Source organism: Chelonia mydas, chromosome 2, assembly GCF_015237465.2.
Source record: "Chelonia mydas isolate rCheMyd1 chromosome 2, rCheMyd1.pri.v2, whole genome shotgun sequence".
In the NCBI taxonomy this organism is placed as follows: Eukaryota; Metazoa; Chordata; order Testudines; family Cheloniidae; genus Chelonia; species Chelonia mydas.
Genome location: NC_057850.1, coordinates 50,533,803 through 50,604,338, shown reverse-complemented (window position 1 = coordinate 50,604,338; position 70,536 = coordinate 50,533,803). Strand labels below are relative to the sequence as shown.

General features: G+C 43.5%; 5 protein-coding genes and 1 long non-coding RNA gene across 8 annotated transcripts; 3 read left to right on the top strand and 3 right to left on the bottom strand.

The window, feature by feature from the left end:
* Positions 1–13,998: 13,998 nt before the first annotated feature.
* LOC102944802 (myelin P2 protein) lies at positions 13,999–19,179 on the bottom strand. The gene is made up of 4 exons (XM_007052935.3): positions 19,003–19,179; positions 15,918–16,090; positions 15,542–15,643; positions 13,999–14,247 (listed from the first exon to the last, which is right to left on the bottom strand). Exons 1-4 carry the CDS (start codon positions 19,073–19,075, stop codon positions 14,197–14,199), a joined length of 399 nt encoding a protein of 132 aa, XP_007052997.1. The 5' UTR covers positions 19,076–19,179; the 3' UTR covers positions 13,999–14,196.
* A 9,642-nt stretch (positions 19,180–28,821) lies between these two features.
* LOC102944577 (fatty acid-binding protein, adipocyte) lies at positions 28,822–31,931 on the bottom strand. The gene is given in 5 exon segments (XM_007072756.4): positions 28,822–29,051; positions 29,940–30,041; positions 30,264–30,436; positions 31,843–31,867; positions 31,869–31,931. Coding segments are annotated over 5 exon segments (399 nt in total). The 5' UTR covers positions 31,917–31,931; the 3' UTR covers positions 28,822–29,000.
* A 1,997-nt stretch (positions 31,932–33,928) lies between these two features.
* Positions 33,929–37,262, top strand: LOC119565572 (myelin P2 protein-like). The gene is given in 4 exon segments (XM_037892385.2): positions 33,929–34,705; positions 36,323–36,495; positions 36,644–36,742; positions 36,996–37,262. Coding segments are annotated over 4 exon segments (447 nt in total). The 5' UTR covers positions 33,929–34,632; the 3' UTR covers positions 37,098–37,262.
* Positions 37,263–42,257: 4,995 nt separating this feature from the next.
* On the top strand, positions 42,258–57,860 carry LOC122464438. The gene is made up of 4 exons (XR_006288457.1): positions 42,258–42,559; positions 52,254–52,347; positions 53,345–53,459; positions 57,744–57,860. It is a non-coding gene; the product is annotated as an uncharacterized LOC122464438 (long non-coding RNA).
* A 3,207-nt stretch (positions 57,861–61,067) lies between these two features.
* Positions 61,068–64,568, bottom strand: LOC102932708 (myelin P2 protein). Of its 3 annotated transcripts, none has more exons than XM_027818601.2 (4): positions 63,962–64,543; positions 62,068–62,240; positions 61,709–61,810; positions 61,068–61,309 (listed from the first exon to the last, which is right to left on the bottom strand). In XM_027818601.2, the coding sequence occupies exons 1-4, from the start codon at positions 64,032–64,034 to the stop codon at positions 61,259–61,261; spliced, it is 399 nt and encodes a 132-aa protein (XP_027674402.1). In that variant the 5' UTR covers positions 64,035–64,543; the 3' UTR covers positions 61,068–61,258. The 3 variants fall into 3 exon arrangements, with proteins under 3 accessions (XP_027674402.1, XP_043395361.1, XP_043395362.1); XM_043539426.1 differs by having other exon boundaries at positions 62,068–62,283; positions 63,962–64,109; XM_043539427.1 differs by lacking the exon at positions 61,709–61,810 and having other exon boundaries at positions 63,962–64,568.
* A 655-nt stretch (positions 64,569–65,223) lies between these two features.
* Positions 65,224–68,958, top strand: LOC102944355 (fatty acid-binding protein, adipocyte-like). Its single transcript, XM_007052934.3, has 4 exons — positions 65,224–65,471; positions 66,212–66,384; positions 67,659–67,760; positions 68,719–68,958. The coding sequence occupies exons 1-4, from the start codon at positions 65,399–65,401 to the stop codon at positions 68,767–68,769; spliced, it is 399 nt and encodes a 132-aa protein (XP_007052996.2). The 5' UTR covers positions 65,224–65,398; the 3' UTR covers positions 68,770–68,958.
* Positions 68,959–70,536: the final 1,578 nt, after the last annotated feature.

Genomic DNA, 70,536 nt, shown 5'->3' with positions numbered 1-70,536 from the left:
ACTGCTGCTGCCCATGATTATCCTGTTCTTTGGATCTTGCTCCAGGGCTGTGAATTTGGCACCTTTCATACATATTACATTCACTTAAAACGTTACATTTGACCTGGAATTAAAAAGTTACAACTTTTTCTCACTTCTTTGATGCCTTTTTTCTGGCCATCAGCAGAAAAAGTATGATTTAGCCAGATTGCTCCTATGTTTGCCTGGGTTTTGGAAACAGATATAAGAAGAAAAATAGATGGTCAAATTTCTCAGTCTTCCTTGACAAAATGTTTCTAACTTCATAACTTCAAGCTATAATGATTACATTTTTATTGTCCAGTGTGGAACTCTGCCCAGCTAGGAACAGAGCCAACATAATGCAGTTGTAATGGGACTTCATGTTTACACTGAAAGAGAGACAGAGGGAGGAACCTAGGCCCACACTTCCTTTGCTAATCCAGATTCTTTATGGAATCTGGATGACGCGCACGCACACACCTTTGTGTATAGTGCCTACTTCTTTATCTCTTGTTAACTAAAAACAGGATTTAGTGTTATTGAAGTAAACTAGTCCTTGAACCTGTTGACTTCTAGTTGCTTGAAAGCTCTCTGAGAGAGCTGGCAGAAAATAATAGTGGAGGAGTTTGTCAAAGAATATTTAACTATTGTGTAACACACGCATGCCTTTTTTTACAAACTGCCTAAATTAAATTTACAAGTATTAATACACTGTAAGACCCTGGACTATAAGTGGTATAAAATACAGGAAACAGTGGTGCAGTAATTAAAAATGTTATCCTTTGCTAAGAAACTGTGAAAAATGATACCATGGAGCTCCACATTCATTGTCACTCACTGATTTTTCATCTCAAATATGTTCAGTTTCCAAATGTATATTTTTGGTTTTTTTAGATGCCAGCCCTGATAACTCAACCTGGGATTAGAAAGACAAGCTGCCTTCTCTCTGATTCACTTATTACAGTTGTTAGTATACAGTAAGCTAGACACACAGAAACATCAGTTCTTTCCTCACTATATTACTGCTCAATGCAAAATTCACAGTGAAATCCTAAAGCAAGTCAAACTTATTATAGGCCACCCATTGGTTTGGAATTGCTGACAGGATCTTACACTGCTCCAGTACAGACTTCCCATCTCTGTTGCACTGATGGGCCTCAATTCTGACATGGAGGGACTGGTTCTAGTAGTAGAGTGGAAAGCGTGGCCTCAATTCTCGTAGCATCTTTGACCTCTCTGCAGAGACCAGCTATGTCTACAAGGGTACCAACTGTAATACCGACATCTGTCTACTAGGAAGCAGATACAGACCTCCTTACTCATTTCACAGACAACCACTCTGACCAGCGACGTCTTGGTTAATACTGAGTAGCCCACATTCAGATTGGTGACCTATCCCATTTCCAGTCCCCTGAGCTATCCTGTTTCCTCAATAAAACATTTTAATTTCAAAAAGTCAAGAACATATGGGAAAAGCATATGTAAATGCTGAATTGCTACCCAAATTGTAAAGCAGTTTACTGTTCCTTGCAAAATATTGTATGAACAGTTGTATCCATTTAGCATAGGCTTGCCTCGGGGACTACATCATTTTCTAATGTTGTTTTGCCATTAGATAAAAATTACATTGTTATTTTAAGGACTTCTATTTTCCCATATGCAGTACCATGGCCTATAGCCAATCATGATACTTCACACTGAAATAACAAGGATATGCAGTAATTACCTCCCTAACAAAGAACTTGATTACATCTAAATTCCAGATTTTCTGAAGGTCATTTTTCATAGCATCTTGCACTGGCCCTCTGCCCAAGTGTGAATTCACCCCCCACCCCAAGAGAACACTATTGCCCCCAATCTGGCATCCAAGTTCACTTCACCAAAACAGTCTAGGAGAATTAAAAGCTACCATGTATGATGTCTGCAGAGACAAACATTCCCATTGTCACAGGGTAGCTAGTCCCTGTGAGTAGACCAGGCCCAGTGCCACTGTGTCAGTGCAAGTGGGCCCAAATAAGCCACTTAAAGAGGGCTGAGCTACACCTGGGGCTATAAAGGCCTCTCAGAGGGCAGGAAGAGGAGGATCCCCTATTTGGAATATGAGAAAAGCAAACTGGGAACTGTTTAGAAGCAAATGTAGGAAAAATAGTAATGAACACTGTATAAGTGATGACACTGAGGAGTTTAGTAGCATTATATTTAATGGAATCATGGTGGCAGCAAAGTTAGCTATACCTAAGATATCAAGTCATCCGAAAGGTAGAAATCATATACAATGGTGGAATGAGGAATGTAATAAAGCCATGAGAAAAAGGAACAAAACATATAAGAAAGTGAAAAATACAGTGAAGAGTGAGGACTTAATGAAATATAAATGAAGCATGGCAACTGTACACAGGCCTATTAAAAAGGCAAAAAAAGAAAACTGGATAAAGTATTGTGGGAAAATAAATAAAGATACTAAAATATCAGTGGTATATAGGCAGGTTAGGAAAATGAACGGAATACAGAGTAAGAGCAATTTTTTACCAGACCTCATCGCAGAAGGCCAAGGGCTAAAAAGCTCAAATGAAGAAAAAGCAGAAGGACTGGCAGAAATATTCCACAATGTTAGTAATGATGAAAATCAAAATATAAGAATGTGCTTAAGGTTAAAAAAAATTATTAAAGAAAATCATCCGAACTGCAGGAGGTTGGAGGAAGATGCTATTGAATGAAATCTTCTGTATGAGGGAACTTCAAAAATCTACAGTTAAAAGTAAAAACTCTGCACCAGGCAAGGGCGGCATATTAACAAAATGCTAAAAAACCTGGACGAAGGGAGTCTGAAAATATTACTAAAACTATACAACAGCATATGGGAAATAGATAAGCTACCAAAGGAATGGATTGTAGTTGCAGTGTGGCAACCAGGGAAGCTGTGAACAAGACCTGATGCATACAGTCCAATTGCCCTTCCATGGGTATAGGCATGGAAATAATCACAGGGGGGGCGTGAATTTTCCATTTGGGGAGAGTCACACGTGAGTGCGGGAAGCTCCTTCGAAGTGTGTGTGTGGGGGGGGCGCACAGGCACCTGGACCCTGGCCCTGCCCCCACTCAGCCTTTTCCTCATGAGGCCCCGCCCTCACCCCGCCTCTTTCTGCCCCCTCCCCTGAGGCCCTGCCCACCGCTCACTCCTCTCCCCTTTTTCCCCCCAGGTTCCCTCAACCCATTGCTCGCTCCTCTCTGCCTCTTCCCTCAAGGTCCCCCTGCCCACCGCTTGCTCGCCTGCACCACCTCGCCGAGGTCCTGACCACCCGCCGCTCGCTCCTCTCCATCTCCTCCACTGAGGTCACCCCATCCACCACTTAATCCTCTCTGCCTCTTTACTGGAGCCCCCTCCCACCCGCTGCTGGCTCCTCTCCACCCCTTTCTCTGAACAGGAAGCTCAGGGGGGGCATGGAGCCATGGCTCCATCACTTTTTCCTGCCTTAGCTGAGTGAGGGAGTGGGGGTGGGGTGGAGAGGTGGGGAGTTTTGGGGGAAGAGATGAGTGGGGGTGGGGCAGAGCGCAGGTGGGGCCATGGTCCTGGAGCCGGTGCCCCCCTTTCTATGGAGCTTAGCTTCCAGCACCCCATAGGCGGTGGTGGGGCAGCGTGCCTTCAGAGGAGTGGCTCGCGCCACATCTGCGGCATTACCTCCCTGCATGGCTGGCCTTTTTTGGGGAGACTTAGCCTCCTCTGGCTTCTTATATGCGCTGTCCATGGAAAGAATGATGACGGAAAGATTATTAACATACCTACAGAGAGATGGACTTATCGACAGTGATCACAGTTGGTTGAAGGAGTGGAAGGAGTACAGCTGATCATAAAGTAAGAGTAAATAAAGAATATATGACAGTAGCTTTGCTACATATTGAAAAAGCACATGACACATTATGGAGAAAGTGCTTATTGCATAAAATATCATCCCTGGGCATAAACCCAAGACTATATTGGTGGGTAAAGGATTTTGTAAGCGAAAGAACTATGCAGGGCAGAGAAAGCCTATTCTAGCATATATACAATCTCAAAAGGCACTTCACAGACAAGGGTCACCCACCCTATCTTATTTAACATAACAATAAATGATCTTCTGAAAAGGGTAAGTGCAGGAATAGGTATTTTCTTGTTTGCAGATGACTGTGCCATGTTGGCTAAAAACAGAAATCAGGAAATAGCTGAGAAGCAAATTAATGGAGCACTTAGGAAAAGTGCAGTATCGGGAAACATGTCGGGCTTTAAATTTCAATTCTCAGAACTAAAGGAATGATAGTCACTAAAAGGAAAACTAAAAAAATTGTCAGCTGTCTCTATATGGACGGCAGATAGGCATAGTTAAAAGCTACAAATTCCTGGGTGTGGCATTTGATAGCAAGCTAACATTTGAAGGATCACACTGAAAATGTAAAGGTAAAATCAATCTATTTAAAAGTATTTCCAAAACAACTTGTGGCACAGACGAGAAAGAAAGGGTAAAGCTTTAGAGAGCATTAATAAATCTGAACAGAAGTAATCATTTAGTTCAGCATCAAAAATGAACCTAAGGAAACAAGACTCAATCCAAGACCAGGGATTATGCACTGCACGTGGTGTTTTCATCATGACATCTTTGTAATGCAAAGAGCTGCTGGTGAAATGTCTGGAGCATTAAGAATGATGTTATTGGACTTAACCATTTGAGCAAATGTCAGAGGAAACAGGAAAAATAGAAACACTAAACAAATATATGAAGAATACTGGACAACATGGGGGAAAAAACCCAAAATGCATCATGTTAATAGGATTAAAGTATGGAAAAAGGAACTAAAAGAAAAGAAAGACCTAAAAGAAAATTAACATATATAGCCATAGGAACATGCATATGGGTGGAAAATCACTCCCTGTTAAAAATCTGGAAGTATCTAATGAAAGTAAAAGGGGAAAAGGAGAGCTAAAGTATTAAATTTAGCAAATTGATATATCTGTGATAAATTGGGTAATATTGCCAAATATTTATGGATGGTATAAGGATGAAAAAACAGCATTCTGTGTCCCAACACTTGAAACAAAGAAATCCATTAGACTATCAAATTTTGTACCCATTATGAGAGCAGAACTAGCAGAGATAAAGTTGGTATTATACTTGATATTAGATGTGCAACCTGCCTGACAGATTCACTGCCAGGACTACTGGCTAACAAAAATGGGAATTCAGATAGCAGTATTGATATAATTAATGAAATATTATTACTAACAACAGAATTGGCACAGATGGGAGTTCAAACATTGAAACAGCATGGATCCCAGCACATGTTGGGATAGCAGGAAGTGAAGCAGCTGACAAAGTAGCAAAAAATACTGTAAAAGATGAAAAACTTGACATAGAGATTCCTCTAAGTCAGTGGTCTCCAATCTTTTTACGTACCAGATCACTTTTTGAATTTAAGTGCAACCCAGGATCTACCCCATCCCTTCCCTGAGGCCCCGTCACTTCCCTGAGGCTCTGCCCTGCTCACTCCATCCCCCACCACCTCCCGTCTCTCGCTCTTCCCTACCCTCACTTACTTTCAGCAGGCTGGGACAGGGGTTTGGGGTGCGGGAGGGGGTGCGGGGTGCTGGCTCTAGGAGGGGGCTCAGGGCTGGAGGTTGGGGTGTGGGAGTGGTGTGGGCTTCAGCCAGGCAGCACTTACCTCGGGTGGTTCCCTGGTGGTGGCATGGAGGGCTAAGGCAGGCTCCCTGCCTGCCCTGGTCCTGGCCCCAGGCCACTCCTGGAAGTGGCCAGCATGCCCCTGTGGCCCATGGGGCAGGACGTGGCTCTGTGTGCTGCCACTCCCTGTAGGCACTACCCCCGCAGCTCCCATTGGCTGCAGTTCCCTGTTCCCGGCCAATGGGAGCTGCGGGGTGGTGCTTGCAGGCAGGAGCAGCGCATGGAGACCCCTTGCAAGAGCCACAGGGGCGTGCTGGCCGCTTCCGGGAGCAGTGCGGGCCCAGGGAAGGCAGGAAGCCTGCCTTAGCCCCACTGCGCTGCTGGACTTTTAGTGGCCTGAGATTGTGATCGACTGTTAGTGGCTCCAGGATCGACCAGTCGATTGCGATCTATCGGTTAATGACCACTGCTCTAAGTAAATAGGAATTTAAAAAGCTAATTAAAAAATGAACTAAGAGAGGAGTGGCAGGAAGACTGGACAAAAGAAACAAGGGGAAAAGATTTAATGATCTATGCCCTAGAACTGAAAATGCTGACATACTGCAAGAGCCTGAGAGAAAGAGTGAGGTATCTCTACTTCGAGTACTTACCAGACACTGTGGCTTAAACAGTAACTTGACCTTAATTAACAAATGCAAAGATGGACAGTGTGAGACAAACAAGGTAAAAAAAATAGTTTATCACATCCTCTGGGAGTTTAAAGAGCATAACATTTGTAGGGGGGTTTTGTATGACAAACTCAGACATCCAGAAGTGGCAAAGTTTACACTAAAATACCTTGTAAGAACATCAAGAAAATGGGGCACCATTAAGCAAGCAATATTACAATTTCTTTAAAAAATACTTGACAAGGAAGAGATTGTAACTATAGATCATGAAATCCAGCACCTGGTGGTCATAGACTCCCAGTGTGAGTCTGCAATGCCATTAAATACAGGATGAAGAAGTAGAGGAAGAAGAAGAACGATGGGGGCAGGCTATGGCTGGGGAGAGGATCCACAGGGAATGGAACTAACTCCAGTGATGGGTCCCTGAAAGAAGGGGCTAGGTGCTAAGGGCGGTAACCCTGGGTCTGGTGTTCCAGAGGTGGAACAATGCTGCCTGAATGAGAACTGACTGTGAGAATGGAGCTGGCTGGGATTTGAAAGCTGCAAGAAGCAGGATTACCAGATTCCCCTGGGACGGGAGGCTGTGAAATCCTAGGACAAAGGGCGAGGTGAGGAACTGTGTGATGTGTTTATGTTTGGACAAATAAATCTACTTAAAGGACATTGGGAACGGCAGTGAGTGCTTGTTAAGGTGGGGAGAGGCCCTGCTGTGTCACATCCACACATTAAAATCAGTGGTCTCAATTCTTTGTACAGGAAAAAGATGTGTGTGAGAGGTGGCGGGAGGGACACGGAGGCAGCTTTAAACTACTTTTGCATTCTGTCTTTACATGGGACCTTCCCATCCCCTGGCATGAGTGAGAGCATCCTCAGGACAGCTCTAATTTATGTTCTGGCTGCAGTGGCCCCGATACTGCCTCCTATGGGTCATCTACATGCCAAGAATAACTGGAACACCACATGCCATGGCCATGCCCACTCACTTGCCTTTCTCAACCCTGGCACAATCCTATGCCAGGGGATGACAGGAAGGACAGAGAAGGGCAATGATGGCAGTGCTGTGCCTGCCCCTAGTGCCACAGGTATTCCTTGAGAGCAACCGAGTGTCCCGCAGAGCCCTGAAAAAGTACGAGTGTTACAGACAGGATAAGTAGGTTGGCATGGTAAGGGACATAAAACCATTGAAATAAATAAATAAATAAATAGGTTAGTCTCTAAGGTGCCACAAGTACTCCTTTTCTTTTTGCATATAGAGACTAACACGGCTGTTACTCTGAAACCCATTGAAATCAGAGGGAGCCTTTCCACTGACTTCCGTGGGCACTGGATCCAGCCATTAGTGCTGCATAATAGACTAGTGTGTATATGCAAGTACTGAGAATGAGTTAAGGGTGTTTGTGAATGAACCAAGTTCCTGACTGTGTGCCCCATAGGATGGGGAAAGAGCAAATAAACTTGCTTGTCTGGGTGTAAGCACAGGTCGAAGTGTAGACCAAAATGTATCGATGTAGTTTGTTGAGACTATCATGGTGTATGTCCCAACAGCACCTGTTCCATTTAAGAAGCATAGAAGTGGAGAAAAACTAATTTTCTGTGGAAAAATATGTTTCTATAAAGTTTCGTGAGGTTTCAGAAAGCTTCAAGTTTCTCCTGATTCTCCCTGCAGTACTTTAAGGAGGTTAGTGTTATAAAATGCTTCTTCACGGCACTGACTGAATGTAGCACCTACTCCAGCTGTCTCTGCTTTCTTCACTATCAGCTAAGTTGCACTTTTCCGGTTCTGGAAAAATCCCAGCTCCCAGGACAATTTAAAAATGACTCTTGTGTAGAGTGAACATGCCAAATACTGAGTTCATAACAAGTAGTAACATTTTTCAGGAGCTAAAAACCTAAAGCAGCAATTATCCTGGCCCTAAATTGCTGGGGAAAATTAAACCCAAAACCCACTAGGCAGAAGGGGCAGGGTGTGAGGGGTTAGCCAGATACCAGTGAAAGGGGTAAAACAAGGAAAGACAAATAAACCCATAAAGAATTAATTGCAGACAGTGAACACAAGATAAGGGTTTCTGAGTGGACGGCAAATGTCCAGGGAGCACTGGAGTTTATGATTTGATAGGGAATCTTGAAGACTATAACTTTAAAAAGTTTAGATGATTCAGGACCATCAGGCTGTTGGTACATCCACTGAAGTCCATAGAAAGTCTCCCAGTGGCCTTTGAATTGGGCCCACTAATAGCCTATATAACCACATGATATTGATACCTTTGTCCTCCTTTCCTACTTCTGTCTTGTTTTTTATTACTCTCATTTGTTGCATCTTGTCTTTATTTAGAATGTAATGGAACATTTGAGTCACCTTCTGGGAGAGAGATGCATGAGGAAAGAGCCCAGAAAATTTTCATTTCAGATCTGTACGGTCCGCACGATGTCAGTGTGTCTGGTGACTAGCTTTGAACTGTTCACAAGAACTGGTCTTGCTTATTTAAGGACTAGGTGAAGTGTTAAGTGAATAGATTAGTATTAAGAGGCATGCATTTCGATTGCTGTCATTAACTGTAGAAGACAGTTAAACAGAAACTCTGCAGCTTGGCTGCTTTCCTTTCATCATGTTCCAAACAGTAAAATGATCGGTTTCAGAGTAACAGCCGTGTTAGTCTGTATTCGCAAAAAGAAAAGGAGTGTTAGTCTCTAAGGTGCCACTAGTACTCCTTTTCTTTTTAGTAAAATGATCATAGATCTAGTGTAATTCGGCAAGATTAGAGATGGTTCTTAACTGAAACCACCTGGAACTTTGGAAAAGTTTGAATCTAGAGCCAGGTCAGGATTTAACTTTAATAGTTTAGGATCCTCTGTAATTTTATATATTTATAGCATTATTACTATTTACTTCTTGTATTTCATTAGTACCTAGAGAAGCCCAAACTGAGATCAGAATCCCATTGTATTATATTCTGCACATAATGATAGATGGTGCCTACTTTGAAAGCTTTATAACCTAAACTGACAACACAAGCGCTGTAATCTGCACTCTTACAGATGAGAACTGAGGCTCAGAGAGATTAAGTGACTTGCTCAAAATCACACAGGTAGCCACAAGTTTTGAACCCAGATCTCCCAAGCCCCAGTCTACTCCCTTAACAAGGCAACCTCAGCAATATCTATTGACAAATCACTGTCATCTCACCTAGTTAAACCAGTGATTTTATATTAGTGAAAGGGAGAGCAGAATTCAGTCCAGTGTTGTTTGCCCCCAATAGAAAGTGAGTATGATGAGACAATATATTTTTAAAAAACATGTATAGATGTACAAAGAATGGGGAAATGAAACTTCCTAATCTAAATATGTATATATCTAAGAGTTTATCTACACTGGAGCTGGAAGACATTACAAAATGGAACTGCTAAAATTATCAGTAGTAATGCAGAAAAGGCAGAAGTGTTCAATCAATATTTCTATTCTGTATCTCGGGAAAAAAGATGAAGTAGTCATATAATTGAAAACAGTATTTCTATTCCACTAGTATTTTGGGAAGATGTTAAATAGCATCTACTAAAGTCTGACATTTTTAAATCAGAAGGTCCAGATGACTTACATCCAAGAGTTTTAAAAGAGCTGGCTGAGAAGCTAGCTGGACTATTAATGCTAATTTTTCAAAAAGTCTTGGAACACTGGGGAAGTTCTAGAAGACTGGAAGAAAGCAAATATTGAGCCAATATTTTAAAAGGGTATATGGGATTACCTGGGTAATTATAAGCCGGTCAGTCTGTCATCAATCCCAGGCAAGATAATGGCGAGGCTGATATGGGGCTCATACGGAAAGTAGGCCATACTTAAAGTATAGGGGACTCTGTCCTGGGAAGCAGTGACTCTGAAAAAGATTTTGTGATTGTATTGGATAATCAGCTGAAGATGAACTCCCAATGTGATGCTGTGGCCAAAATAGCTAATGAAATTCTTGGATGCATAAACAGGGGAATCTCAAGTAAGAGAAGAGAGGTTATTTTTATTCTATATTTGGCACTGGTGCAACTGCTGCTGGAATACTGCATCCAGTTCTGGTGCCCACAATTCAAGAAGGATGTTGATAAATTGGAGAGGGTTCCAAGAAGAGCCACAAGAATGATTAAAGGATTAGAAAACATGCCTTATAGTGATAGACTCAAGGAACTCAATTTATTCATCTTAACAAAAAGATGGTTAAAGGGTGACTTGGTTACTGTCCATAAGTATCTACATGGGGAACATATATTTCATAATGGGCTCTTCAGCATGGCAGAGAAAGATATAACATGATCCAATGGCTGGAAACTGAAGCTTGACAAATTCAGACTGGAAATCAGGAGTAAATTTTTAACAGTGAGGGTAATTAACCATTAGAACAGTTTACCAGGGATCATGGTGGATTCTCCATAACTGGCAATTTTTAAATCAAGATTGGATATTTTTTCTAAAAGATATTCTCTAGAAATTATTCTGGGGAAATTCTATAGCCTGTGTCAAACAGGAGGTAAGATTAGATGATCACAATGGTTCCTTCTGGCCTTTGAATCTATTAAAGATGTAATTTCCCGCTCAGGTAGACATATCCTTGCTAGCTCTGATTGAGCTAGTGCACTGAAAACAGAAGTGCAGCCTTGGTGGTGCAAGTGGCAGGACATGCTAGCCACTCCGAGTACAAACCCATCTGAGACTGTAGGCATGTAGTAGGGTGGCCAGCCCTTCCCTCTGCTTATGCTGCATGGCTACATTGCTACTGTTAGCACACTAGCTTGATCAGAGCTAGTGCAGGTATGTCTACACAAGCTAGAGACTGCACCTTCCAGCTCCAGTGTAGACATATCCTCAGTGTACATGTATATGACAGCCACACTTCTTTTTTAACTGCGGTTCATATCTTTACAGTCAACTCCAGAAATTGGATGTAGTCTGTATGTTTCCCCTGCCGCTAAAACTGGCTGAACCATTAAAACAAGCCTCACTTAACGTTTTTCCCCACAACAGTCTCAGAGTAGTGACCACTTAAACGGTATTGATATTAGCAATGTCGATCTATGGTCCCACATACTGTGATTGCTTTAACACATTGTCCTCTTAGAAATATGGAAAGTCTTGGTATTAAATGTTTATAACTGCGTTCTCCTGTGTATTAAAATCAGCAGTATCTCTTATATATTGAGTGTTTCCTAATGCCACACGGCAGACTGAAGACTCCCAATATGTACAGAAAGCATGGTGTATTAAGAAGGAGGCTACATGGAAATGTTTAGTGCTCTCCATGAACACAGGCCTTATGCTGAGCACAAGCTGCCTCCCTTCTGCCCCTGCATTGGACCCTGCTCTAGTGCAAGGATGAGTCTACCTCTATATCTGCTTCAGGTCATAAGTGTTCATACTTCACTTTCACGAATGTTAAGGCTGGAACTTGTTCACATTGAAGACAAAGGCAAAATTCCCATTGACTTGTCTAAGGGAATCAGGATAGGAGCCTTATAATTATACATAACTCTTCGAGAGCATTCGTCCATATACCTTGCTGCGTTTTACAAAGGAGGAAAATATAATTATCCTCGCTTTTCAGATGGGGAAATCAAGACCAAGACTTGAAATGATAAAGTCAAGGTCACACAGCTGGCCAGCATAAGATTCACGCCACTGCTATGCTGCATGTCAAGCCAAAGTAAACACTTATTTCTATCACATCAGTTCTAGCCAAGCAGGAAAAGGCATGTAATCCAACGTTAACTTCCCACGTAGCTGGGTCATGGCACAGGGGTCAGTCTGATTAACGAGTCAATAGAAACTGCTGGATGTACTCAGTTTGAATGACTTGGCATCACAAAGTGGAAGAACTAAAGGAAATAAGTATTGACAAGCCAAATAGGCAGCTCAATTAAATATATTTACAGGTGTAGTCTAGTTTTGTTACGTAAATTACAAGCATGACTGCTAATGGGATTTAGACTGCTAAGTACCTAAATCCCTTTAGAAAGGCATTGCAGCACTGAGTACAGCAGTGCCTAAATAACTTTAAAAATCTGGGCCCTGGTGACATATTCTACCCCTGGTTATCCTGGTATAAACCTCCAATGAAACTTCATAGGGTGTAAACTGATGGTACAATGTGACCACCCAATTCAGGATATTGCATTTTCTTTGAGCATCTCACATTCTAGTCAATGTGAGCGCTATGTGCAAGAATAGGTTTTGATGCTACCTTCCTGCTCTGCTTTCATTTAAGCTAGTTCTTGGAAGTGAAGCACAATATGCTTAACTCTAAGTCAAGTCAGGTAAGTGAAAAGGAAGAGTTGGTGTTCAAATGATCTTCAAAATATATGTGCAGTTAAAGTCTGAAAGTATTCTCTTGTGGCGCTCGATCCTTCAAGGTGCAGAGCACAATGTGCATTTAAACACATGCTTAACTTTAAGTATGTGAGTAATTTCATTGAAGTCACAGAGATCACTTGTGCCTTAAGCACAGGCTTAAGTGCTTTGTTGGATCTGAGCCCGAATGCTCAGCACCTTCAAAGGTCGAGTGCTTGTCGATCTGGGATTTCAAGAATGGATTCAAGACAGCACTTCACATTTCATTTCACAGTGAAAGAACCATTTGGCATTAGAGAATCTATTCCTTCCCAGATAGAAATACTGAGTGAGACACATGCTGTTTTTTCTCCAGGAAGTGTTTTTGGGAATAAGAGCCAAGATGGCAAAAACATCACATTTAAAGGTATAAACTTGTGCGATCAGATTAGAATTTCAGAGTGAAGTAATAATGTGGTAATACTGATGTACTGCAATTTCTTCTGCAAGCACAACCACTATACATTGTGTGGAGAGCCTTATGAGTTTTGTAGGGTAAGGATGATATCTTTATGTGTACTGTTCAATACTAAAACCATTTGAGAAACTGTAATATCAAAGCCATGAAATAAGGATTATTCTAGATAGGATGCTTTCAGTAAAAGTGTCTTAACACCTCCAAAGAAAGATAATGCCTTGCAGTCTGTACTGTAACATTTCAAACAGAAACAAACAGTCTTGTTCATCCATACATCAAGGAAAGTAGATTCATATCTTCTATGCAGTACATCATCCCTAAGCAGTGGGGGCAAAAGATCTATCTGGCTTCAAGATTAAACTCCATAAGTTTATGGAGGAGATGCTATGATGGGATAACATGATTTTGGCAATTAATTGATCTTTAACTATTCATGGTAAATAGGCCCAATGGCTTGTGATGGGATGTTAGATGGGGTGGGATCTGAGTTACTACAGAGAATTCTTTCCTGGGTATCTGGCTGGTGAATCTTGCCCACATGCTCAGGGTTCAGCTGATCGCCATATTTGGGGTCGGGAAGGAATTTTCCTCCAGGGCAGATTGGAAGAGGCCCTGAGGGTTTTTCGCCTTCTTCTGTAGAATGGGGCACGGGTCACCTGCTGGAGGATTCTCTGCACCTTGAAGTCTTTAAACCATGATTTGAGGACTTCAATAGCTCAGACATAGGTAAGAGGTTTATTGCAGAAGTGGGAGGGTGAGATTCTGTGGCCTGCATTGTGCAGGAGGTCAGACTAGATGATCATAATGGTCCCTTCTGACCTTAATATCTATGAGTCTAAGGAAAGGCGTGCAATTCCCAATAAAGGAAATCAAAACAATTCTACAAGACAGACAAAAACTACATTTCACATGTCGGGAAGCTTTTATTTAAACACCACGATACTTTGGATTAGTTACACTACGGCTTTGAAATATCATTTGATAATTTAGTTGTTTTCCTGATAAAGGAAATAAGAAAAAAAGGTGCATAATAGATAGAGCTTTGCTCATTGAACTGGGTTTCCAGAGCCACTTCTAGTCCCGTGTAGAGATGGGATTTCCTCACACTCTCTCATAGATTCGAGTCCAGACAACACCTTTCATATCACATTCCTAAGACAAAAAAAGAAGGGTTAATTGAAACTTCTGAATGACAGTGCATAAGCATCTAATCCAAAGACCAAGGAAGTCAATAGAAATATTTCCTATATATTATTTCATTAATTTATATAGATCCCCAAACAGCAAAATTATTTTTTATCCTCCAAGTGGGAAAGGATTCTACTTCAACAGCATAAACTTTCAAAAGAGTGCTTAAAGAAAACCATACTTCATAAAATTAGACATGACGTGGTAGCTAGTCACAGATTTCAAATTTCTTCCAAGAACACATGTTGCCTTCATGAGTATTATTGCAATGACAGCAATATCAGCTCTTGTAACTTAATATAGAAGATCACATGACTGCTTTAATTTTAAAAAGAAGTCCCCGCTTCCTTGTAGTGAGTTCAAAGTGTAACTAGATTACAAACATGGACTGTCAATGGAAAAATAAACTTTTCGTTGCAAGGAGACTGATGAACCACCTAAAATTCATAGGTTGCAAATAAACCAAAGGAGCTTCCTAAGACTGTGGGAGGGGATGGCTGTATATAGCACTTTCTACCCCTTGCTGTTCCCTCATGCCCCTCTTATTAAAGGATTGGAAAACATGCCTTCTAGTGAGACTCAAGGAGCTCAGTCTATTTACTTTATCAAAGAAAAGGTTAAGGGTGCTTTGATCAGAGTCTATAAGTACCTACATGGGGAACAGAAATTCGATAATAGCGGGCTCTTCAGTCTACAGACAAAGGTATAACAAGATCCAATGGCTGAAAGTTGAAACTAGATACATTTAGAGTAGGAATAAAGAACACATTTTTACCAGCGCAGGGGCAATTAACTACTGGAACAACTTATCAAAGGTTTTGGTGGATTCTTCATATTGGCAAATTTTTAAATCAAGACTGGATTTTTTCTAAAAGATCTGCTCTAGTTCTATCATAGCTGTTGGACTTGAACAAGAATTAATTCCGGGAATCCTCTGGCTTGTGTTATGCGGGACGTCAGAATAGATGTTCACAATGGTCCCCTCGAGCTCTAACATCTACAAATCTATGAATCAGTCTTATCTGTAATTTCACCTTAATATAGAGGGTTTTTTAGGTGTGAGTGGAATATAATGTTTAATTCATTCCCACTTGCTTCCTAAAGTCATTTCTTGCCCCACTCTCTCACTATTTCTGTCATAAGTGAAAGCAAAAAGAAGGTGAAAATTGACAGTATAATTAGATTTAAACTATTAAACTGTGGCCTACATTGTTGCAGCATTCAGTGATTAACGGTTAGGGATGGTCTAGTCACTTACCACCACCATTTTCCCATCCACCAATTTTCTCCTTATTGTGGTCTCTTTGCCATTCCACTTCTGCACTTGAACCAGCGACCCTTTTTCTAAGGTTACGACACTCTGCAAAGACCCAAAGAATGAGTCAAAATGTGACTATTTCCCCAGACCCTTGCATATTAAAGAGACTTAACATTAAAGACTCACTTAACATTGAGCAAATTCCACATTCTCGGCACACAGCCCACTCAGCAACATTGGTTTTATGCACAACATTTGCTCCTCTTATGGTCCTTTTCACTGATGGTTTGCAGATTTATGCTTTTAAGGATAAAAAAATCCTCCCATTTGTCATCCAGCAGATCAGAAACCCTCTGAAGGAAATCATTACCCTCACCTTGGTTTTCCTGTCATCTGCTGTGGTTTCATCAAACACTTGGCCCAATTTGAAGGAAATCTCTGTGTTTTTGAAGGTGCTTTCACTTCTGATGGTTATCACATCCCCTTTCATTCTGATGATCACATTGGGCCTGGCCAGGCCACCTAGTTTCCTGGTGGCTAAGCCCACTCCTGCAAATCAGACATAAAAATACCATTATACTCTATGAAGGAAGAAATTCTTTATCACTTTACAGAGCATCAGAGCAATTTCCTTTTAAACAGATATCACAGTTTGGAATGTGACACTTATTCCTCAGATTCAGAGGCGACATATAAAACTGCATTTCATAGGCTGAGGCATTCCCCAGTCCAGTGTATGTACAGTACACTTCTGTTTATCTGAATGGGCTGGGGGACTTCTGAAAGTTTTGGATAGCCGGGCATTGAGATAAACGGAAGTGCTATTTTGAGCTGCAGTTACACTGATAGAGAAATATGGGGAATAAAGAGTGTAATGCTGATGTTTGCTTAATAATTTGTACTTTATAAAAGAATGAAAAAAAACAATTTGAACAACTTTACTGAGTGGTATTAGAATCATTGTGTACATAACTTAATACTGATTAATTCAAATTAAACATAATTTAATTTGTCTTTCCAAGCTGCTGTTGCTGCTGAAACTGGATTTGGTCTCAGTAACTGCAGGTAACCTCTCAAAACCACTGCAAAAATACAAAGTCATTGATTAGCACTAAAGCTATGCCTACACTACCGCCGTAAGTCAACCTATGCTACGCAACTCACATATTTCACGTTATTCACGTAGGTGGAGTCAACTTACCTTAGGTTGAGTTACCGCAGGGTATACACCGTGGGGGGTTGACAGGAGAAACTCTCCCGTCGACTTACCTTACTCTTCTTGTTGGGGGTAGAGTACAGGGATTGACTGGAGCGTGATCTGCTGTCGATTTGGTGGGTCTTCAGTAGACCCACTAAAACAACTGCTGGTGGATCGATCTCAAAGCGTCGATCCCAGATGTAGTGTAGACCTGCCCTAAGAGGCTCTCAGAGGCTAATTTAGAAGTTATTAGCAGGTGATTAATTCACATAGGGCTACTTGGGGACACATTGTGGATTCTGAAAACTAGGATTTTCAGATAAAAGGAATTCAGATAACTGGAATTATACTGTATGTCTAGTTAGAAACCAGGATATACTGACTACACAAGAATTATGTATTTTCAGGTAGGCAGGAACACAGGAAGCTATTAATCTGCACTGCACCTATGTAGAGAACAGAGCTGGTGGCAAACGTTTTTCACAGAAATATTTTTGAAACATTTTCCCCTTGTCTTTTACTAGTCAAAACATTTCAAAATTCAATTTTTTCAACCAGCTGTAGTAGAGAATCAAAGTGTCTAGAATCTAGCACATTTCTGTTTGTACTTCACAACATAAAATATACAAGAGACTAATTGGGGTACTCTTAGTTAGTATTCTCTGTTATGGAAGCGTAGTTACAAAACTTAAGTGTCTCTGGAATATCTAAACATCAGTAAAAAGAAAAGGAGGACTTGTGGCACCTTAGAGACTAACAAATTTATTTGAGCATTAGCTTTTGTGAGCTACAGCTCACTTCATCGGATGCATTCAGTGGAAAATACAGTGGGGAGATTTATATACATAGAGAACATGAAACAATGGGTGTTACCATACACACTGTAACGAGAGTGATCACTTAAGGTGAGCTTCCCCCCCCTCCCCCACCCCACACTGTTCCTCAGATGTTCTTGTCAACTGCTGGAAATGGCCCACCTTGATTATCACTACAAAAAGTTCCCCCTTCTCCCCCAGCTCTCCTGCTGGTAATAGCTCACCTTAAGTGATCACTCTCGTTACAGTGTGTATGGTAACACCCATTGTTTCATGGTCTCTATGTATATAAATCTTCCCACTGTATTTTCCACTGAATGCATCCAATGAAGTGAGCTGTAGCTCACGAAAGCTTATGCTCAAATAAATTTTTTAGTCTCTAAGGTGCCACAAGTCCTCCTTTTCTTTTTGCGAATACAGAGTAACATGGCTGCTACTCTGAAACTAAACATCAGTGAAAAGTAAACATGTCAAATAGAGAAAAATTCAAATATAAAAGTAAATGGGAGCAAAAAGCTACAAATACAACTGCCATCTACAAGGCTCCTTTTACAAGGTTCACTATACCACACAGCCCACATCCTGGTCAACTAGTTAGAGCAATAGTCTGAGATTTTTATTCCTCATTCTGCCTCTGACTTGCTGCATCTTGGTTTCTTAAATGTAAAATGTGGATAATAATAGTTACCATCTTTGTAAATTCTATGATGTGCTAAATTCAATGAAAGGTACTAGGTATAGTGAGATCAAAGTATTTGTAAAGTACAATATTAGTCACTGCAAATATTCAATGCTGAAATAATTTTCTTAAGACCTGGTATCTTCCCAAAAACCTCCCTAGCAGAATTTATACCCAAAATTGCTTGTAGTTAGTCAATTGGAATTATTCTGCTACTCTCTTTAACCTTTAAAGTAAAGGGAATTAAGGTCTCAGCAATAACAACAGTAATGTTGAGAGTGACCACTAGTGCAATCATTATAAAATTATGAAGCCAGTATTAAACTAAAAAAAGAATGCCTAATTTGTTTCATTCCCAGAATTGCTCAGTAACAGATGAATTCATTCATGGATTTAGACCCCAGGAAGCTCAGTGTCAGGAGACAGCAGCACCATCACAAGTTGATGGAATACAGTACGTGATTGTAAGTTCTAAGTTTAATAGTGTATGCAAGAGGGACAAAAAATATTTTTTTCCCCCATTTCTCATTAAATGGGAATAAGAGATGCAGATCAGGTAGTTAGTAAATTTATTATAACAAACCAGAGATTTCTCCTTTTCATTTTAAGATGCTGAAATTGAAGAGAGAGAGGGAAAAAAATAAAGAACTACACCACAGATATAACCAGAGTGAAGAGTCCCCAGGCCCGGGAAGAAGACATTTTCCAGGAGCAAATAGAAGAAGAAGAGACATTTCCAAACAAAGATTATAAAAATAGCATTTCTCACCCAATTCTTTCATATAATCATCAAATTTTTCACTGGAGACAAGTTTCCAGGTTCCCACAAACCGGTTGCACATTATATTGGCTTTGTGAGGCAGTGTTCCTCAGGAGAAAGGCAATGACAGCAGCAGCTCTTAGTGGGTGGCAAAAGGACTGTGTGAGCTATGCATGCCTCAATAGCTTCTTTATAAAGATGCCCTGAACTTGTAATTCTCAAGACTGACCAACCAGGAGAAACAACGTCAGGGGCAAGACAATGCACACCTTGTCCAAAGCCACTTGTGTTAGTACCAAGACTCAGTGTTGTGCCTGCCACTGCTTCCTCCACTGAATAAAGCAGAATAATCAGGAGGGTGTGGGGGCCAGCACGTGAGGTTACTATTGCAGTGCCAGGAGAACATTTCAGTGATGCTGCTGTAGTGTCTGAGACAAATCATGATGCCAAGCACGGCACCACCCTACTGTGAACATTAATGCTGCCTTCCTCCCAACACCACCACATCTTCCTCTGCCACCATCATCACTGCTATTGTCACCCTGGTGCCAGTGAATTAAGCTAAAGCTCACAAGGATTTGAATGTGGGGGAGGCTTGGAATTACTTTGTCAAAGTTGCAGAAGCTAGCTGAAACCTGCATCCCAAGCCAGGGGAAAAAATTCATAGGGAAGGGTTGCAGACCAAGCTGGATGACAAGCATCTCAAATAGGGTTATTAAGAGAAAATAGAAAGCCTGCAAGGAATGGAAGATGGGATGGATCAGCAAGGAAAGCTACCTCTTGCAGGTCAGAAAGCATAGGGGAAAAGTGATAACACTGAGGATGGGGTAAAGATTAAAGATAATCTAGGTACGGCCCAACACCTAAACAAATACTTTGCCTCAGTTTTTAATGAGGGTAATGAGGCATTGGGAGCAGTGGCAGGGCAGCTAATGGGAACAGGTATATGGAAGTAGAAATTACCATCTCTGAGGTCGAAGCCAAACTCAAATGAATAGGACCAAATCGGGGGACCTGAATAACCTCCATTCAGTAGAACATAAAGGAACAGGCATGTTACATTGCTAGCCCAATAGCAAGGATTTTTAATGACTCTTAAACTCAGGAGTCATACTCTCTGACTGGAAAATTGCAAATATAGTACCTATATTTAAGAAAGGAGAAAAAAAGGTGATCTGGGAAACTATGGGCCCATTAGTTTGACCTCAATTGTATGCAAGGTGTTAAAATAGATTTTAAAAGTGAGGGTAGTAAGGACATAGGGGTAATTGGGATAAAATACAACACGGTTTTCCAAAAGATATATTGTGCCAGACCAACCTGATTTCTTTCTTTGAGAAGATAACTGATTTTCTAAATAAAGGAAATGCAGTAGATCTAATCTATCTGGATTTCAGTAAAGCATTTTATACAGTTCCACATGGAAAATAGGATTAATAGTAGAATCAAAAATTGGGTAAGGAACTGGTTAAAGGGGAGAATACAGTGTGTCATGCTGAAAAGTGAACTGTCAAGCTGCAGGGAGGTTAGTAGTGTTGTTCCTCAAGGATTGGTCTTGGGACCAGTCTTATTTAACATTTTTATTAATGAGCTGGCACAAAAGGTGGGAGTGTGCTAATAAAATTTGTGGATGACACAAAGTTGGGAGGTATTGCCAGTACGGAGGAGAACTGGAATATCACACATGACCTTGAAAACTGGAATAATAGAAATGGGATGAAATTTAATAGTGCAAAGTCATGCATTTAGGCACTAACAACAAAAATTTTTGCTATAAGAGGGGATCGTATAAGTTGGAAATGACAGAGGCGGAGAAAGACCAGGGTGTATTGGTTGATTACAGGAAGACTATGAGCCGCCAATGTGATGCAGCCATGAAAAAGGCTAGTGCAATCCTAGGGTGCATCAAGTGAGATATTTCCAGCAGAGATAAGGAAGTGTTATTACCATTATGCAAGGCACTGGTTAGACCTCATGTGGCATACCGTGTGCAACTCTAGTATCCCATGTTTAAGAAAGATGAATTCAAACTAGAATAGGTACAGAGAAGGGCTACTTGTATGATAAGAGGAATGGAGACTCTACCTTACAAGAGGAGACTTAAGGAGCTTGACTTGTTTACCCTAACAAAGGAGATATGATTGCTATCTGTAAACACCAGAGAGGGAAAGAAATTATTTAAGTTAAGGAAAATGTTGGCACAAGAACAAGTGGATATAAACTGGCCATCAATTAGTTTAGGCTTGAAATTGGATGAAGGTTTTTAACCATCAGAGGAGTGAAGTTCTGGAACAGCCTTCAGGGGACTAGTGGAGACAAAAATACCTAACTGGTTTTAAGGCTGAGTTTGATAAGTTTATGGAGGGGAAGGTATGATGAGATTGCCTACAATGGCATATGGCCCATCTGTGACTGCTAATAGCAAATATCTCCACTGGCAGAGATAGGACACTAGATGGGGAGGGCTCTGAGTTACCATTGAGAATTCTTTCCAAGCTGTCTGGCTGGTGGGTCTCACGCTCATGCATAGGGTCTAACTGATCACCATATTTCTGGTTGGGAAGCAATCTTTCCCCAGGTAAGATTGGTGGAGACCCTGGGTTTTTTTTTGCCTTCCTCTCAGTGTGGGGCATGGATCACTTGCTGGTGTGAACTAAAGTAAATGGTGGATTGTCTGTAACTTGAAGCTTATAAATCAAGATCTGGGGACTTCAGTAACTCAACCAGAGAGTATGGATTTATTACATAAGTAGGTAGGTGAGGTTCTGTGGCCTGCAATGTGAAGGAGGTCAGATTAGATTACCATGATAATCCCCTCTGGCCTTAAAGTCCACGAGTCTTTTAGACAGAGAAGAGCTGGAGACAGAACACTCGGTAATTAAACTACTGAACCACCTTTCTCTCATGAGTCACCTTCAAAATGACATGTCTATTTGATCTTTTAAACATGTATTTCTTTATTCTGCTCTGTCTTTTACCCTTCCACTTGGAGTTTTCATCACAAACTGTGAAATGCTTTTTTCATCACACTATTAAGACCAACCCCCCCCCCCACACACACACACACCCCTGCTGTTTTTCCCTCCCCCATGACTAGTGGACAGGTGGAGAAGAGAGGTGGTTCATGATATAATGAATGACAGGGATATGACCATGAGATGAGATGAGACCATTAAGTGGTGATTTGAGAACCCCTGTTTTAGAGTTCCATTATCTAAGTTGCATAACATAGAACCTATCAATGTCCTTGTATTTGCAGACATATAAAGTTCAGCTTCTAAAAAGGACCATTCATTTTATAACTACAGTGTTGCAGTTAACAAACATGTTTGAAAGGCAGGAGTGTAGATCTCTGTAGTTCAAAGAAATACCAAAAATTCTGGAACACTAAAGTGAAAGTATTGTTGTGAGTTGGGTTAAACCTTGTTGTTATGGGTTGGGCGTATCCACTGCTTTTCTTTCAGGATAAGTGTAAAGAAATGGCTGAAACAATCTCAGTAGTACCAAACAAAAGCACATGGAAAAGCTTGAGTAGAAAATAAATGATGTGGCCCAAGGGTTTTCAAATGCTTGGACTAGAGCTTTCATTGGTGTACATGTGTTTGGGGGTGAGGGTGGCGTGGACACAGAGAGAGAGAGAGAGAGGGCACAAGCTAGGTAGACAGACATAATGAGGTCCTGACGAAAAGCTTTTGGGGCACAGAATGCTGTCTGGAAAGGCAGGTTTGAAATAGTAAGCAAAGTAGCTATCTACTGCTGTTTGAGTCCTACTGAGTGCAGGAAACAGGACATTATGTATAATCTCTGTAAATAAACAAGATTGCATCAAAGAAAATACCTGGCTCTATCAATTTCTCTTTCTACTGGAAACAACCTATAGTGCCCTGAACTTTGACCAGCAGCTTGGGTCCAAAGGAGTAACAGCATCAACATTACTCATATTTTGCCCCTTACCTTTCCAAATGCTCCTTAGTGGGGAGGGAACTATACTACCTGCTCCTTGGAAGAAATGAAAATCTTCTTTCTGAAGTATCTGAATTCTGATCATATGGTCTTTTTTGCATGATTATAGTGTGCTCATGCTTCTGGACTATATTATGTAAATTGGGTTCTCAGACTTACACTGTAAGGATATGCAGAATATTGGGAATATAGATGGTGGCGTTGCATCTCAGGTTGTCATGATGGAAAGAAGAAACAGTATTTATCAGCTCAAGCTTGAGTTTGGGGCTTCTATCCAATATTGAGATGCCAAATGTGGTACCCAGGAGCAATGAAAAGGGGATCCTATTTGAGTGGGGAAATGATGTGAAGAATGGTAGGTAACATGTTGTGGTCTCTGGGACATACCATGAGGGTAGGGGGAGGATTGGGCCTTACATTATTAAATACCCCTGTATATGTAAAGAATCTACTCTTATTCCATCAGGTATCTCATAATATTGACAAAAGTAAGCTAGTCTAGTTAAGCTTCCATTACTGCCAGTAGAGCTGGTTGGGAATTTTTTGATAAAACAGTTTTTTGTTGCAAAATGCTGATTAAACCTGAAACTTTTCCCATGAGAGGACCAGTTGGGGTTGCCACCTTTCTAATCATTGGTAATCGGACCCCTGAGGCCCCCCCCCCATCCCCCCAAGGCCTCGCCCCTGCTCTGCCGCTTCCACCCAAGGCCTTGCCCCTGCTCCACCTCTTCCCCCACGCCCTGCCCCTTCTATGCCTCATCCCCCAAACCCTGACCCTCTGCTTCTTCCCCCTCAAGGCTGCACCCTCATCCCTCACTCTTCTCCCACCTCCCCCATTACTCTCTGGATCATTTCCACCTCCCTCCCACAACTCCAGCTGGGTTCCCTCTGCTCTGGGGCTGGGACGGGAGCTGCTTCAGCCTGACAAGGAGCCTGTCTGCAGGTAGGGGTTGGCCCTGGCTGAGCAGGGGCTGGTGTGGGTTAATGACCAGGTGCCTCCCCCCGCCCTGCAGTAACTTGGCTTTTGGCGTTTGATCGGTACATCTGACTGGACACTGCCAAGTTCCCTTTTTGACCAGGCACCTGGCAACTCTCACTGGCACCCTGATACAGAAGCCAAAAACTAGTCAGTCTGGGTAAAACCCAGATGGGTGGCAACCCTAGCACCAGTTTTGGCAAACTTTTTACAGAAAGTGACTCTGGTCCAGGATGGAATTTCTGTGAAAGCCAGAGAAACACCCTCCCCACATTCTAGCCAATAGTCCAGCAGTTGTGGTGCTCACTGGGGACACAGGAGACATGGAAGAACCAGGTTCTGGTCCCTGCACTATTTGATTTGGGACAGGGATTTTAACCCAGGTCTTTTGCAGCCCAGGTGAACGCCCTAACCACTAAAGCTATTAGCTATTCTGAGTAGAGCTCTCCTGTTGAAGCTGTTCTACTTTGTATAAATAATTAAATATTCATTATGGGAGAAAGTGTCAGTCTTTTCAGTTTTCTTAAGAAGAAAGCAGAGTGACCGGGAGTGTAGGGTTGCACCTCTGATATCCGTGAAAATTTTCAAAAAGGTCTCAGTTTTATCCCACTGTGAAATGGGAATTTTTTTTGAAATCACTAAACTTCATGCAGGACAGGAAAACCATTTTCTGCCCTGCTCTATGGCACAGTCCTGATTCCGGTGGTGCAGTGGTTGAGCAATATCTGAAATACAGGGGAATGAAAGGTATCAAAAGCAGAACATTTTTTTTAAAAAAAAGTATAAAAGCGCCAACATGAGAGTAAATCCACAAAATGAAGATTAATGTTAATCTTAGCAGATGATGTCCATATGACCTGTTTTCCAAAGCACAGATTAATTTATCACATATGTTTCAAAGTATAAACAAAGGCAGCCCCCTTAGAAAAAGTGTCCTAGCCTCTTGGGTAAGTCAGATTCTTCTGTTGTTTCACAAGGCTTCCCCATGTGAATTATACAAGGATCCTACTACAGTCAGTCAACTGGAATTCAGTTTTTCCATTTAGTGTTCCCACCCAAAGGGTGGCACTTTTACAAGGTAACTACTTGTTGCTGTCATTGGGAGTTGAATGTGCTCAGAAACTTGTAGGATCAGCCCTTAAGACATGCAAGGAGAGAGAATTAAGGCTTGTCTACATGGAGTATTAGTCCACACTAGAGGAGTGTGAATTTGAGCATGAACTAGCATATACTGGCCCATGTGGACCCTGAAGGTGCACAAAATGTCCCCTAGAGTAGTCCCATTTCAAACAGTACTAAGTTAATGTGCACTAGGGAACGGTTAGTGCACACCAGAAGGGTCCACACAGGCCAGTTAGTGCATCACACATTACTGTACACTAGAATTTACACCCTCTAGCACGAACTAATACATCGTGCAAGCCCTTAGTCAGAATACAGCAGTTCTACTGCAGTACCAGTAATGTTAAGAATGAAAGGACAGTGCATTAATTATACAGACAAAAAGCCATTCTTAAGCTACTCAAACAGTGTCGACATTGCTACCATCCATCCTTGTGCCCCTATGCAGAAACAGCAGCTCAAAGGATTTATAGCTTAGAAAGAAGAATAGCAAGAAATACCAGCACCATCACAAGTGGAAATAGCATATCTTGAAGCCCAAACCTTTTCTCCTAAGCAAATTAAAAAGAGACAGGAATTCCGAGCTCAGGTGAGTGGGGAAAAGATGGTACCTTTCCCTTTGTTAGGTTAAGATCAGAATGAAATTCATTTACCTCAGTGAATTAGTAGCAGTGAACAATAGACAGCACAGGAGCCATGAACGAACAGTCCAGGAGTAAAGTCTAGATGCAGATTCTCCTTCTCAAAGAGGATGTAATTAGAAAACTGAAAGGAAGCAAATGTGCTTACAAATTTTACAGAAGAAAGAAAGAAGGAAGATCTGGACAAATATCATCCAGTTAATCTAACTTCATTTCATCATGGAATAATGGAGAAAATAGTAAAAACAAAAAATCTTGGGTGAAACTCAGACCCCCACTGAAGTTTTGCTATTTCAGTGGTGCCAGGATTGCACCCTAGAGAATAACAGTGCCATAAGCAGTAAGAAGCATGCCTTTATTTGAAAAAAAGTATTGCCAAGCAAGCTTGGATATTTTAAACATAGAACAAAAAAAGTGTGTGGAAAATATAATGGAGATAATATTTTAGTCAACCATTTAATACATTAGGCTTGATTCATATTTCACACTATTTTTGAACTGGTGTGAACTCTACTGACATCAGTGGAATTACTTTAGATTTAAATGAGATCAGAATGAGGCCCAATTTCTACATCAGTACCTAATATTTTTAAGTGACTAATATTTTTGGATGCCTTGATTTTTTTGGTATCCAAAATAAAGGGGCTTTATTTTCAGAAAGTGCTGAGCATCTATATCTGAAAATCAGGCCCCTTTAAGTCACTCAAGCAGGACACCCAAAATCACTATGTTTTGAAAACTTAGACCAAAGTGCCTAAATATTCACCATCAGTTGTGTATGGGGAGGAGCTGAAGTAGGAAATTTCAGCAGAAAACTAACCCTATTCTTCCTTCTTTCATCCGTCAATGACTTTTGCATGATGTTTAAAATCTGAGCCAGTGTCTTGTCTGACTCAAAGAAATGGGTTTAGTCATACCACAGGAAACTAGGAAGTTGGAAAAAAAATCTAGTGGGAGATCACCAGCAGTGACAGTCACAATGACAATCTAAATCAAGAGCACATTCAAAAATATGGAGATTACTTTTGAACTGGGCGAATAGTTTGAAGAAGCTACAGCAGAGGACATTAAAATCAAGGTAAAAAATAGCTGCTGGATATGGGTGTCTCTCTCAATGTCACTCGTTAATAAATCTGCAAATGATTAATGAGAAATGAAATAGCTGGAGAAAGTGTCCTACTGGAACTCAAAGGTACCTTGTGTACTAGGTACATAGACCATGGGACTTGCTGAAAATTAGGTGAACTGCTTCATTTTTAAACTGAAGGACTTTGATGGTAAATACTCATTTCCAACCTGGTGTCTCTTCAGAATGTTGTAACCTTAGAGAATGGCTCACTAGTTCAAGTACAGAAGTGGAATGGAGAAGAGACTACAGGAAGCTGGCAGATGGGGAAAAAATGGGGGTGATTTCCCACTACTAATTTATTGGGGCAGATACTCAAAGGTATTAAGCTCTCATGGAAATCAATGGGAGTTAGGCACCTAAATACCTTTGAGGATCTGGATGCTACACAGATACAGAGAATATTGGTGCTCTTTCATGCTGTATATAGTTAGGCTTTCAGATGTAGTTTGTGACAAAAAAGGGGATAGAGTGGGGAAGGAACCCTAGAAAAGAAGGAAAAAGGTAGATGTTGGAGGGTTGACAAAGAAATGGAGAAGCCATAATGAATTGACAGCACTAGAAGCCAATATGCTGCTATATTATTAATTTGCCCTAAGTTGAAAAGCAATTTGAGAAGGATGAAGACCACTCAGTTTAGAGATGGTCTCTAAGTACCCAGCTCACATCTCAGCATCCCCAAAAACACAATGGTGATTGTGTTCAGGATCTCTTTTTTGGTCATTCTCCAATTGACTGCATTACTAACTTTCTGCCATTGGTGTGCCCTCATATAGAAATCAATTAGAGACTGACCAGAACAGAGAAGATACAAGAAAAGAGGCTTTGCTTGTTAATTTTAAAGGCTATTTAAAAACAATCACAAATTCTACTGTGACATTTAGTATATTATACTCATTCCTCTTTCATCTCCTTGGGATATGCAATGCCCCCTCCAGCAGGGTTTGAGCATGAGACAATGCCCTCTTTCTGTACACCAGATAAACTCCAGCTAAGTTAAGAAAGTTCCATGCTGCTCTTTCCCCAAGAAAAGGACTGTTGTACACAGGCATATTTTAAAGCAGCATCACTAATGTGAATTGTTGACAATGTTAAATTAAAAACACACTAGAGTGCCAGTGTATTGGAGTTTATAATAAATGAAGTTTTAAGTGCCTGGTTTGTGTTGATAATCCAGCCCTAAGTGCATGCAAAAGAGCTTAGCACCCAGTTTGGCATCAAAATAAGCAGCCTGATTTTCAAAAGGAGCTTAATACATTGGATGCTGAGCTGTTTGGAAAATGGGGTCCTTATGTAGGGGCCTAAAGGGAAGTTGAGTTCTTTTGACAATCTGGCCCCACCTGTGGGCCCTTAGCTTTTTAGGTCACCTTACCCACTGAGACCCATCTGCCTGCCATTCTGAGGGCACTATTATATTGACTTCACCATACCTTTTTATACTTGTACACCACTTGCCTCCATTAGTGCTCTTGCCCTGGAATGTTTTATACTTCCAAAAGGTATTCTTCCTGCTTTATGGTTTTCTTAGTAGAATTTATTTTCTTGCTTGTCACCCAATGACAGATGTGATTCTCAGTCTAAAGGACTTCCATTTCACATTGTCTTCCCATACTAAGATCCAATATTAAAATGGAGGAAGAAAGTTTTCATGTATCAGATGATCCTCCCATCTCTGGGGGAGGAATTCCATTCCTGTGGAAACTTTCCCCTTTAGAAAATTGTGACTATTTACCCGTCTCAGGCATATTGAGACTGAGTTCTGTCAGTAGAGCTTTGAGTGTTATAGCCAGATGCACAAAGATGTTGTCACCATTGCTGCAACCCTATGAATCAGCTTTTTTACCTGGTATTTATTAAGATTAAATCTACCTACTCTTGCCATAGTAAGGAAGGTAGTCAGAAGTTAGTGCACACCCTGGTCCTTCCCCAGTTTGTTAAGACCCCCCTCCCCCCGAATTAGCTAGTGCTATATTGTACAAATTCCAAAACCACCATTTCTAGACAGTTGAACATTTTAGTGCATAACCACAAGAGTTCAGATTAGCTACAACACTGCTTTGGCATAAAGTCTGTAAACAGTCTGGTTCGGTCACAAAGCAGACTTGTGGAGCTTCACTCCTGGAACTGAGCTGGTTCTCCACAACTTAGATCCCCAGTCCATTGTGGAGACAGGGTTTCTTCATGCAGTTTCATAGACTCTAGTGCAGATAACATTGTTCATGGTACATTCCTAGGAGGACAGATTGTTGAACAAATGTATGTTAGGCAGCATATCAAGTACTCACTTTTTATTTTAAACCAATAGCAAGCTTTAGATAACACCTCCATTCCTCCCTTCAAGCAAGTTAATAGGGAACAACTCAAACTCTCTGTACCTAAGGAGTGTATAGGCCTCTCAGTCATGGTTTGGTCTCAGCAGGAGGCCAACCTGACAGGAGTATTTTTAATATCCAAGGCAGCATGGGGAGGGAGCACAGGCACCATTTACTTAGCATGGGAGCTGCCCATATGTTTTCTCTGCAACATCCTGGATTTAGAGTTGCTACAAAAATTCCCTCTTCCAGCACCCAGGAAACAAGAGCAGGAAGAAATATGGCAAAGAGCCACATTGTCAATTCAGTAGTGACAGATCACATGTCAGTCAACATACCACAATGACAAGCAATGATGCAAGCTCGCCAGTCAGTATGTTAGACTATCAAGCTGGGATAGTGGCTCTGCAGGGGATGGTGGGGAGTGTCTTTTACAACAACGTTTACTACAACTGGTCAAGACTTAGGTTTTCATGAAAAGGGACACAACTTTCATGAGAATTTGAGTTTTGGACTTTTACCCACTCATTGCTACACAGCTTTATGTGCACATTTTTCTCCACTTCACAGTTTGGGATAGGCAGAGGGAAGGCTAGAAGAATGCCATGCCTTGAAGACTTCTCCAGCTCTTCAAACTTTAACACTCCTGAATTTTAGTATGCAAGTCTCTCACTAGTTTGGAAGTTACAGCCCCACCCCCATTCTATCATAATTCACATCCTACATGTTTCCATCCCACCGCCTCATTAGAAGCCAATATGGAACACATGCTGCATTCAGTGATTAAATACCAGGCATTAACTCACCACTACCAGCTTCCCATCCACCAATTTTCTTATTAATGTGGTCTCTTTTCCATCCCATTTCTGCACCTGAACCAGTGAGCCATTGTCTAGTGTTATGATGCTCTGCAGAGACAAGGAAACAAAGTGTTGCTATCTAGTCTGTGTCCTGCAGACTAAAGGAGATTTGACCATAAGTCCAACATTAACAGACCCCAGTTGACTGGGTATACCTATAGTTCTGCAGAACACTTGTAGCATGTCTAACATGAAGAAAGTGCTAACTTCAAGAGCAATTTTGAAATCCCTCCCTTCCCACAACCCCAGCTGGTTTTAAGGAAGACTCACCTTAACTTTCCTGTCATCTGCTGTGGTCTCCTCAAACTCCTCACCCAGCTTGAAAGAGATCTCTGTATTTTTGAGGGTACTTAATGTTCTGATGGTTATCACATCTCCATTGGTGCTTATGATTACATTGGGCTTGGCCACACCAACTATTTTCCTGGTAGCAAAGCCCACACCTGTAGATCATGCAGGAGACTATATTAGATAATCTATTCACTTCCAGAACACCCTCTTACCTAGTGTTATTGCTTTCAACTAAAGGAAGGCAAGGGACCAGGGATTTAAAACATTCATGACTTGTTTCCGTGAGAATCTGGCCCTTGCTCTATTTTAGTAATCCTACATTTCAGAGGCTGCCTGAAACTTCTGATAAAGGCATTCCAAGCCCAGTCCAGGGAGTAGGAAGTGAGGATATTTTTTGGTACAGCCACTATTCTGAAGTGCAATACAATGCAAATTCAATCCTTTTACTGAATTAAACATTCAGCTGCATATGCCCTTGGAGTTTAAGGGCCAAGAGAATCCTGGTGAGTCAATTTCACCAAGTTATGCAACCTTTTGCTTCCAAAGAGCATAAACGCTTTTAGAGGGATTTAGACCCCTCCTCGTCCCCAAACTAGTCCCAAACAAACAGTTTGCTACAGAACTAGTAGCAGTTGAAAAGTGACTAAAAGGAAAGTGAAGTAAAAGTGACTAAAAGGCAACACTTGTGCTCTCCATAAGATTTAGGAGAGTTTTCCAGGGTGCTCAAGTCTCATTAAGAAAAACAGGATTTAGAAGTCTGAGAATTTTGCTTCTAGTCTCTAAATGAAAGACTTGTTAGATTACAGTACTAACTCAGAAGAAGCTAGTCAGAGTCTCCAGTCAGTCTATGGGAGAGATAAGACCCTTTAAAGTCAACTTCAATTTAAAACTAGGAGTCTTTAGAGAAGCATATTACCCAGTCAAGACTTCTCCAGGTATCTAGTCAGGAGTCCATGCAATTCCTTAATTTAAGCACACACTAGCCAGCTAGCAGCAATTACTTCCAGTCCCTGGGGTACTTAAATTCCAGTTCTAATGAACTATAAATTCTAGTACTCCAATATCAACATAAGATTGTACTTCAATGAAACAACCACTTAGACAGAAATCCAGATTAGACAAGTGTTTAATTACAGATCTTATTATAGTCTCAGCATTCTACTGCTTTGTGTTTCCAAGGGGCAAAGGTACTGAGTACTCCAATGGATTTTTCTACCCTAGACAATAGCACTACTGAATTATTTCTACTAGAAGTTAATTATGCATTCAATTAACAGGATACCACTCCCTCCAGTCCAATTCTTTCTACATTAAGAAGCCTGACCACACTAAACCAAGCAACAGGCTTCCCCAAGAACTCTGCAGTTTAAGACTGTCTGGCTAAGACAGTTAATCAGCCAGGGGCAGGGGCAGGGGCAGGGAAGGAAGCCCTCAGTGAATAGTACAGGAAAGTCCCTAAACCCAGGAAGAAGAAATCTGGATTAAAATGCAAATTCAGTGATCTTTCCCTAAGAAGACAGAGATACAACCAGAGGTAACCCCACATAGCATTTCTCACCCAGTTCTCTCATATAATCCTCAAAGGTTTTTACTGGAATTGAGTTTCCAGGTGCCTACAAATAGATCACACATTGTGTGAGGCTTGTTAAACAGGCTTCTGCAGGAATCAGGCAACAACTCTCACTATCAGAGAGGAAGGTGGCATGACTTCCATAAGACCACATCACCTATTTAAAAAGGATCCTTGACCATGTGACCCTCTGGGATGACCAATGGTGAGAGAGAATATCAGGAACTCCAATTCGAGCATTGCTCCTTTTTTTTTTTCCTTCTTAGTAGGTCATAGTGTTGTTATTCCTTTATTCTCATTGGCACATGGATCACTGTGTCCTCAGCACTTAATGGTCTTTAGCATTCAAAAATACTGTGCATTAAAGAAAAATATTTAAGAAGCATTTTGTTCAGGAAGAAAAGTCTGCAGCATTAGGCCCTGATCAGTGGGACAACTCACAGTGCTTAATGAAGTTAAGCACATGTGTAAATTTTTGCAGGATTGGAGTCTGAATCAGTTTCTGTTCAGCTGACATTTCTTGCACCTGCTTAGACCTTGCTATGATCCCAGGAACAGATTTTTGCCCTTTTCCTGAAACTGAATGTGCATGAGTGGATCTCTCTGCCCACTTGGAACCCTGTTGTTAGTTGCAGGATCTGGGTGATAGTTTATCCTAACCCCATTAGGGTTGCACATCTATTAAAATAAATTGTATTGTTCCTATCCACGGAATTCTATTGCTAATTATTGTTATTTGTTAAGTGCCAATGGTGTGCTTACTGCAGAATGGGACAGCAAAGGAGACAATGTTCCTGCTCTTAGAAGCTTATGCCCAGATCCTCAAAGGTATTTAAGCACCTGAAATTCATTGAAATCAATGGGAGACAGGTGCCTAAATACCTTTGAGGATCTGGGCTTTACAGTCTAAACAGATGGACAGCAAAAAACACACTGGTAGAGCCATGCTAAGGTTTGATCATAGAAATTTATCCTCCCTACCTCTTGTTGCATTTCTCCCCTCTTTATTAAACAAATATAGTTAGAGTAATAGATTTTAAGACTAGAAGGGAGCATTATGATCATCTGACCTCCTGCAGAACACAAGCAACAGATTTCACACAGAACACACTCGAGCACACCTAGCACTCCTAGGCTTCATGTTAGAAGTGAGTTTTGAGGAGAGGGACCTCACTGAGGAGCTTCCTATTAAAGCTGGACCTCTGATCAAACCGGGCAGCAGGTCTTTTTTCTGTCAAGGTTTTGGTAGCAGAAAGTGTGGTATGCTTGGGCAGGGCAGAGATTTCAGGTCAGTTAAACTGGTAAATTTCTGCGGCTCTAGTTGGGTATCCAAGAGGATTCTCCAATGAAGCGCCTGCTCTTTGTTGGTTTAAGCCCTGATTCTGTAAGGGGGCTCCGTGGAAACCCATGCGTTTGACTAGATGTTCCTTCCAGCTGCATTACATGCACGGGCTGCACTCTTCTCCACATGTGCCTTCCAACACTTACTTCCAATTACTTCACATCTCTCTTAACTGGGCTTCCAGCAAGTCTTCATTACTTATACCTTGTACAGACTGAGCATTGTTGTGATAATCACAATCACCAGCAATCTTAAATGGGCTATCTAGACAGTAACAGATTGATTTTAAGGTGATCTTGTCAGTTTTTGAAGTCATGGAAAGGGTTTGGTGGTATTTGAGACCTAGCTCCCCTCCACACACGCACTCTCCCAGTGAGCAGCATCTTGGCATGTATCTGTGTTCTGGCACCACCCACTTTTAGAAGTTCCACTATTGTGATTTATATCAGGGAAAGTGTGGCCTAGTGATTGGAGCACTAGACTGGGACCCAGAGAAGACTTGGATTTTACTCTTAGCTCGTGGCACTGTGCCTTTGTTTCCCCTCCAACCCTTTGCCTTGTGTATTTAGATTGTCAGCTATTTGGGGCACAGACTGATATGTTTGTACAGCACCTAGCACAATAGGGCCCTGATCTCGATTGGGCCTCTAGGCACTATGTCTAAACACAAATAATAACTAATATTAGTATTAGAAGGCAACTGAGCTTTTGCCATAGTGGCCAATGCACCATTTGCTGGACCCTCTTCCTAACTGCCCTGTGAAGTTCCAGTGCCAGAAAGCAGCCCTTCAAGCAGTGGTGTCAGCTCCTGCCAGTGGGAACATTCTGCTGGTGTAGAGCCATTGTGGAAGTTAAAGTTGGGCATCTGGGCCCAAGCAGGGGGGCTGGAACAATTTGTATAGTAGGGGTGCTGAGAGCCATTGAACCAAACTGTAAACCCTGTATGTAATGGAAACCACTTCAAGCCATGGGGTCCTGCCACACCCCCAGGACCCCTAGTTCGAGCATCTATGGGCCCAAGTGCTTTATAAATAACATTATTAATGGAATATGATAAGGAGTTTTTTGAAACAATTAGCTTCTTGAGCCTTCATACATCCCTTTAAGACTGTGCTGCTCTTGTCTTGGAATGGTGATTTTCTTTTTTTGTTTTTTATTTCTGGAGAAGCTATGTTTTAAATTGGGGCTAAAATTGTGATTTTTTTTTATCCTTTGCTGTATTTACTGACTGTGGGTTTGTGCTAAAAAAAATCAAACTAAAATTCTATTCACTGGAGTCCATGATAACTTTCCTGACTGGTTGTCTCATAATGTCACATGTTCAGATCAGCTTTAAAAACAGACTTTCAGGGTGTGTATAGCTTAGGCTCTTTTCTTGGCTCTCTTTGAGAGTTGCTGTTGTTTTCTTGAGTGTGTCTACTGAGCAAATCCTCACAATGTGTGACCTGTTCCTAGGAACTTGGAAACTCAGCTCCAGTGAAAAATGTGATGATGACATGAAAGAGCTGGGTGAGAAATGTTGTAATGTGTGGGATCTAGAAAGGATATGCTCTGGTTGAACTCTGCTCCTACATTTCTTCACTCTGCAGCTTCCCAGTGCTCATTTCTTCAGAAGGGACATGAGGGGTTTATTTTGAGAACTGTAAGCTGACAAGGGGAAGTGGCTCTCTGATGTGAACTGTTCTCATGAATGCTGCCCCTTGAGCTGCTCTTAATGGAAGACTGAGCATGTCTTTTGGGGGCAGGGGAGGTAAATGGACTACGGAAAGGAGAGAATAGTAGGGGTGAGGTGCCTGCTGTGTACATAAGTAAACTAAACATTATGAAACTTAAACTCTAGGTAACATGGGGTCTAGAGCTCCATTGCATTGCATCTCATGTAGTCACTTTGCACAGGTGTATCAAATGCTACCTATCTTAACTGATCTTGTTATCACTTTGCATGAATGACTCAAAGTGCAAACTAGTAAAGAATTAGGCCCATAGCATTGTTTCAACAAAGCTTTGTTCACCTTACAAGTGAACTGGAATATCTTGCGGACTTTTAGACTCTACCGCAACAAGGAAATTGATGTAGGTGCCTTTCTGTAATTTACTCAAACTATACATGAGAGGACTGCTCTGTGAGACATGATACAAGCACAAGTGTAACATTGATTGTAACTGTTTCTTCGTAAGACTACTATATAAATTTTGCTTCACCTCAGTTGGACTAAAGGATCTAAGCCAGAGGTGGGCAAACTATGGCCTGCGGGCCACATCTGGTCCACGGGACTGTCCTGGCTGGCCCCTGAGCTCCTGGCTGGGGAGGCTAGCCCCCAGCCCCTCCCCCACTGTCCCTCCTTCCTTGCAACCATGCTGCTGTGCGGGTAGCGTGGCTTGCACCCGCCCACCTCCCAGGCTTTCCAATAAGCCTGGCCTGCTGCTCTGAGTGGCATGGAAAGAGGGCGGGGGGAGGGTGTGCGTTGGATAAGGGGCAGGAGGTCCCGTGGGGCAGTCAGGGGACAGGGGGTGGTTGCATGGGGTGGAGGTTTGTGGGGGAGGCAGTCAGGAGACAGGGAGCTGTGGGGGTTGGATAGGGGTGGGGTCCCATGGGGCCCTGGGGGGGGACAGAGAGTGGGGGAGTTGGATGGGGGTATGGGGGGGTTGCAGGGGGGGACAGGGAGCAGGGGGGTGGATGGGTCAGGGGTCCTGTTAGGGGGTGGGGTCACGGGAGGGAAGGGGCAGTCAGGGGACAGGGAGCAGGGGGGGTTGGATGGGGGTGGGGTTCTCGGTGGGAAGTTGGGGCAGGGGGTCCTGGGAGGGGGCGGTCACGAGGCAAGGAGCAGTAGGGGTTGGATGGGCCGGTGATTCTGAGGGGGGTAGTCAGGGAGTGGGAAGTCTGAGGGGGTGGATAGGAGGCGGGGGCCAGGCTGGTTGGGGAGGCACAGCCTTCCCTACCTGGCCCTCCATACCGTTTCATAACCACGATGTGGCCCTCGGGCCAAAAAATTTGCCCACCCCTGGTCTAAGCACTACAGTAACAAACTGCTGGTACAGAGAGCACAGGAGACTAGTCCTACTCTTATTCCTTTAACTTTTATCCCATGAGCTTAACGAGTATCTGAGACATCTTGTAACTTGCAGGTGTGAGTTTAGCCACCAGGAAACTGGGCAGCCTCACCAAACCCACTGTGACCATCAGCATTGATGGGGATGTGCTAACAATCCAAACCAAGAGCACTTTCAAAAGTACTGAGGTCTCCTTCAAGCTTGGGGAGGAGTTTGAGGAAACCACAGCAGATGACAGGAAAACAAAGGTGAGGGCTAAACAATGGGGGCAAAGTGACAAGCCTTATAGAGGCAAAAACCCCAATCTTTCCTAACCTCCTGCAGACTGAATAACTTCTAACCTGCAGGACAGTGGGCTAAACTCTTTACTTTGAGGTTTGTGTTTGTTTTTGGTAGAGTATTGTAACCTTAGATGATGGCTAACTGACTTAGGTGCAGAAGTGGAATGGCAAGGAGACCACAATAAAGAGAAGATTAGTGGATAGGAAGGTGGTGGTTCCATTCCTGCTATTTGATCACTGAGCAGTGTATCTCCACAGTAAATGCTTCGCAAGTTGAACTGTAGCGAAGATGACTGACTAACTTTTTTTAACCTGAAGGAAACTCTTAGAGGCAAAGAACTCTACCTTATGTCAGCACTGCATTGTTGCTTCTCTAAGTGTTTTCTGAAAACCATGTGTGATAGTATTTGTTGAACTGCATATGGAGGCATTTTAAAATCATACTGTGATAACTTCCCCCTTTTTAGGAATGTACCACGAACAATGTCACGTGCATCAGAATATATGAGAAAGCAAGAGGACATCAATCCCTGTCCACTGGACTAGAAACTCCCTGTGATGGCCCTTGACAAGAAAGCTCCAGTACAAACTTCTGTTTCCAACTCAAATGTGTACAGGCTTGTCTCAGAGTAACAAACAGGCTTTCAGACACTGAATATTGGAGTCCATATTCTTTGTTAGCTTGTAACTACGCTTGAAGATTTGACCTTCAGAATTGTAAAAACAGAGGTGAGATGAAGGTGTCTAGTCTACCTTCTCCAGCCTACTCTGTCCTCCTCTATCCTTGTAGAATAATAATGTTTCCAAGTTGCTTGTCTATTCTAGTTTAAAATGATTTAAAAATCCCACTAATTCTTTCTAATCTATGTAAGGGGACTGTTGCCCCTTACTAACATTCAGTGGAGGTGTTTTAGTTGCTAGCTCCCAGTACTAAATGGGGGAAGGGTAGATGGGGAATCAGGACCCTGAGACTGACAGTCCCTTGGAACAATGGGGAGAGGCCAATGCTCCAGGTCAGCCTGAATGACAGGGCAGGCAGTTCTAATCAGGGAGTCAGGAGACCAGGGAGGTTCCGTCCTCCATGTGAGCTGGAATTTCCTGGGTCAGACAGAGTGGGGCTGAGCTAAGGAGAAAGCAGAGGCCCAAGCTGAGCTGGGGAGCAGAGCTGTGCCAGATCCAGAGAGAGCAGACCCTGTCCTGGGAGCAGACCTGCAGCTCCAAAGCCAGAGGCACAGCCCAGAGAGAGCAGACCTATGCTGGGAGCAGAGCTGCATCAACCAGAGCCAGAGGGGCCAGAAAAGCGGCCCAGGAAGCAGGTCAGTGCTGGAAGCAGAGTCACAGAAGCAGCCTGCAGAGCAGACCTGTCCTGGGAGCAGAGCTGCAGCAACCAGAGCCAGAGGGGCCAGAGAAGCAGCCCAGGGAGCTGGAGGCAGAGCAGCAGCCGTGCTGAGGTAGAGTGGAACTGGAGCTAAGACAGAGTGGACCTGGAGCTGGAGCAGTCCGGAGCCAGGTGTCATGAGCAGCTGGGGAGAGCGAGGGGGGGCCATGGGCAGTGGGCCCGGCACAGGGAGACGCCTCAGCCAGGAGGCTCTGCAGGCCAGACTCGGAGGGGGATTGGTAACCCTGACAGGGTAGGGGCAATGCTGGGAAGGGCCCTGCCACCTAGAACCTGAGACCGTCTGCCACCGTCTGAATCTGCCACCACCAGAGCAAGTGTCCAACCCACAGCATCCCTGCAGCACAGCCAGGGCCTGAGAAGAAGGCCTGGGACTTACAAGGAACAGACTGTGAACTGCCCTGACATTCCAGAGACACTGTTTGTGATGTTCCTTGCCACAGAGCGGGTTGATGTGTTTCCTTTAACCTTTCCCATTTTCCCTTATTCTTTTTAAAATTAATTGTTGATTAAATAACTTGCATTTGCTTCAAATTGTATCTAATGGTCAGTGGGTCAGAAGTGCCCAGTGCAGAGAGTACCCTGGAGTAAGGACACCCTAGCCCCTGTCCTAGCTGACCACAGCCGGGTTAGGGGTCGAGCCTCCCAGGAATCCTGGGCCCAGCCTTGTTGGGGTTACGAGGACTCTGCCAGACGGAGTGGAAGGGGAGCCCTCAAGGGCAGGGAGGCCACTGGTTAAAGGAAGTGGGAGCAAGGACTCAGATCCTTTTGCTAGCCCACTTCACCAGGGTAGTGCAGAAGCCAGGAAAGTTCCCCACAATAGCGGGACTATTCCCCTGCTTACATCTAGTCAAATAGATCTATTTTAGTGAAAGTCCCCTTCTAGAAAGCTTTTCTATAAATATAGGCTTGGATTTTGGAAGGTGTATAAAGGCATAAGTGCCTAATTCCCTTGAGGTTTGTGAATATTCCATCCTAATATTATAGGAACGCTTTCTTAAGTTATGTCCCCTTGATCTACCCAAAACCACAACATCTTCCCCACAGACATCTAAACTGTACATTAATATCTTAATTCTTGTCCTCCCCACTGCTGTAGTAATCTTAAAGGCTGTATCTCCTTCCCTAACTGACTATATTAGAGATTAAACAAATTTAACATGGAGCCTCACATGATGGGACCCAGGGTGCAACCTTCCCCCACCTCTGCATGCTGGATTACCACTGCTCAACTCATAGGGTGAGTCACATTCCTCATAATACACAAACCAATAATTCATACCAAAGTCTCTATCTTAACGCATGAATGGGCTGGATGCCATTCTAGCTGGTCTGAAGAAATGCAGTGCACAACAGAATATACAATGCTTCCCTTGAGAGTACACTGCTATATTTCCTCACCTAAAAATACCAACTGATGAAGGCAGCTGCTTTTCTCAAACACCCATGTTAAATAAATGAATGATATTGATGCAAATGAGGAAAAGTACTTTTGATCTCCTTCTTCTGAAGCATCAGGGATGGCCATGACTAGAGCTGGTACATGGGAAGGGGTGGGCCAGGGTTCTGGGGTGGCACCAAGCATTTTCTCTCCGATCACCAGATGTGGGGTTTGGAAGGAATTTCCCCCTAGGTCAGATTGGCAGTGACCGTGAGGATGGGGGGGGGTGTCCCAATTATTTGGGTATATCTTACTTAATCATTTCCCTGCCACTGTGGGGGCCATGGGCAGTGGTGTACCTCAGTCCCTCTTATTTTCTGCCTGTGGAACATAATAGTCTAGTCTCTTATGGGCTGTAATACTTAACTCTAATTTCAGTTGTTGGATCTAGCGTGAGCCTGCTGGCCTGAGTTATACAGGAGATCAGTCTAGATGAGCTGGTGGTCCCTTCTAGCCTTGAATGCTGTTGTTCTATCTGAAAGTGTAATCCACAGTGAACTCAAACTTTAGCAGAGCATTCCCAGCCAGCTTTTCTTTGAGGACAAATCTGACAGCACAAATGCCGTTCTTAGGGAGATTAAGCACAGTAGTTCTTTCTGTTACCTTGCACCTTGATTAGTCACTTACACATGTGTTTACAATGAAGCCACGCGGATCAGCTAGCTTTTTATACTCGCTCTGTAATGTACAGAGGAGAGAATTGACCTGTCTCTGGAATGTGGTAGTGTTCACTGTAGCTTCTCTTCTATGAACCAGTCCTTGAAAGAAGAACATGGGTGTGTGCCAGTCTCGTCATTCAATTTACACAAAACAATTAAGAAGCTGCAGCATAGGGGTGTCTTCTTAAGATCCCATTACTAGAAAAGCAACAAACAATTCCACTGCCATAATTAAACAGATAAAAAAGGAGAGAAAATAAGAATATTCAGCCCTAGTCTTTACATCAATACATTAGGCCCTAAGAGTAGGATGGATGAAATTTTTAACTTTTCATGCACTTCTCCCTAGGGAACCTACCATTTTATCTTCCCCATTCCTCCTGGGGTTGGGAATGCCTCTTCTTTCCGGTAGTCTGCATTTAGTACAGTAGACTTGCTTTCTGGGTCCTGAGGGCTTTTGTTTGCAGAAGTCCTCATCCAAGCCCTACCAGCAATGTGTCTATCTCAAGTAAGGTGAACCCTTGCAGAAGCCACCTAATAACTTTACCATCCAGGCAGCCTGGAGACAGGCTTGCAGAGCCTGCAAAGTCATCAGCCCAAGAAGACAGGGGTTAGGGCAGCTTGGAATGTGCTAATTCAGACGATCTCATGGGGAGCCTTCACTGTCATCAGAGTCTAAAGGTGTCTTCCTGTGAGTGGAAAAGGGGGGGATATTGCACATGCTTGAGCTCCGGGGGGTAAATCTTGCCTACTGTCTGTATGGTTCAAAATGCAGAAAGCAGCATCAGCTTAGTTAAAAAGTCGGCACGCAGCTGGCAGCATCAGAAAAACTCTGCCCACTTGGCACTCCGGGGGGGTGTCTCAGCATGAAGGAAAAGACAGAATGAGGCTCATGTTATACAGTGTTGAAGATGACAGTGGTGGGCTATATAAAGGAGACTAAAATGAGTCCTCAAAAGAAGCATTTTGGGTAGGTGACAAGAAAGACAGAAGAGGGTGGAGGTGTCTTGGGAAAAACAAACATACAAACAGACTGGACGGATACCCCCTGGTGGCAGATAACGGTGTGAATTTCTTCTCTCAATTGAGAACTGCAGGTACAATGGTTCATGAACCATTGTATCTATTCCAGCTTGGCTTGTCCAAGCCCACACCCAGGCAAGCTAGGTTTAAAGGCTGCACTTTAAGGTGTTTTTTCTATTGCTTAAACAAACAGTATTTTGTATGAATGCCATGATGGGGTCTGAGTTTACCACCTTGACTCCTCATGTAGCGCACTCATTGCGAAGAGCAAGGTACCACTGTGAGGGAGTAAGGGCAGTAGAATCTGGCCCATAATTTTGGATTTGACTGCTGACTTTGGTTACAAATGCTCATTGAACCTAGGCCCAGAAATAATCTCGACCCTTGGAGGAAAAAAAGAGATAATAGATGGGTAGCACTGGTTCCAAGGAACCCAGTGTCAAAAAGGAGGATACATATCCAGCCATATCCATACCACAGACAGCAAGATGCGGGGAGGGGTCATCTGTGCTAGCGTAGAGTGACCCTGTGTTCTAGCATTCTGAGGGATGTGTCCTGATGACACAGGAAACCTGGTTTTTATCTTAACTCCCCTATTGTCCACACTAAACAATCTCTGACCCAGAAAGTGCTTTAAACCCAATCTATTTTACCTGGTTGGGGCTATAGATTAGAACCCAGAGTCCCTGGGTTGGAAATCACCCACTTTACAATGGGGATGCAGGCTAAATCATGCGTGTGCTGACAGTCCTCCACTGCTGTAATTTCTGATGCACCAGATTTGGTTCATTGAGTGCCAGTCCCACATTTTTCTTGTTTCCAGGCATAATCTTAACACAGACTTTGAATTATATCAGTAGGCCTTTTTGTTTGATCTAATTCAGTCTTTTCTTTTGCACCTTTGCCCATCTACATTTGTTGTTATAGGTTATTGTGATAATTTATGAACTTTCACTCACTTTTCACAGTTGAGCTCACGACTAGGATAAATGTTTAGGCCCAGTTATCACAATGTAATCCCTTCCTCTTATGAACCCATTCCACCTAGGACTGGACATTTTGTTCATAAAGTCACAATTGCAATCAAAGACAGATCTTCATATGGCTGGACAATATGCTTGGGAGCCTGGAGTCCTGGATTCTATTCCCAGCTCTGTGTGGATTTCTTCTGCAACTCTTTTACCCTTGGGGGTGGGGGGAGGCACTTTCTTACAGCCAATCTTTGAGCTGTTTACTGCCAATGCCTTAGATTTTGGTTTTCTGATCAAAGCAAAACTAGTGAAATGCTGGTGATTGGAGCCTCTGACTCCTCATTGGTCCTCCTGGCTTTCTCATTGGTCCTCCTGGCTTATCACATATTCATGGCATCCTCAAAAAGAAACAGTTGAGAGTTTCATAATTCACTCCAACCGTTTGTCTCTTGCTATGTGCTCTCAAACATTTGTGACCTATTTCTAGGGACCTGGAAACTTGTCTCCAGTGAAAACTTTGAGGTTTATATAAAAGCACTGGGTAAGAAATGTGTGTGAGTTTAATGTCTCACTTTCTTTTTAGAAGTTATTGCTGGTTGTAAGGTCTGCCCTTGGCTGTAATGAAAACTAACAGACCTCTTGCTGCCTCTGTGACTCTCTGCTCTGCAACTCATTGGGGGAGGGGGTGAAGCTTTATTACTGGTTAAAACATTTTTGGAAGCAAGTACTGGAGGGTGGGATTTTAGAAGTCACACTGAGACTATCTGAACCTTCTTGTCTCTTTCAGTTCTCACAACTGTCTATGGAAGGGATTGGTTGGAATTCATTCTCATGGGGGGCGGGGGAGGGTTGGTGCTTCAGAAAAGACTTCATCTGAGCATGAAAAAATGGTCACACATATGCTCACTAAAACCTGTTTTTCTTAATTATGAAAAAGCTAAAAACCTGGAGACCTAAATTCCAGAAACTGGTAACACTAAAGCAGAAGTATGGCTTCTTCTGGCAATTTATCTTGGCCTTATGGGGCTCAAATTATCTCTCTGGGGTTGTTACAAGGACTGATGAGCTGGCGATGCATGGCTTGAGGGGGGAGATGGTGTGGGGCCCTTGCTGGAAAGAAAAGGGAAGGGGAATAAGGGGTTCAGTAAGAGAGAAGCTAATCTTGGTTTGGCTTTAAATCTGCAAAACTTCACTGGCCGTGACTTGGTTTTGCAAAATGTGTGGTGACTAGTCAGTCCCCATTTTCTTCAAAACACCGAAGTCTAAGGGAGGGAGCAGGTAGGAGCTTGCCTAAATAGTTCAAAGCTGGGCTGGATGGGAAAATTCTCCTGTGCCTTGTAGAAAAACACTAAAGCAAGGATCTGGTTTAACACATTGTAAGTTAGCACCATTGCCTGTGGCTTTCTGCTCCTGTGGGATAGCTCAGTGTGTAGGAGGAACAGCTTGCGGATAGCTGTAGTCACAGGGGCTGCAATACCGCGATTGAATTGATCTAACAACCTCAGATAGCTGTGTGGGAAGGAAAGCAGTCCTGTTGAGTGAATGCTAACATTGGGGACTGGCAAGCAGTAGGTATCTCTATTTACTCAGTATTCTGTAATCAAGTTGGAAAGTAGAAATACAGTCTTTAACACTTCATCCACTGCTATTCATCTGGTTAGTTTTTAACTTTCCTGTAGGACACTCTTTACCTCCAGGGTTTTGCACCGCTATCCATCATTATAGTACCTGAGGGATTGCACAAAATCAGGAAGAAACAGTCTCCTGATAATTCCCTTCTTGATCTATATGGTAAAGTCTTTCCAGAGTTTCAATTTTGGAGAAACAAAAAGGCAAATCTGTAGCAACTTGCTACAAATCACAGGTGTGGTATTTAGTAAGCACTAAGAGGGTGGGTTGTTGGAATGAAAGCCTGGCTACCCAGCCTGCTTCAGACTTTCCAAGTTATTCTTGAAAAGGAAACTTGCAACAAAGCCTCATTTCCTCACCTATTTAATTAAACACCAGGAAAAGCTAGTGAGGAAGCTGTAGAGTATATTCCTCCTAGCTAGGAAGAAGGAACCATCCCATTGCACTACACCCCAGAGGCCAATTCTTGAACTACCTAAACAAATGTGGTGGTTAAATCTCCTGCATACTGGTGCTTCTTATCTAAATCTTCAGTTAATTTGCTGGGTACAGGAGCCAGATCACAAGTTTAAGGCCCTTGAGTAAGATTGTGTTTAGTCCTAGTTCTTTAATGGTTACTGAATTGCTGCTGGTCAGGCATGAGGTAACAACAAGAACTCAACTCACCAGTATACTCTGTTTTCCATAATTTGAGGGTAAAGGCACTAGTAACCCACATTCAGAGTAATGTGAATTCTACACTGTTTGAGGAAAAGTACCACCCTAAACCTCTACCCCAATAGCCAGTAAGGGTTGACGAAAGCTGCAGTAGCAATGATGCTTCCAAAAGATCTTTCTTCAAAAAGACAAACTAAATGAACAGTCAAAGCAGTGGCTTCAAAATGCTTCTGTGTTTAATTAAGTCAGAGGGGAATTAGGCCTCATCAAGAGGTGGGGGTGAAGGTACAGAAAGACATTTTGAGGTTAAGTGAAGTGAGCTGTAGCTCACGAAAGCTTATGCTCAAATAAATTGGTTAGCCTCTAAGGTGCCACAAGTCCTCCTTTTCTTTTTGCGAATACAGACTAACACGGCTGTTACTCTGAAACCAGTAAGGAGATAATAGTTTCTTCCTCTATTTCTGAACTCAAAGTGGCCCACTTCCCAACACCCTCTCTCCTGATGTAAGCCATGGAGAAGGCCACTCCTTGGTGGGAGTAAGGCTATTAGAAAGTAGGTCGCTATCACTTATTTATGGTAGTGCTCAATGTGCTTACCAGTCATACCTGAAAATGGCTCTCCCCTATGGAGCTCCTTATCTAAGGGCAGGTCTACACTTAAACCGCTGCACCACTGTAGCACTTGAATGAAGAAGCTTTAAGCCAACAGGCGAGAACTGTCCTGTCGGTAGGTGTAGTTAATCCGCTTCCCTGAGAGGTGGTAGCTATGTTGGCGAGGGAAGCTCTCCTGCCGACATAGTGCTGTCTTTAGATCAGTGTAACTACGTCACTCGGGGGTGGATTATTCACACCCTTGAGCAATGTAGCTATAGCAAAGTAATTCTGTGCCTAAGGGTGACCAGGGAAGGTAAGGGGATCAAAGTGGTAGTTGCCCACCTCTGGGGAGAATGTGGCTATCTAGATTTGCTGTTGGTAGTACAACACACTGTTAAACTGGATTATTTGGGGCAACTGCAGGTGCAAATGTCCGAGTCTTATAGCGTGCTAGGGGTGTGCCTCTTGAATTGTGGTCTCAGTGTAACTTGTTTGCTGGAGCTGTGAAAGACTCACTGGTTACATCTCCTGTATTTTATAACCCATTCCAGAATGCTTGCAGTAGCAGCTTGAATCTCTGATGTGGTTAACCGAAGAGGATTTCAATTTACTGTGTAACCCATAATTGACTTGATTTTTCTCCAAAATAACTAAAACATTCCAAAAACATGCCTTAAACCAGCCTTTAATAGGAGAAGGGCAGGGTTTTCTGGGTTGTTGAGCATAACAAAAAAGAGAAGAGTTGTTGCTAGGAGGTAGCTAGAACAATCATTTCTCTAATGTGGACTCTTGGGTTCCTCTCTTTACTATCTTCTCTTTGTAACACAATTATACAAATACAAAATTGTTTGTTAGCACTATTCATAACTTAAGTAGCTAATTTAGAGTCAATTCCATCTCTAATTAGGAAAGAAAGCCTGGATTTATTTTGCAAAAGCTCATCATCCAAGTTTTGGTTTTCAGTGCCAAGTTGAGGCTGAAGTTTCCACTTTGTGCCACCAAATTTCAGGGAGATTGTCACTGAATAAAAGGATCAGAGTTTTACCTTTTCTCTCACTAAGCTTTTTCCTGTCTCTGGCTTCGGTAGAGATCAAAAAAGGGGAATTCAGCAAGAAGTTCAGCTGAAACCAGTGACTTTTAGTGGTGAGGGTTTTGTTACAAAACTCATTGTGTCTCACGGTGAACCCTTCTAACAGCCAGTTTCAGAGTAAAGCTGAGGAAGCACTCCAGTCTAGCTGAGGGTTTTTTTTTTTTTTGCAGGGAGGGTATTTAGGTACCTGAAACTCAATTCGCACCACCCAGCGAACTGGACAGTTTTGCCCAAACTGATGAACTTAGGGTTATAAATAAAGCTACTCAGTTGTCTTTAATCATTAGTTTTTCACCATATTAGTTCTATGATTAAAAGTTACTCTTATAATTATGCTTACCCAAAGGCTCCATTAATAATTAGGACCCCATTGTGTAGGCATTGTACAAACACACGGAAGTACATAGTCCCTGTCCTGAAGAGCTTATAATCATTTTAAAACAAGACACAACAACTGGGTGTAACACACACCAGGACCAAATGGGAGAAAGGACAAATGGTATGCTAAGAGCACATGATTATGTAGTTCTGTGCACAACCTGATAGTCTTATATTTAAAAAAACCTATTAGTAATACTTACTAGTCATGGTCAGTTGCAAATGTTTAAGGAAATTAAACTTCTGCTATAAATAATCAGGTTGTCATAAAAACAGGAATTCAGTCATATTAACACATTTGAGTCATTGAGAGGACTGGAACCTTTAGATCCATTCCCAGACCTCTGCCACTTGAGCTAAAGGAGTAACTGGTAACAGTAATAGATTGTCTTCCTTTATGTGGACCGGCATTAGTAGGGGAGAGGAGACACTCTTTGCCAGTGGGTTTCACAGCTATTTGCTGACATCAAACTCAGCAGACTGTTGACAGCAGATTCAGGAATCTGAGTGCCATTCTCAGCTCTGGAGAAGAATGTGGAGTAGTGTGTACACTCTTCTGTCACCTCTGAGCTCAACCCTTCTGCCCTTCCCCTGAAGGCTGTCACCCTTCCAATTCTCTCTCTTCCCCACCTCTGCCTCCTTGTCCCAGTCCCAGTCTCCACTCCTCAGTCTTCTCATCCTTGACTACCCAGTCCCTTTGCCCAGCTAGTCCCAGTTGCCACTGCATCCTAGTTCCTTGTCAAATCTGTCCCCCCAGCTCTACCTCCTCCTACCCCAGGAATTCCTGGCCTGTCCAGCCATTGCCAGTCTCCCCCCGGATCTTCATCTGATCTGTTTTCCCCACTCCCATTAGCCCCTTGTCCTCTCTCTGTTTCCCTCATTACTCCCAATCACATTGCCTAACCTATTCCGGTGTCCATCCAGGGTCCCAGTCTCCCCCATCCCACCCCGACCCCCAATACTTAGCCCTAGTTTCCTTCTCCCTCTTTGCTAGCCTCCAGTCCCAATCTCCCCAAACCCCAGGGTCCTTCTCCCAAGCTACTCTCCCCCACCTCCTCAGTCTGACTGTTGTCCCCTCTGCATTTGAATCATGCAGCTTCCTCCTCAATACTACGGAGCGTCAGCAGTGGGAGCACTGAGAGCATGGAAGAGACAGCCCCCCAGCTTTCAGTTCTGGTTCCTGGACTCAGACCCGCGATTGCTGGGAAAGTCCTGGGCTGGAGCATGCTCATTGGAATGGAATCATTGAGGAATTTAGCTCTGAATGTCTCAAAAATTTCTACAGAGCACGTGTGAACTGTGATTGTCAAAGATTTATAACCTGGCCAAAGTTGGGTGGATTTTCACAGAGATGGCAAAAAGTGACACATTCTCAGCACAAAGGCCAACCACTCCCTCCCCACACCACATGCACATTTCTGGTCCAGTGCCCGGGGCAGTAAAACTTGTCAAAGAAAAGGTTGCTAGAATTTTTTAAGTTGGGTAAAGCAACATAATTTTTTCTGTAACTTAGTCCGAAATGTCTGAATGGTTTTGGCTGAAATTTTTCAAAAACAAATTCAGCCTGAGTGGACACCTACCATGGAAAATTTCAGCCCAGACAGTAATAAGCAACTAAAAATGGGACTTACTTTATAATGGGATGACTCAGGTAATGTTAATAATAGGTGGTGCTACCAGCCTGCCTATAATATGTAAGGGAGAGAATGGTTTTCTCAAATGAAGAACTGTGATAGTCTTAAAGGGACATGTGGACACTCAGAAATTCATAGAATCATAGAATATCAGGGTTGAAAGGGACCTCAGGAGCTCAAAGCAGGACCAGTCCCCAATTAAATCATCCCAGCCAGGGCTTTGTCAAGCCTGACCTTAAAAACTTCTAAGGAAGGAGATTCCACCACCTCCCTAGGTAACGCATTCCAGTGCTTCACCACGCTCCTAGTGAAAAAGTTTTTCCTAATATCTAACCTAAACCTCACCCACTGCAACTTGAGACCATTACTCCTCGTTCTGTCATCTGCTACCACTGAGAACAGTCTAGAGCCATCCTCTTTGAAACCCCCTTTCAGGTAGTTGAAAGCAGCTATCAAATCCCCCCTCATTCTTCTCTTCCGCAGACTAAACAATCCCAACTCCCTCAGCCTCCCCTCATAAATCATGTGTTCCAGTCCCCTAATCATTTTTGTTGCCCTCTGCTGGACGCTTTCCAATTTTTCCACATCCTTCTTGTAGTGTGGGGCCCAAAACTGGACACAGTACTCCAGATGAGGCCTCACCAATGTCGAATAGAGGGGAACGATCACGTCCCTCGATCTGCTGGCAATGCCCCTACTTATACAGCCTAAAATGCCATTGGCCTTCTTGGCAACAAGGGCACACTGTTGACTCATATCCAGCTTCTCATCCACTGTAACCCCTAGGTCCTTTTCTGCAGAACTGCTGCCTAGCCATTCAGTCCCTAGTCTGTAGCAGTGCATGGGATTCTTCCGTCCTAAGAGCAGGACTCTGCACGTGTCCTTGTTGAACCTCATCAGATTTCTTTTGGTCCAATCCTCTAATTTGTCTAGGTCCCTCTGTATCCTATCCCTACCCTCCAGCGTATCGACCTCTTCTCCCAGTTTAGTGTCATCTGCAAACTTGATGAGGGTGCAATCCACGCCATCCTCCAGATCAATTATGAAGATATTGAACAAAACCGGCCCCTTGGGGCACTCCGCTTGATACCGGCTGCCAACTACACATGAAGCCATTCATCACTACCCGTTGAGCCCAACAATGTAGCCAGCTTTCTACCGACCTTATAGTCCATTCATCCAGCCCATACTTCTTTAACTTGCTGGCAAGAATACTGTGGGAGACCGTATCAAAAGCTTTGCTAAAGTCAAGGAATAACACATCCACTGCTTTCCCCTCATCCACAGAACCAGTTATCTCGTCATAGATTAGTCAGGCATGACTTGCCCTTGGTGAATCCATGCTGACTGTTCCTGATCACTTTCCTTTCCTCTAAGTGCTTCACAATTGATTCCTTGAGGACCTGTTCCATGATTTTTCCAGGGACTGAGGTGAGGCTGACTGGCCTGTAGTTCCCCACGATCCTCCTTCTTCCCTTTTTTAAAGATGGACACTACATTAGCCTTTTTCCAGTCATCTGGGACCTCCCCCGATCGCCATGAGTTTTCAAAGATAATGGCCAATGGCTCTGCAATCCCATCCGCCAACTCCTTTAGCACTCTCGGATGCAGCGCATCCGGCCCCATGGACTTGTGCTTGTCCAGCTTTTCTAAATAGTCCCAAACCACTTCTTTCTCCACAGAGGGCTGGTGACCTCCTCCCCATGCTGTGCTGCCCAGTGCAGTAGTCTGGGAGCTGACCTTGTTCGTGAAGACAGAGGCAAAAAAAGCATTGAGTACATTAGCTTTTTCCACATCCTCTGTCACTAGGTTGCCTCCCTCATTCAGTAAGCGGCCCACACTTTCCTTGACTTTCTTCTTGTTGCTAACATACCTGCAGAAACCCTTCTTGTTACTCTTAACATCTCTTGCTAGCTGCAACTCCAATTGTGATTTGGCCTTCCTGATTTCACTCCTGCATGCCTGAGCAATATTTGTATACTCCTCCCTGGTCATTTGTCAAATCTTCCACTTCTTGTAAGCTTCTTTTTTGTGTTTAAGATCAGCAAGGATTTCACTGTTAAGCCAAGCTGGTCACCTGCCATATTTACTATTCTTTCTACACATCGTATCTACTTAAGGAAATATGGTAGTCATATTGTTCTGGACACCATGACTCTGTCTGTATTAGGGACGCAGGGTATGAAACGCTAACATAGCACGTAGCCATCTCCTGGGTGGTTCTTACCTACCTCTGACAGATACCTGAGGAAATCTGTCTCTTTTTACACTTCTACAGCTTGCCAAGCTAATAGAGTAGAGCGTTCCAATCTGACCCAAACCTGATGTGACCTGACTTCATGTATTGAGAAGGATCAGAAAATAACCTGACCCTATTGGGCTCAGGTCATCTCTGATCACCTCCTCCTGCCTGTGGGATCGGTGTGGTGGTGGCTGCCTGTCCAGGTCCTGCCAGTTGCCGCCTTGCTGTGCTGCGTGTGTTGAGGACTGAGTATGCTGACGAGTTGCAGTGCCTCTCTCTCCGTAGCACATAGGGTGCAGAGAGGCAGTGGCAGCTGGCAGGACTAGGGCATGCAGCTGCTGCCTTACCTACCTCATGGGCAGGAGGTGGCTAGAGATGGATTGTGGGCACAGGGTGTGGGGAAGAGGAAGCCCACAGAGGCCAAGCCCCAAGGATGAGGTGGCAGCTCTGATATGGGTCTAGAGGAAAGTGTTGGGTCCAAGTTGGGGTGGATTTGAAAAGGACTCAATGCCCTTGGATCGGATTCAGGACAGCTCTGTCCGGGTTGGGTTCAGATCTAGGATCCTTTAAAATTAGGCCCGAGCAGACCTCAATAATACAGTCTCACTGAAATGAACGGAGTTGCATACATTTTTATATGTGGAATAGTTCTTTAAATTCTTTGAATGATTCCAAAAGAATAAAGCCAATGCATTTGTGCTGGAGGGGGTTGTGGTTCCTCTCCTGACTTAGGCCCCAGTCCTGCCAGTAAAATTACCCACAGGCATAAGAGTTTGAAGGATCAGAGCTTTAGTGTCTGTGCCTCAGGAACACGCCCTTTTTCCCAGCACTTCACTATTTGTTTGCCATCCCTGCATCAAGACCTTCAGCCCACAGGCCAACAAGCGTGACCCAGTTTTCCTGTTCTCTATGCCTCTCCAGTAACAAGGAGTTTTCCAAGAACAAAGCTGTCCTGATTCCACCCTTGAACAACAGGTCTTTTTGCAGAAGCATTACATAAACAGAGCTGCCAGTTCTATCAGTCGTAAACCACCCCCACTGGATCTCACCTCAGGCTGACGGTTCTTAAGGAGTCATCCCTACAAATTAGCTTCTCCCGAAGCAATTTGTTCCTTGCGGAGCGCAAATGATGGATAATCACTTCGGAGGAACCTTGCCATTGATTCCACAGACAACAAGACATGACATTCAGGGTGAAACCGGAGGCTAGGAATGAGTTCCTTCCTTTCTGTTCAAAGAGCACAGACTGCTAACATTTGAGATAAAGTCATCACTAGGGGGCAGCACTATAGACAGCTTTATTATTATTATTTATTTATTTGTTGTTAAGGTGACCACGTTCACAAAATTGTGGGAAAAAACCCAACACAGAAAAGGTAAAACTTTCATTACTCCCCACGAGGGTTGCCACCAGTCCAGGTTTCCCAGGATCCTCTCTGTTTTGAGGTAGTTGCCTGGGAAATCTGCAAAGGTGCTCAGTACACGCTGCCCGGTGTCCAGTTTTATGGGCTCAGAAGAATCCTAGATGTCCCATTTTTTTGGATCTCAGAAGTGGCAACCCTACTCCCCACCCCTTTGAGAAGCTAGTTTCTCACACTCATCCTCTTCCCTCACCTTAGGGGTTGGTGCTACCACCAGCTGGGCTCCACTCCGGCAGCCTGGGTGGCGGTTCTGCTGCTAATGCTGGCCTGGTGGTGGTGCTGCTGGCTGGGGTTTGGTGATGGTTAATTGGTGGGGGTGATCTGGTGCCATTGCCATGGTCCTCTGCCTGCTGTAGCTGCTCTCCCAGTAGGCAGGGGATAGGGAGTATGGCTTCCCGCAGCATGTAGCAGTGCCCTCTGCTAGGTAAAGGAGTGAGGAGAGATGCTGCACATAAAATGGGACACTCTCAGTTGTCCCATTTTAAGATGTTAAATTTCCAGAACAGAGTCAAGACCGTTGAAAAATGGAACTGTCCTGGGGGGCGGGGAAGCAAGACACTTGGTCAGTTCATTTGTTATTTGAATTACAGGGGTCCAAACCAACATCAGGTCCTACAGAAGAATTGCAGCACCACCGTTATCAGAATAAACTCAGCCCATTCTATATAATCAACCTATGTGGAGGTGAGTAGGTTCTGTGCGATAGTGTAACTATAGGCTTTCAATGTACTACCTAGCATGGAACTGCAATCGATGAGACTTCTGTGCGTTAGTGAACTTCAAGGTGTTCATTAAATAGAGTCCCCCTGGTAGCTCACGGGAACAGAGCAGCAGGTTAGAGCAATAACTGAGCAGCTGCATCCATAACATCAGCAAATTTAAGAATCGGTTGCGGCACCTGGTCTGTAAAATTTGATGCTTATTCAGTGGTGTGAACTTCACCCCAGAACTAGTGGAACAGACATATCTCCTGTGTGAATGTTCTACTGTATCTTTTCTGCTCCAGTCCTTTGGGGTCAGTGTTCTCTAGCACCCCCTACCGCTGGAGCTGGCAAATCAGCACTTAATAGGTCAGAGGAATGTACCAAATGTCAGCAAGCTGCAGGGATGGAAACATTTAGATGTTGAATGTTTTTTGTTTGTGAGCCGAGTCTAAATACACACAGTGCACGTGTTATCCACTGGATAACTCTGAACATAAAACTCTGTGCTACTAATATTTGGTTTTTGTGTCTCGAAGGTGATTTAACCCTGCTTAGGGGGTTGTGCAGACCCCTGTGTAGGTAAGATGTGTGGTTCTGGAGAGTTGTGCAGAAAAACAGCAGCAGCAGTTTCAAGTAAGGTGTGTTTAGAACTGATCTGCTGGAACGTAAGAATTCTAGATCGCGGCGTCCATCTGCGGATTTGAAAGCACATTACCAAGAGGAGTGAATTTAGCTACTCAGTCACTGTGAGGAAGGTATATATTGTTCCCATTTTAGTGAAGGACCAGAACTACAGAGAGCCACATTGTGAACACCTTCTGGTGGGAGCAGATACCACTCATGCAAAGGCTTCCATTGATGTCAGTGAGACACTCTTTGTAAGTAGTCGCTCAGCCGTGTGAGTAAGGGGCTCACAATGTGGTCCCGAGAAATACAGCATGTTCTGTGTTTGATATCTTGGTTTTCTTTCTCAACAGATGATGTGGCAGTAAAGAACCCTGCTTATGACTGGGTGAACACTGATCCTGAGCAGAAGCCTGGCCTCTGATACCTACTCCACCATGTACCTGTTCCATCCCCTGTGGAGTGCTGGTATGGAATACTTCAGCTATATTACCACATGGGAGTTGCAATGCATAAAGCATAGATGATACCCATGAAACTGCAATCAGTTTGCATATCATTTATTTCTCCTAATTGTGAAAATGGAGGCTTTTTATTTTAATACCATAGTCCATTTTCACTAATTGTTATTAAAAGGTCACTATGTCCCAACGAATTACCCCATCAGTGATAGCTGTGTCTGCAAATGCTGGTTTTTCAGTTTCTTCTCCTGGACTCAAGCACGCTATATTTCCATGTACATTTTAATTCTGGAAGCCTATATCAACTCTTCTGTTTCCAGTGTTCCTGGCAGTTGAAAGGTTGCATCATCAGATAGAAGAGTCAGTAAATGTAATATATAATTAAAGTTATTGGGGCAAATTCTATCAATTACACCCGTGCAGCCCAACTGACTTTAAGTTTGCATGGGTGTAACTGACTGGAGATTTGAACCTATTAACTGTAGTGTGGACATTAATGAGATATTATATTGATGGTATGTTTCCTAATTATTTTTGATCCTAAATTACTATCATAATGCACAGTCAAAGGAGCCAGTTCCCATACCTAAGAATTCCTTCCCAACCTCCAGCTGTCTGGCCCAATTCTCTTTCCCTGGCATTGTGGTAATCTGGTGTCTAGCACCAGTGCAGCTCTTCTTCAGACTCACTTCCATAGTGTGATCTAATCTATGACTCTTGTTTCCTCTTCCCAGTTGAGTTCACCTCTTTCATTGACTCCCCAGTATATCCAGTGATGAGCTGCCAAAATCTTAACAACTGGTTTCCTCCTCACCCCACGAGGGGGTCGTTGCCCACCCCCGCCCCCCGGGGACTCCTGCCCCATCCAACCTCCCGTGTTCCTTGACGCCCCACCCCGGAACCCCTACCCCATCCAACCCCCTCCCCTGTCCCCTGACTGCCCCAGAACTGGGCAGGAGGGTCTTGTGGGCCACCGTACTGGGTGCCCACCCCGCCCCTAAGAGCCAGAGGGACCTGCTGGGGGGCAAGGTGGGGAGTCCCAGCGGTGCTTACCTGGGGCAGCTCCCAGGAAGCATCCGGCAGGTCCCTCTGGCTCCTAGGGGGAGCGTAGCTGGGGGGGAACAGGGGAAGCGGCTGCTTCCCCCACAGGTCACATCAAAAGTGGCGCCTTAGGCACCGACTCCCTGGGTGCTCCAGGGTTGGAGCACCCATGGGGAAAATTTGGTGGGTGCAGAGCCCCCAGCGGCAGCTCCCCGCTCCCGACCCCAGCTCACGTCCGCTCCGCCTCCTCCCCTGAATGCCCCCCCCCCGGATTCCCGCGAATCAGCTGTTCATGCGGGAAGTCTGGGAGGGCTGAGAAGCAGGCAGTGGCTTCGCGCTCAGGCCCAGGGAGGCGGAAGTGAGCTGGGGCGGGGAGCGGTTCCCCTGCGCGCCCCATGGGTTACCTGCTGTGGCACAGGCAGCCCTTCTCGCGCCCCCCCGCCCAGCTTGCCTCCGCCTCCCTGGGCCTGAGCGCGAAGCCGCCGCCTGCTTCTCAGCCTACTCCAGCTTCCTGCGTGAACAGCTGATTCGCGGGAAGCCGGGGGGGGGGGGGGGCAGAGAAGCAGAGTGGGGCAGCACGTTCAGGGGAGGAGGTGGAGGTGGAGTGGAGGTGACCTGGGGCCGGGCGCGGGGAGCTGCCGATGGGGGCTCTGCACCCACCAAATTTTCCCCATGGGTGCTCCAGCCCCGGAGCACCCACAGAGTCGTCGCCTAGGGCGCCACTTTTGGCCGGTTGTTAAATTTAGAAGCCCTTTTAGAACCGGTTGTCCCTCGTGGAACAACCGGTTCTAAAAGGGCTTCGAAATTTAACAACCGGTTCCAGCAAACTGGTGCGAACCGGCTCCAGCTCACCACTGAGTATATCCAGACTCATCCCCCAGCAAGTCCCAACTTCTTCCCAGCTGAAGTAATCTTTTCTCCCTTAACTATCTCGCTGAATTGTCCCCCACTGTTAAGTATGTGACAGCGTGGCACAGGGCCTTGCAGATTAGAGGTGATTCATCCCTCACCCCACAGCTGCTTTTGGATTTCAGCAGAACAGTCCCTTCTGCTGTATTGGAGATTTATTACTGCTGTTTTTAAAAATGCTCCCATCCCCCTTTCCAGCGGATCAGGAAAACTTTAGTCCCCAGGTTGTTTTTCTAGTTTTGTAGTCTGGTTTCTTCAACTCTTATACCGGTTTGAAGGACAGACTGTCTAGACTGAGAACACCTTTGAAACACCATTCTCCTCAGTGAGCCAGTCCTTGCTGATGTTCACAGTGGGTCTCTCCAGGCAATCCAATTTTCCTGTACCGTCTTGTTGGAAAGGAATGCTTCACAGACAAAGGCATTCTCTAGCCCAATTTATAAAGGGCCCATTTAAGTCAATGTGAGTCTTTCTTTGTCTTCAGTGGGTTTTGGGTCAGGCCCATAATGAGAAACCAAAGTATAATTGACTATAAACCCTTCCCTTCTTGGGGTGTGAAATCTTTAATGGGGATCAGATAAGGCGCTATTCTCTCACTTCAGAGCCCTAATGAGAGTGTAGTTCAGCAAGCAGGCTTTAAAACTTGGTGAGAATTTCCCACGGGTATTAATGGATCTGCATTTAAGAAATGAACATGGTTTATTGTAACAAACTACTCACAACAAAAGATATGTAAGAGGGGAAAATGTATGTCCACTTTTGCAAAGTCTAGAAGTGTCTCTGAAGCATCTGTATGTCAGTAATATCATTGCAAGTACAGAAAAGAGGCTATTGAAATAATTGTTTGTTTAAAAACATAACAGTTGGAAAAGAAAGCCAGAAAATGAAGATTTGAACCAGACACTACCAGAAACTTTGCATAGGCCCATTAGTGCTGCGCGTTCTCTCTCTCTCTCAGACACACACCAAGTTTGGGTGAGACAGGAGCAAAGGAATTGATTTCATTGGAAAACATTTTAAACTTTGTAAATTGCATGGGATGGTAGAAACTGGATCCACTGTTACGTCTGGCATATGGCTTCTGGCCGCACAAACAATGAATTAGAGGTTGGGTAAGTGATGTAGCCACTCTATCACAGCAGCATTATCTAGAGACGTCAGGCACATCCATCTACCATCAAGATGATAAAGAGGGCAGTCCATCATCAGATGGCACGCTGTTTGTCCTTGAGCTCCACAGGGGCAGGATGGGGAGCTCAAGTAGCTTAATAGTAAAGATGTAAGTTAAACCACCCATGACTTCAATATATCCTGTTGTAACAAAGAAGGATCTTTTGGCTCATATGGTTGTCTGTGGGGCATGCAAGAGCTGATCCAGAGACACTAGAGGATGTGGATATGAGTTGTCTATCTGTCAAGAAATGCTACATCAATACAAAATATAGTCCTGAATCTCCTGTTGCTGCCATTCCTTAGAAAGTTTGTGTCTGAGGTACTGTCTGGGAGGCTCAATGGTTTCAAAAAAGTGGTCACATTATCTGACATTTTGGATGTGGCTTTGAGATGAAATTGTGACATAAGCTGTCTTGGTGGTTGACTGTGCGCAACAGTGCAGCCCTGGCTCTGCCCTCACACCCAACTGCTGGGGCAGCAATGGGAGCTGGGAGTGGAAGGGTGGAGATGTAAGTTGTCTGGGTCACACCAGATGATACAAAGGCCATAGTTGATACTTGAGTCCAGCTTACCACAATGATAACTAGAGATCCAAGCTGCCACACAGTATTCCGTGGATACAATAATTATGGGACTGGCAGATGTCTGTCAGGTTGCAGCACTGCCGCCATACGAGTTGCTGGCAAGGCTGAAGAGATTTGTGATTCCTGACTGAATTTTAGCATGTCTGCTTGCTGTGTTGTTGAAAGGACAGAGAGCTGTCGAGCTTTATTTCCAAATAAGTAAGTCATGGTTAAAAAAACAATTGGCTGATTGCTCAGAAGGATCTATAGCTGCCAATGTCATTGTTATTTAGATTAGGTAATTTTTTATCTTGCTCATTTTGGTCCCCACTTTTAAATATGGCTGTCTAGCATAAGACTTATATTTTTGATGGGTACTAGAGTCTGGGACTACCAAACTGTAGGGCATTTACTGTAATTAGCTCTGCTTTCAATATCGTGGCTAAGGAAATAAAAATGCTGGTGACTGGAATCTGATTCCTAGCATTGTTTTATCCCTACACTATTTGTCACTAGTTGGCCTTGAATATTACGTATTCAAGCCATTTTTAAAGAGAAGTTGTCAGGGTTCACATATCTCACGCCTTCTTTTTTCTCCACGGTAGCAGCAGCTCTTCTTGTCAATGCCCAGCAAACTCCCACAACTCCTGAGCTCTTCCTGGGAACTTGGAAACTCGTCTCCAGTGAAAACTTTGAGGAATACATGAAAGAACTGGGTGAGACATTATTATTTTGACAGGGGACTGGAAATGTGTCTGCCTTCAGAGAGAAGGTGCTGAGTCTGTCCTTTGCTCCTCTGCTTGTCTGAAGTGGCAAAGCTGTGCTTGGTGTACATCCAGAAAAGGGCTGGAAGGAAAGGTGACTAACTCACCTTCACATTTTGCTGATCCTCGGGCCATCAGGCACTGGCCTGGTCCCTAGCACAGGTTTGAGCAGTCTACAGGCTGCTGTATCTTGCATTGGCTGCAAATAACTCCCAGAGGTTATGGCACCTGATGATGAGCCAGCTGCAGGGACGCTTTAGCTATATTCACCATGGTAGATTTCAAGGACAAAGTAAAAGGGGGAGTTATGTTAGATTTTATCAGTGGTGTAAGTAGGGTGGTCTGGTCTGGTCTGGTCCGGTCCACTGTACCAGTAAGCTGTTTAGAGCCGGTATGGCATAGCAGAAAGACACAGGAGGAGCAGAATGTCGGGCTATCAGGCGGCCCCACGCCAGCAGCTCCTCCAGCACGGCTGTACCTCCCCGAGTCCTTCCACACAGCTGCATGCCTGTGTCTCCTGTGCGGGGTCCGTACGGCAGCCCTGCCTGGGACGGTACAGCCATGGCAGAGGAGCTGCTGGTGTAGGGCTGCCAGGGCTCCTTTTGCCGCGACGGTTCCTGGGAGAGACATGTGGTTCAGGGCTCTTCCAGGAACTGCAGCGGCGAAAGGAGCAGAACCCCACGCCGGCAGGGCTGTACCATCCTAGCCTCCCACAGCCAGCCCTGTCCGCCAGGGGCTGCTCTACAGACCTTGGCCAGGACTCAGGAGACGCAGCTGTGTGGAAGGACTGGGGCCTGTACAGCCACACCAGAGGAGCTACCGGCATGGGGCTCGGTTGCCAGCATGTTTGACAAAAATATTCTCTGCTGTCAGAGGGAGCTGGTTTGAAGGTCTTCCGCTGGCAATTCCCTAAGCAGGTTTGACTGTGAACTGGCTCTTGTTCCAGAGAGCAAGCTCCCTTCTCTTAGCAGCCCACACAGCAGCTGTGCCGTGTCCACCCACTGGGAGCGCTCCCCCCTGCAAATAACGTCGGATGGATCATGGGAAGGGAAGGGAAGGGAAGGGGCAAGTGCAGAGCCCTGGGCTGGGGTCAAGTGAGGAGCCACATGCCCTTTCCCAGGCCCCTGCTTTAACTAGTGAGGCATACCAGTAAGAAATGAATTCTACTTGCACCACTGGATCTTATCAAAAAGAAAAGGAGTACTTGTGGCACCTTAGAGACTAACCAATTTATCTGAGCTCAAATAAATTGGTTAGTCTCTAAGGTGCCACAAGTACTCCTTTTTGCAAATACAGACTAACACAGCTGTTACTCCGAAATGGATCTTATCAGTCTCTACTAAAGTCAACATCTTGTATTAAGAGGAAGGGGAAATCTAGGTTTCTGAGTGATAGAAACAGGAAGCAAATAGATTGCTCTTCAATGATGGAGCAGGACTTCCTGGAAAAGGTTAGGGGTGAAGATGGACCAGACAGTGCCAAAGGCAATACTATAATTATCTGTTTAATATTCAAGCTACTACTGATGGTTAAGTGAAACTCCTATATCATGCACTCTTTCTCTGTGTCAGAAAGGGGCGTGGAATGAGATTTTCTCCAGATTTTCTTTTGCTTCATCCCTGTTAGAGGTCTAGAATGCACCACTGGAACTCTTACGCTTTTGAGTTTCCAGTGTGTGTCTCTTTCACCAGCAGAAGTTAGTCCAGTAAGAATTACCTCACCCACCTTGTCTCTTTAATAAAAGACCACACACACAGTCCATTCCTATAGCAGGAGACTAACGTTGTACCTAAATTGAGAGGCATTGGGGCCACCTAGGAAGTTACAGGCCAACAAACCTTACTTCAACATCTGGCAAAGTTAATTATTTCCAACAACAATTAAAGGCAGAGCTCTAAAAGCCAGAGATTAAAGTCAAAGAAACAAGCCAGAACATGTTTTGAAATGTTAAGTTGTCTTCCCCGTAGAACTGAGTGCCAGTTAAAGTAGAAGAAAGACAGTTGACTTGTCTTTTGAAAAAAGCTTTTTCGTAAGTCTCTCTCAAGAGACTATGGTGGAAGATAATTAGTCTCAGGGGAAAGGCCAATAGTTGGCAACTGGTAAAGGAGGAAGGTTATGCAGTTTTGAACATTGTAAAGTAGTGCACATCCCTGGAGTGCTGCACTTGTAAGAAGACCAGTCTTATGTTTGTTAATGATCCTGAACAGGGGGTTTTAGAGATGTGAGAATTTGCCAGTAATTTGAAAAGATTGTTTGCCTTGGTCTTGGGGAATTGCAGACTTCCAGAACAGCTTTGTTGAGATGAGCAGCACAAATGCAGGTGAAAATCATTGTTGGTAAGTGAAAGGTAATTCATACGGCAAGGATCAATTTGAGCTACTTACACACACTGCAGAATTTTCAGTCAACAACAATTACTCCAAGACAAGTGTCATTGAAAGTGTGCAGCAATTCGAAACCAGAATGTATTGAGATGGGACTAAAGGAAGAAACTTCTTATGCCACTATATAAAATTGTTAGCACCCTCATCTTGAGCATTGTGTTCATCTGAGTGTCCATCTCAGGAGAGGGAGACATCAGTAATAGAAAGATCTAGAAAAGAGAAGTGATTTTTTTAAAATAGTTTAGGAAGTTGGTACATTTCTAAGACATCCCCGGGAAGCTCTTTGACTTTATTCCTTCTCCCACCTGGACAGAGTTCCAGTGGGGAATTCTAGACCTCTAACTTCCTAGCATTCTTCTTGAAGCAGTGGGGTTTTCCATTTGGTGTTCCCTATCCCATATTCTTTTGGCCCTATCATCCAAGCATTTTGGGGTCTGTCCCTCAAATAGATGACCCCCCCTCCCATTTCTTTTTGTTAACCCCCCAGAATGGGGAGAAGCTTATCTTGTGCCTATGGTTTGGCTTTTGGGGGCACTCCTGCCCTAATCCAGGTCAAGTAGGCCACTTCAGGTATATCTTCTCCCCAGTTAGACACCTGTGGGTGGCCTTTGCCAGCTGATGTGGGTTGGGGTGAAGGGAGTGTTTAATTGCTGTGTTGATGTTTGGGCTCAGGCTGCCCTGGGCTGTAGGACACAGAGATGGAAGGGGCCCAGGTTGCAGCCTGATTGCAGTATAAGCATACCTTTCCAAGGCATCACCACAACACAGATACTCTAGGTCATTAGCCTGGAACTATTTTATTCACTAGCCACAGTTCAAACAAGTAGCAACTAAGCTGAAGTATGGTACATTGCAGGCACATGACTATTCAAAACTTTTACAAACAAACAGAAGGAAAAAGACAGTAGCCTTTATCCTGGGGAACTGAGGCAGTTCCCAGCAGCAGGTTGCAGATAACTGCCGATAGTTTCCTCATGCTTTCTCATAGACTCTAGTGCAGATGGCATACTTCATGGTACATTCCTAGAAGGATAAAGAGGAGTTCAACGAAATTACAATAGCAATACAAGATAGAAATGTCTCAACAAAGCTGTTCTGTAAGTCAAGCATGCACCTGAAGGTAGAGAGCAGTAAAATAGACTGCAGTCTAAGTCACCACACTTAGCACTGAATTACATTAGTAATCCACTGGTCTCAAAATTTCAGTTTAGAAGAAGTCATTGTACAGCATTGGTCTTTAAGCAGTACTTAGAAGTGGCTAAAACAATTTCCAATGCTGTTCAAAGATACAGTATGAGGGGTTTTCACTTGTTAATAAAAACACTGGTCCACATTATCCAAAATAAAGAGATTATCATGAGGATTCAGCGATCTGTTAAGAGCAGTGTTCATTGATCAGATTGCAGGAACGGTCTCACTTACCACGACCATATTCCCATCCACCACCTCTCTCTTTATTGTGATCTCTTTGTCATCCCATTTCTGCACATGAATCATTGAACCATTGTCCAAGGTTACAACACTCTGGAAAGACATAGCAGCAAGGTGAGCTCTTTTGCCCAGTATCTTGCAAATTAAAGGGGCTATTTGCCCCCTGTGTACCATACCATGTTCTCAGCTCTGTCCTAATCAAAATTCCAGATCCATGGTAGAGCTGTATCTGATGGTTTTCAGATTGTAGTGCTTTCAGGTAGATTATCCTATCCCTCCCTCCGCCCAAAAGAGAAAAAAAAAAATCCACACAACACAAGCTGATCAGTAACACCAAGCACTCCCCTCACTTTAGTTTTCCTGTTATCTGTTGTGGTTTCCTCAAACTCTTGGCCCAGCTTGAAGGAGATCTCTGTATTTTTAACAGGGCTCTCTGTTTTGATTGTTAGCATATCGTCATCAGCACTGATGATCACAGTAGGCTTTGCCAGGCTGCCCAGTTTCCTCATGGCAAAGCCCACTCCTGAAGAAGACACACAAGATACCATCTAAGATTTCACTCTGTTCTGAAAACAAAGGAAAGACAGGAGTTGTCTGGCAATGAAGGAGAGAGCACAAAGGGTGGCCTGGAAACAGAGACTGGGACAATTAGAAGGGCATGAACAGATAAACAGCCTGTCCCCCCAAAAAGGCATCATAAATATAGGTGTGCATTTCCCCCCACTCCTCAGATAGTCAGCAGGCTTAAAGAATCCTTATCTGTTCATGTCTTACTTCAGAGAGTGAAATTTTCCTTTTGATAAAATATTTCCAGGTATCTATAAAGATGTGAGGAATCCACACATTTTGGGGAGTCAGAGGTTTCCCTATCTCCCATGTCAAACCAAACACTGAAGGAGCATGTAGAGGAGAAAATCAGGGAGGCCCATTTATGGGAGGCTGTGTTGTCTAGTGGGTTTAGCACTAGATCAGAACTCAGGAGACCTGGGTTCTTTTCCCAGCTCTTCCACTGGGCTGCTGGGTGACCTTGGGCAAGTCACTTTACCTCTGTGTGCCTCAGTTCCTCATCTATAAAATGGGGATAATGATACTGATGTCCCTTGTAAAGCACTTTAAGATCTACCAATGAAAGTTACTATACAAGAGCTCAGTATTCGTTATTATTGTGTTACTACACCATAGCAGCTGCCATTTTACCTTTAGCTGTATGCCTTTATGCATACATGCTTTTTTATTTTGGGTCTACAAGTCTATCTTAATAGCAGGATTATTATGGTAGCCAGTTTGGAATCTTGCCCCTTTCCATCTCACCTATTTAGATGTTATGCTTCATTTAGGACTCCCCATATAAGCCACTGGATAGGTTGCCTCAGTGACACCTGTGTAATTGATTTGAATACAGATTCACCCATGGAGCACGGAATTGACTCTAGAGTGTGTCGGTTACCTAGTATTTCATATCCTTCAAGGAGTCTTCGTAGTCTGAAGAGCCCCCACATGAAAGCACCTTTTTACTCAATAGATGTGGCCTGTGGATTTAGTCATTGCTGCTTACATTAGTGACAAAAAGAAGTTGTTATCTCTTTTGACTCCTATTTACCCAACAGAAGCAGAACAAACATGAGTCAGGGAGCTAGACTTCATACAATCCTGTTTACACACAATGGGTTAGTAAGTTCCAGTCATTGACCCCTCTACAAGCCCACTGAATGCAGCCGAGTTGCACAGCAGCCACAGAAAGTACAGTCTGACCCTCATCACTGCTGAGGATGTACAAAATAGAAACAAAAATCCAACTTAACTCTCATAACCTAACTTGTGTTTGGTACCAAGGAATTCTCTTTTTACTTGTAAGCTAAGAACATTAGATATGGAGTTATTGAAACACAATGAGGGAACTCTACAATGCCTTTTTACCTCCCTCCCCACTCCAGTATGGCAATTTAAGACTAAGTAGTGTAGTGTAATTTTCAGCTTGAACAGTGATATTGATGAGAGCTAATTAAATAAACTATGTTGTATATCTCAGCCCTTGACCAGGTAGTATCTGAGCCCTTCACAAACTACATGCTCTAGGAAATACAGCTGGAACGCTATTGAGTAGAATTAACTAGCATCCCCTGAAAATCAGTATAAGTTTGGGGTCTTTTTAAGTTACAAGAGTAAATTCCAGACCCACTACAGTTTATATAAAAAGAGAGAAAGAATCACAAGATTATTAATTAAGAAAACAGTATTTCTCACCTAATTCTTTCATATAATCTTCAGATTTTTCACTGGAGACAAGTTTCCAGGTTCCTAAGAACTGATCACACATTCTGTATGGATTTACTAGACAATGATCCTTAGGTGGGGGGAAAAACCCCAAACTTTCAGCAGGAAACCAACAAGCAATACATCATAATACACCCCTCCCCAACAGCTTATTTTTAAAGATTTTCTGAACATGTGATACTAGGGTGATGACCAATGGGAGAAAATTATGTCAGGCCCTCTAATTACCAATATTTCATTTGTATTTTTTCTTGTAACAAAGTTAAACTCAAGGTGCTTACGGTAAAAACCACAAGGGCAGAAAGAATCCACAAACTCAGGCCCTGGTTCTGCAAATACTTATGCAGTATTAAGTATTCCCTTTGGCTTCAGTGTTTCTAAAGTTAAGTACATATTTGCAGGATAATGATCGTGGCTTTCACCTACACTACCGGGGATAATTTGAAAAAAAATTAGCCTTCCAAAACAAGAGTTGCATCTATCTGAAAGGGATGGGGTCAACTATTTAAGCCCCCATAGAGTAAGTGGAATCTAAAAACCAGTGGATTATATTCCTAAAGTCTCCATGATACCTAGCATATAATATTGTATTTTAAAGAAACCAACAACGCAGGTTCTGCCTCCCTTCCCTCCCAGCAACAGCTGAGCCAACAGACTTAGAAGACAAATCAGGGAATCAGGACTGTCAGGAGCTCTGGGGCACATAATGATTAGTGGGGGTTAGGTATTGCAGGTGGAATGAATTGGGAGGATTCTTAACTGATGTAGGTATTGAGGGACTTTTGTGGTCATGGCAGTGCAGCCCTTGGCACTGCAGCTGGCAGGGGCAGGAGGGGGAAGTTGACCAAAAGTTGAAGTACATCACCACTCCCTGCCCCCTAATTTGAGCACTGTATTCGTGAGGGGAGGAGATAGATGTTGCGGGAGCCAGGTTTGAGAGCAATCAGAACTTGCTCAGTCTAGGGGCAAGATCAGTACTTGGTAGGAGCCAGGAAACATCACCACAGGCAGTAATCAAGCCCTGTGTAGGGCCTCACAGGCACATCAGGAAGGGATTCTTTGAATCTACACAAACTGACAGGTCTGTTTCAGCTGATCCCTCTCTAACTGGGGAAAGCTGATTCTTCATATTTACTATGTCTCTCCATTGAAAACATTCAGTTTTGAATAGCAGATTAATTTGGGATGAGTGACCTTTATTAATTGCCCTTCTGTGCTAAATGAAATAAAAGTGAAAGTGATTGGAGTCCTCACATTGCCTCTTCTGATTGGTTGTCCCTGAGTATCACATGTTTAGGGCATCCTTAAAATGAAGTGATTGAGCACCTATATTTCATAGAAGTTTCTGGTTTTAGAAGGTTTTAGTTTCCTTTTTGCTTAGTCATCCTTCCAGTTACATTTTCTATCATGTGTGAGTCATTTTTAGGAAGCTGGAAACTCATTTCTAGTGAAAACTTTGAGAGCTATATGAAAGAATTGGGTAAGGAATATATTATAAGTTAAACAAGGCTCATCTTCCCCCCCCCCCCTTTAAAATAGAAGATACTGAGATAGTATTTAGGGTTTGTTTGGTTTTCTTTATTTATAGATGATTCACTTTGGTAACAGAATAGAATGTCTCTGTAGTCTTGATTGTTTGATATTATTTGGGGTGACAGAACACTTTCATTATAAATTACAAATATTTCTTTCCTAATGAATAGTCATAGCTCTTCCTTCCTAGTAAAGGGAAGGCTAGAAGTTTTGTATCTGCATGGTGCTGTTTACTGATATTGCATTCTTAACTATTGATAGTTTGTGCATCTACAAACTAATTCTCACTCATAAGCAGGAAATGTTGTGAGGGCTCTAATGTAATTCCTTGAATGGCTGATACTAAGTATGTGGCCCAAACAAACACCACTATTATTTAGGAAAGCTTGGATTAGGAGACAAACGTCTATGGCTTGTATCTAGCTGTCTCTTAGAGCGTACTAGTACAACTCAATTTACTGTTTCAACTGCTAAGGTGACTATTAAAATGGTACCTTCTTACAACATACAGAGGGAAGAGGTCTATATGGTATCTGCTGATCTCTTTTGTACTCCTCTTAGAACTGCAGAGCCTACATAGTTGAGCGTGAGATACATTCTAGTACATTCACAGACCTATTTACCAATTTCTCTCTCATGGGTGTATATGTAAAATCCAAGCTGCTAATTTGTTTCTTTCTTTTCAAGGAGTGGGTTTTGCTACTAGGAAGCTTGGCAGCCTGGCCAAGCCGAGTGTGATTATCAGTACTAACAATGACATAATAACCATCAAAACAGAGAGCTCCTTTAAAAACACTGAGATCTCCTTCAAGCTGGGGGAAGAGTTTGAAGAAACCACAGCAGATGACAGGAAAACCAAGGTGAGGGTTAATCTTTAAAGGTGACTTGCAAAGGACTCCTGGGTTTGTGCCCTTCCTTTCTTCATGATTATTTTCTTTAGACATGGTTCCCCTCTGCCCTGGCCTCATAAGAATTGGGGATGTCATGCCTGGCACTTCTGGCTGGCCTGGGGCAATCCTCATGCCCATTGTACTCCCACAAACTGAAGGCCTCCCTTGGATCAATAAGGTGTAACAACTTCCTTTCTTTGAAGTGTTCACTAGTCACTGGAACTAACGGATGGTAAATAAAATGCTTACTCTAAAAAATCCCTTCTATAAATGGCTTGGCTGTCAGTATTTGTTTAAAGTAGTAATTTGACTACTTAAGTTGCTATAGCCTTTTTGGGTAGGAAATACCTCAATTGCCAATGCTCAACTAAAAACACAACAAAAAAACTGACCATATCCAGCCCTCCTTCATTCTATGTAAAGCAGAAAATGGGCACAAGCCCAGATCTTCCCTCTAAAGGCTGACCAGTAAATGCTCCTTATCTGCTGCATGGTGTAGAATAGGACTGTCTCTCAAAGTGACTAGCTGCAAAATTTCAACGGGACGTTTTTACTGAATACAAGGTGCCTGAGGCAGACAGAATTACATGGGGAAGACAAGTGCCTCTGGGGTGAGGGGAGGGCTATGTAGTAGCCTTGGCAGTGGCATCTCTTACTATTATCTTATCTCTTACTACTCACCCTCACATCAGTCCAGATGGAAAAGGGAGGAAAAACCCCTATAGATAAGGCTAGAATTTCTACTCCCCTTCTTTGCCATGCTTTCTTAAATCTCAACATGCAGCTGCACCTACTGGAGAAGCTTCTGTGGCAGGCCAAAGCAGATGGTGCCCCTATGCATCCATGTAATGCATTATCTGACAGGGCACTACATCAAATCACAAGTGATAAAGGTAGTGGGGACTAGCCCAACTCCAATCCCCACCTGTGTCCTGACACCTTTTCTTCCAGTGGGGGGGGGGGAGGGGGAGGAGGGCTGACAAAATGGATGTATTGTGGTGGCACATGTCTCCTATGCTAGTTAAAGCTCACAGCCACAGTACAGTGGGATCTGTGCCTTCTAAGAAGCTGTGCAAGCAGTGGTAAAGAAGCTTCTGAAACCTGGATCTTCCCAGGAAGCTTCCTGAAAATCAGCTTGAATCTCTCCTGTGAACATGGGATTTGTTAAATGATTTGAAGAGGCAAATCTTCCGTGTGCTGCGACTATCTGACCCAGAGTCCCTCTGCTTCTTTTGTCTTGGCAGAGCATTATCACCTTGGACAATGGCTCTTTGATTCATGTGCAGAAGTGGGATGGCAAAGAGACGACAATAAAGAGAAAACTGGTGGATGCTAAGCTTGTGGTGGTGAGTTCAAATTATTTTTTTTAAACCCTCACGTGAGCACTAAATGCTCTAGCTGAAACAGAAATGCTCATTAAGAAAGCTGCTGGTGCATGTAAGAACAAAGCGAGGTACAAAAATATGGTTACCCCTCTTTTGCCTGAGCAGGTAGGCAAAACTTGGTCTAGTGGGCTCTCTTTGCTTAGGAGGAAGAGTTGATTTGACATCTGGTATTTACCGTGCACAAAGTCCTGTTTCCCTGAACACACAGTATCTTTGCTCCGTTCCAAGCCCCTCTCCTGCCAGTACTCAGTCCAAAAGTATGCAGTCTCTTGAGGTTCTCAAGGCTAGGTTCTAAGGTTCTGGCTGTATCCTTGGTTCTCTGCTTCTCTGCCACTTCAGTGTCTCTCCATGCACAGAGATGCAAACCTCCACCAAACAAAAGCCTAGATTATGCAAATTCTCCATCTGTTCTTAGGTGGTGATATACCTGTGTTTGGGTAGAGGCTCCTAGTGTTTCGGTGTCTGGTTCCAAAAAGGCACTTAATTATTTCTTACACTTCTCACAAATGAAGGGGGACTGTACACCCACCATTTTAAACAAGGTTAAACCCAACCCATAACCTACAAAGTAGGCAAGTTCCACTTGTAACAAAACTAGTGGAGAGACCCTAAAGAGACCAAAACCCAAGAGTTTGTATTCTTGTACTAAACACCAATCTGAGTGCTGGACAGAAAGTTAGAGGCAGACGTGAAGCCTGCTGTTCAAGCGTACTAGTGCTGGCTGATAATTTAAGCTGATATCAGGATCACTCTAACCTGTTCCAGGAGGCAAGAAATGCTTGACTCTTGTGCTAATATTAAATATCAGAGTGACATACTAAATAAACACCTTGGACTCTGATATGACAGATATCCTTGTTTACTTAGACTCCTAGAACTCTGCTGTAACAGAAACCTAATTAATCATCTTGCCTTCTAGGAATGCACCATGAATAATGTCACCAGCACAAGAGTCTATGAGAGGGCCTGAGGAATTCCCATCTCCATGTTGGATCAGAACTTGCTGTTAAGAATCTGTTCAATGACGACTGCACAACACTGCTGTCCAATTCTGCAAGTTTCTTCAATCACTTTGAGATACAAGCATATTCCTAGTAAAGTTGTAACTAATCTGCAGTCAGTGACTGTGGCTATTAAATAAAACATTTCTGAGCATATAGTGGGGATTGTCTAATCTTCGTTTATTCTTTTGCCGAAGGAAGGTTAACTGTCTAATACTGACCTCCGTAGTGATGGAGTAACATAGGCTTTGAGAGCAATCGTCTCACTGTGTGACTACTAGAAGAACAATATTTTGACAGGACTCACAACGCTGTCCTAGCTAAAGCAATAGTTGTCCTTAGACAGCTCTTCGCTTCTGACTGTTTGAGGATATGGCTTGAGAATTCAAGTAGAGAAGCCCCTCCATTTTAAGTTCCGTAGTACTTGGGAGCTAGATGTTCCCAGACCCATGCTTCAAGACTGTACCTAGTCTCTGAAATCTAATAGACCCTTGTGAAAATAACTGACCATAGTATTATCCTGTTGCTGGCTTATGCAAGTACATGTAACAATTCCAACACCTTGCAGCTCAACTTAGGTCAGAACAAAACCCAACTAAAGCAGCAAGACCCTCTAAAGCTAACAAAACCAGTCTTCCACACATCCGTGTAAATAGCATTACACACTGACCACTTCCATACCTCCCAGTCTCTGAATAGTGACCTAGATACCTGAATCAGGTGTATATCATTGTCTCCTGTTTAGATCTTCAGTTTCTATTAACACAGGGCTTCACAATCATGTGACTGGAAGCCTGTTATTAGGGCCTTACCAAATTCATGGCCATGTGATTTGAAAATTGGTAAATTTACCATTTTCAGATGTTTAAATCTGAAACTTCATGGTGTTGTAACCATGATGGTCCTGACCCAAAAACAAGGGGGGGAGGAAGGTGTCCCACACCTGTTGTGGGTGGGGGGAGGAGAATCATGGGATTGCCACATCACTTTTGTGCTGAGCCCCTTGAGAACAGCTATACCTGTTGGTATCCTGGAGGTGGGTCTGATCTCCCCATGCTGCCTGAATCACCCAGTCTGGGCCTCCTAGTTGCTAGTCCTGGCCAGGCTGGGGAGGGAAAGGGCTTGCTCTTTCCCCTAGATGGCTGCTCTCGAGGCAAGAGGGAGGGATCAGATCCACCTCCAGGTACCTTTTTGTTGCTGCAGGAAGCCAGGCTGGGCCAGGACTTGCAGCTAGGCACCCCCCAGGTAGGGTGCTCCTAGCAGCACAGGGGAGATCAGATTTCAAAAGGAGGGGCTTATTTCATGGTCTGTGACACATTTTTCATGGCTGTGAAATTGATGGGGTGGGGCCCTGCCTATTATATATCTCAAGTCAACTATCCAAGAATTAATGGATGAAAATCATCTCAGGGTCATTCCTTTGTTGCTCATCAACCTAGAAGCAAAATTTCATTAGGGTGAAATTCTGGGTCTGTTTGTACTGAAATCCCAGGGTATGTCTGCTTAAGCTGCAATCATGCTAGTTAGCTCAGGTCCCAAAGCAGGGAAGCTGCACCACCATGCAGGCTCCTTATGGGACTGTGTGTTTGTATTTCTTGTCTACAAACTGCAGGTTCTTTAGGGGATACTATGCTGACAGCTCCCCTCTCAGTAGTGAGTTAGCGAGGGGGAGGCTGCCAGTAGAACATGAGGCGGTGATATTCCAATGGGGGAAGAGCCCCATGGGCTGGATGCTC

Coding starts and splice junctions, on each gene's coding strand:
- LOC102932708 (XM_027818601.2), bottom strand. CDS start 64,034: ATGTGTGATCAGTTCTTAGGAACCTGGAAACTTGTCTCCAGTGAAAAA. Junction 62,241..63,961: donor AGATTATATGAAAGAATTAG/GTGAGAAATACT, acceptor TGTCTTCTTCAG/GAGTGGGCTTTGCCATGAGG. Junction 61,811..62,067: donor CAGATAACAGGAAAACTAAA/GTGAGGGGAGTG, acceptor ATGTCTTTCCAG/AGTGTTGTAACCTTGGACAA.
- LOC102944355 (XM_007052934.3), top strand. CDS start 65,399: ATGTGTGAGTCATTTTTAGGAAGCTGGAAACTCATTTCTAGTGAAAAC. Junction 66,385..67,658: donor CAGATGACAGGAAAACCAAG/GTGAGGGTTAAT, acceptor TTGTCTTGGCAG/AGCATTATCACCTTGGACAA. Junction 67,761..68,718: donor TGGATGCTAAGCTTGTGGTG/GTGAGTTCAAAT, acceptor CTTGCCTTCTAG/GAATGCACCATGAATAATGT.
- LOC102944802 (XM_007052935.3), bottom strand. CDS start 19,075: ATGTGCAACCGGTTTGTGGGAACCTGGAAACTTGTCTCCAGTGAAAAA. Junction 16,091..19,002: donor TGATTATATGAAAGAATTGG/GTGAGAAATGCT, acceptor TCTGATTTGCAG/GAGTGGGCTTAGCCACCAGG. Junction 14,248..15,541: donor TGGATGGGAAAATGGTGGTG/GTAAGTGACTAG, acceptor TTTTTGTCTTAG/GAATGTGATATGAAAGGTGT.